Consider the following 59,289-nt stretch of genomic DNA (forward strand, 5'->3'; position numbering starts at 1 on the left):
GAGTTCGCTGAGGCCTTCCGTGGAGTTTATATTCCACCTGGGCTGACCGAGATGAAGTTGGGAGAGTTCTTAGCGTTGAATCAGGGCACCAAGACCGTGATGCAATATTTGCATACCTTCAACAACTTGTGTCGTTATGCTCCTGACATGGTTGACACTGATGCGAAGAGAATCGCCAGTTTCAAGAGGGGACTCAATCCAAAGATGATGAAGCATGTGGGTACCAACAACCGTGCCAGATTCAATGACTTCATCAGCGATTGTCTGAAGCAGGAAAAGAATAACAATGCCAGCACCGCAGCTAAGACTCATAAGAGAGCCCTAGAAGGTGGTCCTTCCCAAGCACGAGCACCTATGGGAGGTCGTCCTCCCTATCATCCATCTGCACCTAGTGCGAGGTTCAGGCCACCTCAGTAGAGAAGTTAGAATTTCCGTGGACCCCAGAAGCCTTACAAGATGGCAGTACAACCCAACAAGGCAGCCACAACTGTGGTACAAGGCAGTTCCAAGGGAGCTGTGGGATCTGCTGGGACAGTGAGGGGACCCTGCTATAACTGTGATCAACCTAGCCACTTCTCGAGGTTTTGTCCTTATCCACCCAAGAAGAAGCAGCAGACTTATAATGCTAGGGTGCATAGTATGACTGTGGATGAAATTCCTGAGGGAGAGCCCGTAACCGCTGGTAAGTTTCCTGTCAACAAAAACCCTACAGTTGTTCTATTTGATTCTAGATCATTGCATTCTTTTATGAGTCAAGCATTTGCACAGAAACATGAACAACTATGCATAGAATTGGGGTATGGTTACCATATAAGTTTAGCAGGGGCTGATGTTTTAACCAACCGGATGGTTCGAGGGGCAACCCTTGAATTAGGTAGCAGGAAGTTTCGAGTGAACTTGATAGTTATGCATGGACTAGTTTTGGATGTCATTATCGGGATGAATTGGATGAAGGATTGGGGACCAGTCATAGATACTGGAAGTCAAGTACTTACCCTTAAGGATCCCCTGGGTGAAGGTACTTTCCAAGTACTATTGCCTCAGAGAACAGACCTTATAAGTGTTACATGTGCTACTGAAGTTATTCCTATTCATCAGATTCCGGTAGTGTGTGAATTTCTGGATGTATTCCCAGATGAGCTACCTAGTCTTCCGCTAGATAGGGATATTGAGTTTGGAATTGAGTTAATCCCTGAAACAGCTCCGATTTCAAGGCGACCCTATCAGCTGCCTCCAGATAAATTAGTTGAGCTGAAGAAGCAACTAGAAGAGTTATCGAAAAAGAGGTTTATCCGGCCAAGCAAGTCTGAATGGGGATGTCCCACCTTGTTTGTGAAGAAGAAGAAAGAGGGCACATTGAGAATGTGCGTAGATTACAGGCCACTCAACGCTGTAACCATCAAGAATAAGTATCCCTTGCCTCATATTGATGTTCTATTTGACCAGTTAGCAAAGGCTAAGGTGTTCTCAAAAATAGATTTGAGATCCGGTTATCATTAGATCAAGATTAGGCCACAAGATATATCAAAAACTGCATTTTCCACCAGATACGGGTTGTATGAGTATCTTGTCATGTCCTTTGGCTTGACAAATGCTCCTACATACTTTATGTTTTTGATGAATACAATTTTCATGACAGAATTAGATAAGTTCATGGTGGTGTTCATCGATGACATTCTAGTGTACTCCGAGAATGAGAAGGATCATGAAGAGCATCTAAGAATTGTCTTGACCAAACTTAGAGATTATAAGTTGTATGCTAAGTTTAGCAAATGTGAATTCTGGTTGAAGAAAGTTCCTTTCCTTGGTCACATTCTATCAGAAAATGGAGTTTCAGTCGATCCAAGTAAGGTGCAAGAGGTTATGGATTGGAAAGCACCAACCACAGTTTCTAAGATTAGAAGTTTCTTAGGACTAGCCGGTTACTACCGTCATTTCATACCAGACTTCTCGAAGATTGCCAAGCCTGTGATAAGTCTGCTACAGAAGGATCACAAGTTTGTGTGGACAGAGGAGTGTGAAACAGCTTTCCACACTTTGTGGAAACTGTTGACCACTGCTCCTGTTCTTGCACAACCGGACATTGAGAAACCATTTGATGTGTTTTGCAATGCATCAAAAACTAGATTGGGTTGTGTTCTTATGCAAGAAAGGAGAGTCATTGCTTATGCCTCACGTCAATTGAGAAAGCACGAGGTCAACTATCCAACACATGATCTTGAACTTGCTGCAGTTGTGCATGCCCTAAAAATTTGGAGACATTATCTACTTGGTAATGTGTGCAATATTTTTATGGATCACAAGAGTCTCAAGTACATCTTTATCCAACCAGAGCTAAACATGAGATAGCGTAGATGGTTGAAATTAATCAAAGATTACAACTTGAATGTGCAATATCATCCTAGAAAAGCCAATGTAGTGGCAGATGCTTTGAGTAGAAAGTCACATTACTTGAATGTGCAGCCATTACTTGAAGATGGGTTCGATTTGATGCATCTTGCTGTGTTACATAGTATTCAGATTAGTTGCTCTTTGGAGAGTAAGATAATAGAAGGCCAAAAAACTAACAAGGGAATATTCCACATCAAAGAGAAAATAAAAGAAAAGCCATCTCAGCACTTTAAAGTGGATGAACATGGCGTGTTGTGGTTTGATGACCGTCTTGTGGTTCCCAAGGATCGAGAGCTTAGGAATAAACTCATGGATGAAGCTCACCTTTCTAAGCTATCTATCCATTCAGGAAGTAGTAAGATGTATCAAGAACTAAGACCTCATTATTGGTGGACCAAAATGAAGAAAGAAGTTACAGCATATGTTGCCAGATGTGACACGTGTTGTAGAGTGAAAGCTATTCATATGAAACCTATCGGTTTGTTGCAACCCTTGTCAGTCCCTAGTTGGAAGTGGGATGATATAAGTATGGATTTTATCTCAGGTTTGCCCACTACTCAAAAGGGACATGATTCGATTTGGGTGATTGTGGACCGTCTTACTAAGACCGCTCATTTCCTACCTGTCAAGACAACTTATCGACCACCTCAATATGCCAAGAAGTATAACACAAAAATTGTGAGGTTGCATGGCATATCAAAGACTATAGTGTCTGATAGAGGGTCATAGTTCATGGCTCACTTTTGGGAACATTTACACAAAGGCTTAGGAACTAGTTTGATTCGTAGCACCGCTTATCATCCTCAGACAGATGGTCAGACTGAACAAGTGAATGCTGTTTTGGAGGATATGTTAAGAGCCTATGTATTATCTTCTAAGGGATCATGGGAGTCATGGTTACCATTAGCTAAGTTTTCTTATAATAATAGTTATCAAGAAAGCATCAAGATGGCTCCATTCGAAGCTTTGTATGGCAGAAAATGTAGAACACCATTAAATTGGGTCGAGCCAGGAGATAGAAGGTATTATGGCATTGACTTTGTAGAAGAAGCTAAGAAGAAAGTTCATATTATTCAGCAAAATATGAAGGCGGCCCAATCTCATCAGAAAAGTTATGCAGACAGAAGAAGGAGACCTCTTGTGTTTGAAGTTGGTGACTATGTTTATCTGAAGGTCACACCAATGAAGAAGAAACGATTTGGAGTCCAAAGAAAATTTGCCGCTAGATTCGTAGAACCATACAAGATTTTGGAAAAAGAGGTCTAGTAGCTTATCAGTTAGAGTTACCTGAGACAATGAGTACCGTCTTCCCGGTTTTCCATGTATCCCATCTCAAGAAATGTTTGCGTGTCCCAGAGGAAAGAATAGAACCTCGAGGTATCCAACTCAAATCAGATTTGGTGTATCGTGAGTAACCGGTCCATGTGTTAGACACTAAAGAACGTGCTACTCGGAATAGTGTGGTGAAAACATACAAGATATAGTGGGATCATCCTGATCAGGGAGATGCAACTTGGGAAACGGGACAATATCTACAAAAGCTTATGAAGATTTTTATAACAAATTGTTCGTAACCCAAATCTCGGGATGAGATTTTTATAAGGGGGGAGGGCTGTAACACCCCGGTGTTATGCCAGCATTTAGGCACTACAAATCATGCATATCATGCATCATTAAGCATCCTAATCATACATGCCTAATCATGTAAATAATAACTGAAACCCTGCTTCGAAGCATATGAAACATGCTCGTGAAACATTAATGTTGCATCCAATTGTTTAGAGTTGTTTTTGCCCTAAGTATGCTTGCTAGGTTAGTAAAATATGTTTGGCTATCATTGTAAATCATCTAGAATTATTTAGCATAATTTTTGGAGCAAAGTTTGTATTCAAATTATTGCCAAATTTTGCTCTAAAAATAGTTCTCCAAAATTAGGGTTTTGAGTTAAAATTTACTTTAATTTTATAATTCAAAATCTAGCTAGAATTGGACTTTGGTCATAAAAGCAAAGTTCTAGAGGATTAAATTCTAAGCAACTTTTATTTTTGGGCCATTTTCAAAAGAAGTCATTTTCTTGCTCAAAATGATATTTGAAAACTGGTATTTGAAATTTCCTTAAAAATCAAAAATTGAAAAATGCTTTTCTCCTTTTACGGGCTGTCGCCTCCCTTCTCGGCCCACGGCTGAAGCCAGCCCAGCCTGCAGCAGCGCTCGCCGCTCGCGCGCCCCGCGTTCGGCGCAACCCAGCACCGCATCAGGCCTGCCCCAGCACTGTGCCGCGCCGTTCCCGCGTGTCGCGTCTCGACCGCGCCTGGGCGCGACCGCCGCGCGGCAGCCACGGCCTGCCTCGCCTCCACGCACGTGCCTTCTTTTGCCTGACCACGCTGCCTCCTCCTCATTCCTCCTCCCGCTCTCTCAGGCACAGCGCTAGTAGCAGCAGCTCGCGCCCGCACTCGCCACGAGCTCCACCACCGCGCGCCGTGCCTCTCCGTCGGCATACCCCTCCCACGCCTCCATTCCCCGATTCCTACCGCCAACAGCTCTACCTAGCCTCCCTACTTCACTTGCGCTCGCTTGCAGCCGTCGTCGTCGAGGTATGGACCAAGCTCGGCCACCTTCTTCCTCTCCGGCGAGCGCGCTGCCATGGCCAGGTAGTTCGTCACGCCGCCGGGCCACCTCCACCATCCCAGCTGGTGCGGCTCGGCAAGGCATGCACGCTGGCACCACCCACGCCACCGGAAGGGCTCACCGCCGGTGAGCACCGGCCGGCGGAGCACCTCCCCTACTCTCGGTCGCTGACCCGCAGGGTGTAACATCCCGCCTCTCCGAGGCCGGGCCCGCTTACATTTGACAGCTTCTCTAGGATATAGACTGCCCTCACAGACCAACACAGGTCTTTTCTGCGCACTTTATCCTCACTCATGTGCACCCGGGAAGAACTTCTCGATCGGTCACCCATCGCTCCAAGCCAAGCACACTTAACCTCAGAGTTATTTACAGATGAGCTTCTAGAAAAGAAGTTGCAACTTATTGGTATGAGTATCCTATTAATCCTGTTAAGCCCTGGGCCAGGATGTTACATCATCACCCCTTTAAGAGATCGACGTCCTCGTCGATCAATCCCAAGCCAGGAGCGTCCTCTCTTGGCCACGTCCGTGTTTCTAGAGCCAGCGCATGTGCCATGCTGTGTGACCATGACGGATCCACACCAGCCATGCGCACCATGCCTGCGCAACTGCGACACACACGCCCGTGAAACCGCAAGAGTCGGCTCTGATACCATTCTGTAACGTCTCGCCTCTCCGAGGCCAGGCCCGCTTACATCTGACAACTTCTCTAGGATATAAACTGCCCTCACAGACCAACACAGGTCTTTTCTGCGCACTTTGTCCTCACTCGTGTGCACCCGGGAAGAACTTCCCGGTCGGTCACCCATCGCTCCAAGATAAGCACACTTAACCTCAGAGTTATTTGCAGATGGGCTTCCGAAAAAGAAGTTGCAACTTATTGGTATGAATATCCTATTAATCCTGTTAAGCCCTGGACCGGGATGTTACATAGGGCCCAGCCGCAGTGGCGTGGCCTTTGCCCGGCCGAGCTGGGCCAGGCTGGCTTGGGCCGAAGCCCCGAGCCAGGCCGCCACCCTCTCCTTCGCTCGGTCTACGCGGGCCGAATGTGGCCGTGGGCCAGTTGGTTTCCACGGGCCGGCCCAGTAGTAATAGGAAGATTTCTTTTTTAGTTTTCTTTTATTATTTGGAAAGTGAAATGATTTGAAAAATGTTTGTATACTCAAATTTGCTCCAAATCTGTTGAAACAAATTTTGCTAGGTTCCTTGTCACCAGATCTACATGATAAAAATATTGCATGTCATTTTTGAGATACTTTTCTGTAGAGCTTTATTTAATCCTTGATATTGCTGATAACTTCAAAAATGTGTAGAAAAACCTATAGGCTTCAGAAAAATAGGAATCCAAGTTTGTTAATCTTCTTATGTAATGTACATCATAGGAAAAATATGTGTCATGCATGTACTGTAGAAAAATTTTGAGGTGTAGTTCAAGTGCCTTTAATGGCTTATTTTTGTTATTTTTGCTAGAGAGCAAAATTTGTATAAAACATGCATGTGATAATTTTTTTACAGTGATTAATTGCTGTGTAGAACATAGGAAAAATATTTCCTCTGTTGTTTGACACTTTTCACAGCACACAGTATTTTCATGTTCATAATCATGCCATGCTTGTTATTTTTGTGTAGGCTAATCCACTCATTCAAATACCATGAAAATCTGATGGTAGACTACTTAGGGTAGTACTGTGCTATGGTAATTTTCTAAGATTTTTCTAAGTAATAAAAATAGATGTTACTATTCAAACCTATTATTAATTAGGGTTTAATCAAGTGTTGCTTTATGTGTGATTAAGAAATTAGTGAAGCTTTGGTGTATCTTTGAAGCAATTAATAAGATGTGTTGACTTAGCATATTAGTAGTAGAAGAGAATGCAGTAGATGCCATGTGCTTGTAGTATATGTTCTTGGATGATGTTGCCTACCTTGCATTCAAGCATATCCATTGTATTCATTCATCTGATGCACTTTTTGCATAAGCACTTACGTACATGCATCATATAGGATCGCAAATCGAGAACCCAGTCGTCATACCCGAGGAGTCCGAGGAGCAGCTCGAGGTGCAGCTGCAGGAAGTGCCCAAAGCCGACGAGGAGGACATTGAGGAACTTTCGGAGTGCCCCGACCACCGCCTGAGCTCCTTCGAGAGAGGCAAGCCCCGGAGCATTTTCTCCCCGGTTTGCAAATTATTAATTAAATGCTTTACTTTAATTGATGCATTACGTTCAGGAGTTGTTTGCAACCGTTGCTGCATTATACCTTATCTACCTTTGTTATACTATATCCTTGTTACCCTGGTATCCGTAGTCGAGTGAATGCTTAGCTAGCTTAGACCGGTAGAAGTCGGGTGATTTCCTATCACCTGCGAGCTATAGGTGGTTACCTAGATCTGCTTGGATAACTATGTAGTCATGGAATAACTAAGTGTTAAATGAAGTTGAGATCGGACAGAGACTTATAGAGTTTTGAACTGTAGTGCTTTTCGTCTGTGTCGATTAAGGACCGACCGTTGTTAGGCCTTGAGTCATGTTGAACGCATGCCTTACATTTAGCTGGCCAGATAAAGTACCTTTCGACCGCGAAGCTAGGAGATTATTCAGGCCGAGTAGATTGCCCACAGCGCACTATGCCGGAGCAGGTGTGGTAGGACACGGGGGCGAGATGATAAGACCAAAGTGTAGTCGGTCGGCCCCTGGGTACATGTGGTTCCTGGCAAACTCAAGATAGCTAGATAGTTGACTCAGTGATCAATACCTCACTTTAGCGGGTGAGTGAGGTTTGTGTAAGGAATAAATCACCAGCTGGTTAGGAATCGATTCGAATCGCCATCGCTCCTGGATAGTGAGCACTTGACTTGAGTGACTTCATCATAGTAATGTTAATTGAACACTTGGACAGTTATAATGAATATGACAATATGGAAGTTGTTAATGATCATTGGTTATCATTATTGGCTTAATCACATGTTTGCTCTACTATAGGTGCAAATCTAGTCGACAGGTTATAAATAATTAATTTGGCAATAATGCTTTTGGAAAGGTTCTTGAAATGCTAAAATACTTCTTTTTGCAAATGAGTCAGCTACCCTACTATAAAGCCTTCATAATCCTTGGTGTCACTTATTTTCGGTTATGTCGGGTAAGTCTAGCTGAGTATCTTCTCGTACTTAGGGTTTTATTCCCACTTGTTGTAGATGGGCAGATGTATTACGGCTACTGTATCAACTGCCTTTATCCTACGATGGGTGATGCTTAGGACCATGGGTATGGTCATTCCTTACATCTCGTCTAATGCTTTTGTGGAGATGATCATTAGCTGGCACTGTATTTGAACTCCGTGTGAGTGTGTGTGGGTTTGAACAAATGGCTTCCGCTACTTCTATTTGAACTCGTTTTGTAATAACTATTTTTAAACTCTGATGTATCTATGATGCGAACCTTTATGTAATATGTGATGGTGACCGCTAAACTTATTACGATCTTGGCTGGGATGTGAGTTGGTTTAAAATCCTTCATGATTTCACGGACTACCGGGTTATGCGGGCTTAAGTTTGCTAAATCGTCTGCTCTGGCTGATGATTTTCTTACTTAATTTCGTATAATTGGTCGGTTCTATTACAATTTCCCCCTTGATCTCATTTTATTACTTAAACTTAACTTACTTTATCTTTTTTCTCATTCCATCACAGATCAGTGCATAGAGCGTGCCTCAACATCATGGTAAGTGCCATTAGATTAACAGCTACAATACCCCTCTCTGTTTTTGAAACAGATTCTCAACTAGGCCCTTATTCTCCTGAAATCATAGGATTTTCCTTAAACCCATGCCGGCTAAGTGTTCTCTAAATACGTTGGGTGGTAAACCTTTTGTAAGCGGATCTGCGAGCATCTTTTCTATACTTATGTGCTCAAGACTAATTATATGATCCCGAACTTTGTCTTTCACAACATAATACTTTTATGTCAATGTGTTTGGCAGCACCACTTGACTTATTGTTGTGAGCATAACATACTGCTGGATTATTATAACAGTATAACTTGAGTGGCTTATGTATGTCGTCTACCACTTTCAACCCGGGCATGAACTTCTTTAGCCAATTCACCTGCCTTGTGGCCTCATAACATGCTACAACTCGGCATATATCATAGACGATATAGTGACAGTTTACTTGGAGCTTTTCCACGATATAACTCCTCCTGCGAGAGTAAATATATATTCTGACGTGGACTTTCTATCATCTCTCGCATAATCTGAATCTGAATACCCCTCTATGTGTAGGGAATCAGATCTTCTGTACATTAGCATGAGGCCTTTTGGCTTTTGTAAGTAATGCAAAACTTTCTTTACCAGTTTCTAGTGTTCTATTTTTGGATTACTCTGATATCTGCCAAGTAACTCGGTAACAAATGCTAAGTCAAGGCATATACACACTTGAGCATACCGTAAACTTCCGATAGTTGAAGTATATGGAACCGCTTTCATTTGATCGATCTCATATTGGTTCCTGGGACATTGGAATCCCCCAAATCTATCGCCCTTGACTATAGGAGCAGGTGAAGGCTTATAATTTTGCATATTGTATTTCTTTAGAACATTTTCTAAGTATGCCTTTTATGATAATTATAAAATCCCCTTTCTTCTATCTCGGTGAATCTCTATTCCTAAAACGAACAAAGCTTCACCAAGATCTTTTATGTTAAAATTTGGGGACAAGAACTTCTTCGTCTCTAGTAGTAGACTAACATCACTACTAGCGAGTAAGATGTCATCCACATATAGGATTAGAAAAATATATTTCTCATTCTTGAACTTTGCATAAATGCAATTGTCCTCTATATTTTCTTGAAACCCAAACTTCCCTATTGTACTATCAAACTTTAAATACCACTGTCTTAATGCTTATTTTAATCCGTAAATAGATTTCTTCAGGCGGCATCCCATATGTTCTTTTTCTTCCACAACAAAACCTTTTGGTTGTGCCATGTAAACATTTTCCTCTAAATCCCCATTTAGGAACACCGTCTTTACATCCATCTAATGTAATTCTAAATCATAATGTGCTACAAGCGCCATTATAATTCTAAAAGAATCCTTACATGAGACTGGAGAAAATGTCTTATTATAATCTATGCCTTTTCTTTGCGTGAAGCCTTTCATCACAAGTCATGCTTTAAATCTTTCTACATTCCCTTTGGAGTCATATTTAGTTTTGTAGACCCATTTACAGCCTACTATCTTGGCTCCTTTAGGAATTGTTTCTAAATCCCAAACACCGTTGGTATTCATTAATCTCATTTTATCTTGTATGGCTTCAAGCCACTTTGATGAGCGAGCGCTTCTCATGGCTTCTTCAAATGAGGTGGGATCACCCTCCATTTAAAATTCTTCACATTCATAGACTTCGTAGTCATTAGGAATGGCTAGTTTCCTAACTCTTTGAGACCTTCTAAGGGCCTCGTTAGTTGACGCTTGTTCTATATGAGGCTGTTGTTACTCTTCCTCATGTGTGACAACAGGTTCTACAGGATCCTGAAGGACAGGTTCCTCATGTTCATTAATTGTCGTCATGGGAGAACTAACAACATGTGCTATTACTACAGTGTCGTGCACTATTGGTGTAGCAACAATAGGTAACGTGAAGAAACCATCGAAGTAGGCACATCTACCCGCTTCTCCTCTACATTAATTTTTGCACTACCATGCTCCCCCTGATCAACTCTTGCTCCAAGAACACAGCATGTCTTATTTCTATAAACTTCGTATGTCTGTCATAATAATAGAAGCGATAATCTTTTGACTTTTCTAGATAGCCAATGAAATGGCAACTGACTGTCTTGGAGTCTAGCTTCCCTATGTTTAGGTTAAAGACTTTAGCCTCAGCTAGACAACCCCATATATGTAAATAGTTAAGTGAGGGTTGTATGTTGTAATTAACAATAAAAGTTTCATACTCTTTGGGCAAAGAAGCAAAAACCAAATGAATCAGGAACTCATCTTTGAGCCCCAAATCCGTTGGCTTGAGCTTGGATGCCGTGTTGCTCATTTTCAATATGTGCTCTCTTATCCCTCCACTAGAGTATTTCTCATTGAATAACTTCTTGATCAGGGTGCTTGCATAAGCCTTTGAAGAGCCAGTAAACGGACTCTCCACTTTCTTGAGATACTCGGTGGCGGTGTCACAATCTGGGATTGATCCCCTTATTGCATCTGAAATAGTGGACTTAGCCACCATCAAGCCCTTGTGGTTCGAAATGTCCCACTTCTTATGATCAAGATCGTATTTCATTCTCACTTCTGCATGATCTCGTTGTCGAGCAGTGAAATCAGCATCAGTTTCATTCTCTGCCCTCACCGGGTCCACTGGCTCAGTAGGACACGGAGAGGTAAGTGCTAGGTCATTCTCGGACAACGCAAGTGCCAACTCATACTTCTCTCGCCATACGCGATAGTTGGCCCCTTTAAGAGGCGGAATGTGCGAGATGAATGCCATAGGGTTGAGTTCTAAAAACATCATCAAAGAAAGTGAGAAAACATGACATAATAATTGCATGCCGTAATTTAACGTTGGTCAAAATTAAAACATACAATATACTTCTACATTAATTCTACTTCACCGTTGGGCAGAAATAGAACTAATGCATGGAAAAACTCATGAATAAAAAATTATAATATTGCTATTATCACAGTTGGTCAGAAAAATAACAATATCATAATTTACTGAATACTATAACTACTCTTCAAAATTAAATCATTCCGTTGGTTCGAATTTAATTAGAAGATAATAAACATCAACTTTGCAGCGGAAACATAAAAAAATAATCTTAAAATGATATTATCAGAAGCATTTCATTAGTATTTATCTACTCTCTGAACAAATTTTCCCGTTGATTCAAATTTGAGTAAAGATTGAAACATCTAAACTTAATAAAATTCATCAAAATTGCTTCTGAAAATTATAAAACTTAAAACCATCTGCTACTGTTCATTTTGGGCCGGCCAGTGCTATGCGGCCCGCGGCCCATTCCGTAATAGCAGTGCGCGTCCTAGCGAAAACACGGTGGCTCAGCGACTTGCTTCGCACGATGCGCGCGCCCGCTCCCCCGCGCCCAGGCCGCAACCTAGGCCTGGGCCAGGAATCTCTTCGCCTGCCTGGGCCTAAAGCAGGCCCGAGCACTGTCAGCCATTGGATCCGATCCAACGGTTCTCGGTGCGCTTCGGTGGAACAAAAACCCCCTCCCCGGTCGCTCCTCCCGAACCCTAGAGCATTTGCTTTCTCCCTCCCCTTGCTTCCTTCTCAGCGCCGCACCGAGTGAGGAGAGCATCAGTGGCGGTCGTCCATGGTGGCCGGAGGAGAGATAGTGGCGTCGCCGCAGGCCCCCTTGCCGACGTGCGCGTTTGCCCGAGGGTGAGCGCGCCGCCGTCGAGTGGCCTTGCGCCGGTGCCCTGAGCCCGAGCCACTTCGGCGACACTCTTTGCCCGCCGACGCGTGGCTCGGCTCGTTCTCTCACGCGGCGGAAGGGCTTTCTTCCCACACGACGACGGTGGAGGAGCCTTGGTTAGTCCCTCTCCCGATCCGTCCATGTTCTTTAGGGTTAGGGTTTCGGGTTTAATCCGAATCCTAGATCTACGCCTAAACCTGGCTTTGATACCAATGATAGACATAGTGGATCACCTAGACATAGATCTAGCGGGTACAACCTTACTTACGTGATAAAAACTTCCTATAACATGATCTAGAGAGAGAGAGAGAGAAAGGGAGGTGAGATGTCACCGACCATCCGCGGGCTTGGAGGAAGAGCTCAACGTAGCCATGGCGAAGGTGAGATGCGGTCTGGGTCAGCAGTGTCGCGGTGAGGGTGTGGAGGTCAGTCGCAGAGCCGACGGTGAAGACGACAGTGGAGCTTCCCGTCGCTGGCTGCGCCCCTCACTAGATTGGATTAGGTTTGTTGGTGGATGTGGCGGTTCACGGTGAACCTCGTACTCAGAGCCGCCAACCCTCACCTCTCTTTATAGCGCAGTGCGACGAGGGCTCACCGACCATGTTGGTCGTCCCGATCAGGGCACGAGGTCAAGGCCCTTCTCGGCCGTTGGGCCGAGCTGGAGAGATCAACACTAACAGATAGCTGTTAATCACACCATACAAATATGTTGAATGCCTAGACATGTCCGTGATAGTTCACTGAGCAGCAACCCAAGTGGCAATAGCAAGTATCTAAATCTAAAAGTTAAATCCTCTAAAAGGCAGTTCAGAGGCCAGCTTGTCCCAATCCTAGGCTTCAGGAGTTTTCACATTCCTCAGCCTGCTGGAGCGCCGGACTGGGGTCATCGCCTCGTCCTCCTTGTTTCCCTGTATAGTGAGAACAAGGTCGGTACATGTTAAACACAAGGCCAGACATAAAACAAGCAAAATGAACAAAACCAAATGATAAATATCAATTGTAGCTTACTTTCTTGGCAGGGACCTTCTGGTATGTGGTGAAACTACCATAAGACGATGTGGATTGAGCTGTGGAATCCCTCCTCGTCCTCGACGCTACTGGCTCAAGGTCGTCACCCTTGGTATTCCTCCTCCTGCCAAACCCAGATGACAAGCTGCTGCTATACTGTGACGGGCCAGAGCCACCAAGTCTCTCAGTTTCTTCTACGCCAAACAGTGAACCCTTGGCAACAACATGCCCCTGGCTACTTCCTGAACCAGAAAGGCTTTCAGCCTGCTCAACTTGTTCAACCTGCTCAACTTGTTCAATCTGCTCAACTTGCTCAGCCTGCTCAACTTGCTCAGCTGGTTCATTGGAGGCAACGCGAGCTTGCTTCTGCCTCATGTAAAGGTATGCCAGAGCAGCAGGAACAATAATGGCAGCAAGAGCAGCACCAATTGCAGCCGGATTTGATATTTTGTCCAAGTAACTTGGCCAAATATCTGATCCCAACTTCTTACCATGGTGAGCTTCCTGGTCCTCCTTGCCATCAGCATGATCACCCTCGGAGTCCTCAGTCTGAACATCTTGCTGCAATGAAGCCTCGTCAATGCCCTCTGCTTGTTCAGGCTCGGGAGTGGATTGAGAAGGAATATCTGAATTCTGAATGAAGGCTGCCGTCTCTTCTCCACTACTGCCAGACACTTCTTCGGCCATCTCAGCATTGAGTACCTCTAATGCTGCATCAACATTTACCTCATACATGGCACTTGGTACCCCAGATACATCTTCCTGTTCCATTTCAGTATCATCAATAGGTTCTGCATCAGGGTCACCATATGTTGCCAGTTCCCCTACAACAGGCCCTGCAATCGTCTCAGTATCACTTTCTGAAACAACCTCCTGAATCCCCAACTCCTTCTCCAAACTGATTGGGCTTGTCTGAGCAGCACTGAAGTAGAAACCAACAGCATAATCTGCATCTACATCGGCAGCAGCAGCACTCAAATTGGCAGCTAAGTGCGGACCAAAGACGTCTCGATCTTGGTAAGATGCAATAGCCTCCCAGTAGGCCGTGACAAAGTCCAACGAACTGCTAGACCATTGCTTCAGCCTAGCAGTCAACTCCACAGGATGCAATTCTTGAACTGAAAGAAAGTCTGACACCTTTGACAGGGAGGTGTTCAGCCTGACCGGATGACCCGGCGGCGGTGGCACACAGACAAACGCTGCAGCCATCAACAGAACTAGAGCAAGAGGAGCAAGCAGGAACCTCATCGATGACCTCTTCTTCTTGGGACGAGCTCGCGCGGGGCTCACTGCAGGTTCCTGCTCATGTATCAGCACGCCACCATCTCGCGGGGACTCCTTCCCCTCCGGTGTCAGGACCCGAGCTAGTGGCGAATCCAGAGCGGGCTGCGGCAGCAGGATGCCATCCAGGGCTGGAGCAGCAGACTGACCTCTGGCCTCCGATGGAGAGGCCAGAGCCGAGGTTTCCTCCTCCGAGGAGTCATCTGGCTGCTCTTCCCCAGATACTTCCTGCTCCGTGGTGGTTGTAGTGTCGACCTCCTCGCTGCTGCTCTCGGAGGCGAATCTGTCCTCGAGCCCTCGCACCGCGCCGCCGCCATGACGGTAAATCTCGAGGCGGCGGTTGGGCTGGTAGCGCAGGTAGCGAGGCCTCGGGGAGAGGTAATTCGTCTTGGGGTCGTACGGGGCTGCCACGGCCTCCGAGTCCGCCGAAGTCGCCGCGTGGTGGTCGTTCTGGGAAACGGGATTCTCGACCATCACGGCGGCCTCGTCGCCTCCGAACGACCGGCGGGCGCCGCAGGAGACGATCGGCCCAGCCGCGGGAGGAGGGGCGGACGCCCCGTCGAGCGAGAGGCGCAGACGCCTCGGCGCGCCCAGCGCCTCGTCGGGCGGCGGCGGATGCGGCCCCCTGGGCTTGCTGCTGCTGTGCGCGAGGTCGACTGGCGAGGAGGGGACGGGGTCGTTGTTGCGCTCCCCGAGGACCTTCTTCCTCGGCGTGGCCGACGGCGCGACGGCCTTGGAGGCGGCGGAGATGGTGGGCGCCATGAAGCTCTTGGCGACACCGCCGCCGCCGGCGCAAACGCCACCACTGGAGCGGACCTTGTGCGTCCTCGCGCTCGCGGCCCCGGTCCCGGCCGCGTCCCGCTCCCGCGGGTCGTTCTCCTTCTCAGCGCCCCAGGTCCGCGGCGATGCGCGGCCGCTGTTCTTGCAAACGGAGGAACTCCTCTGCGGCGAATCTGCGAAGTGAATCGCCCGAGAAAATCTGTAAGAAACCAGCGGCAGATCGAGGGAAAGAGAGAGCAACGTTCCGCAAATTAAGAGATCGAGGCACGGAGCTTTAGGGGATAAGAGAAATCGGCTTACCTGTTGGGGACGCGGCGGGCCTGAAGGGTCTGGAATCGGCGCTCGTCCTGAGGCCGCAGCACGGCCTCGCCGGCGGGCCGGGGGACGGGGATCTGGCCGCCGCAATCGACATCCGGCTGTCGGCTGCTTTCGATTTGGGAAGGAAGCGTGAGTTGTGGACTGCGGTGGGGGAGAACGTTGCCTGGGAGACGGCGGAGATTTTGGGCGAGGAGAGGTGGGGATGGGGGATCTGTTTCCCGATGCGTAACGGCTAGCTGGCTCTTATACTGTGTGCCTGTCTATCCGTCCGTCCTTGTGACCGTTGGGGATTTGTGTTCCATGGACGCGCGTCGCTTCTGCTCTGTGCTCGTGCTCGTGCTCTTGCCCGTTGGATGCCCTGCTGGCTGCTGCCAGGCGGGCCAGGCGCAGACGCTCAAGCAGTCGACCGTTGCGGCGTTGCCAACTGCCCGCAGCAGCAGGTACTCCGTACACCGCTGGTAGGGGGCTAGGGGCTGTGTCTCCTGTTTGCTTCCCAGCCTCCGAGTACTGTTGTCTGGAATTTCCTAGGAATCTCACGTGAATCAATTCAATTTTACAGAAAAAATATAATAGAAATAGAAATTTTCTCCGTAATCCAAACAGAGACACCGGTGTCTTGTGGTGTCAACAGCAACAGCGGTTTGTGGCTGTAAAAGATTCACAGCGAACATGTCAAGAGTCGAGATCACGGGAAGACAATCCGAATTTACTGGTTTGATTTTCTATTCGAATTTGTATGTTTGGTTACAAATAAGTTAGAAAATACTACTAATGGACTGGATCGGTTTGCAGCAGTCAACTAGGAAACCAAAGAAAACAAGGAACCTTTATTGCTTTAGATGCCTTACAAAGGCCTTGTTTAGATCCCATCAAAGTTCCAAGTTTTTCCACTCTCTCTCCATCACATCAATTTTTAACTGCTTGTATGGAGTATTAAATATAGGTAAAAAAATAACTAATTACACAGTTTAGTTGGAAATCACGAGATGAATCTTTTGAGCCTAGTTGGTCCACGATTGGACAATATTTACCAAATAAGACGAAAGTGGTACTATTCATCAAGTTGAAAAAAATTGCAATCTAAACAAGGCCAAAAAGAACATGTAATGGAACAACGGAAAGAAATAATTCTACGAGGCCTATGGTGACATTAGTAGGGCGTACTTCCCTCTGTTCCTCAAAAAGAGCAATTCTCGTTCCCAAAAAATCAACAACGTTTAACTTTGATAAATATATTTAATAAAATATTAATATTTATGAGATATAATTAATATCATTAGATAGATTGTTGAATATACTTTCATAATAAACTTATTTGGAGATACCACGTATTTTCTATAAATCTAATCTAAGTTGAGAAGGTTTAATAGCATGATTCTCATAACGATTTTTTTTGAGGGACGGAGAGAGTACCCTTTCACCTTTCATTTTATTAAAGGAGCATGACCATTGACCAACAACTTTATCATGTAGTCTCGCGGTTGATAATTTGCGTTTACAAACAGCCTGTTCGCTTGTTGGTTTTAGCCAGCCCAAACCAGCCAGCCAACAGTATTTTCTTCTCACAATAAACCAGCATCAACCAGCTCAAATCAGCCCAAAAACCGAGCAGCGAACAAGCTGAAAAAAAGAAACACCGTAGTGACTCGTGGGGCAGCACCGCAGCAGAGAGGCCGGAGTAGGATAGGAAAGGAAAGAAAGATGCTACTATTCCTATTCCTATTGGGCCGTACAAGACCTGCGGTCTGCGGAGGCTTGTTCCAGAAAACTCCAACAAACGCAGGGCTCGGCCCAAAAAAAAAAGTTGCTTCCTTTTTTCCCTAATAAAATAATAAAATTAGTCCATCAAAATTTCTCAGAAGGTAAACTAATTTTAGCTTTTTTTTACAAAAGTATTGATAAAAATATGTTATTTTTAATGGAAATAATTTGACATTATAAAAAGTAATTTTCATTTACAATATTTTTGTTATAATAATGTCTGACAGGCTTTCAATGTGACCTCGTCCACTAGCATAGCGCCCTCAACGACAGACACCAACGCAAGCAATGCAAATTTCATTACTCACCTGATTCAGCTTGAATCGCTGATCAACAAAGCCTCTATGAATTGAGGCACAGCGTCCCACGACCTGGGAACCACTAGACCTTCTGCACGGCACCCAATGACCCAAAAGCTGCTAAAGCATTAGCACTAGCAGTTTTATTACAAACTCGAGGACAGACACACACATTCCAGGAGCTGAACTCTAAACACAGAATGAGCCTAAGATCAGTGATGATTCCTCCCAGAGCAGATGGCCGATACTCATCACCTTCAATCGCTGCCTTCGCCATGGTTGCGCCAATCTCCAGGCAAACCCATCCTTGCCGCTTCCTTCATTCCTGCTAAGCATCCCAGCAGTTCAGCATGAAACACGTCCTGCAGAGAACCCGAACCAGCATCGCTATCAAAAGCTCCATCTCCATCTGCGTTCACTTTAAAAAAAGCCACTATGAGGTTTCCTCCATTTCTGTTTCTCATAAATTTATCATGTAGCAGACTCGGTTCTGTTTTCTTCTGAAACCTGTCCGTCATCTCCAACAATATCACCCAAAATACAAGACAAATTTGATCTTTGGGTAATGCTACAGACAAAGGTTTTCAATACCCATTCGGTATCTTCTCCAACAACAGGATCTAAAAAAAATCCTTTCTGCAAATGAGTTTTCAGGAGAGAGGATGCTCAGATTTGGGTTGTGCCTCTCAGTCAACCCAAATGGATCTCCTGTATAGGTAGTTTGTTGGAGGCCGATTTTAGATCTCTTGTTAACCATTTTAGGTTTAGATGTCTAGGTTAGTCGTTGGAGATGGTCAATTTCCCGTGCAGTTCTCCGTCGCCCTCCCTCCCTCCATTTGTTCCACTCACCCCACCACAGCCACAATAGCATCACAATCGTTAGCTGCGATCTCTTATCAAGATTCAGAATCCATCATGTTTCTCGCTGAACTAGCTTCAGCCAAGTCCCGTCGCGCCTCTTCCAGGTTCAGCTCCCTCTATATACCTTTGACCTCTTTACACTTGAGAAAGAGGTGGCCGCCATCCTCATCAAGCCTTCTGCACATACACCAACGCAATTCTAGATTTTACTTTAGTATTCTTGCTTTCTTGGGTGAGGGATATAGTTTGTACTTCCTCTAATCAGTTCTTTTTTTTTTCGCGACCGGGACTTCACCCGTTTTTCTCTAATCAGTTCTCAGTTCTCAGAGAAATACGTAATGTAGTGTCTTGCTCTTTCTACCCCTCTGATTAGTAGTTTTGCTAGTCCAGCGAGGAAATACCGCTTAGAATTTTGGCGTGGCTTGCGACCGAAGCAGAGATGGTACAAATTAAATGAAGTTGCTCATGGATGATCAATTATCAAGAGTTCGTTGCAAAGAAAAGAACGGCAGGATAGACACTACAGATTGCAGGTTTGCATGCTTTACATTGATCTATTAGGCTCGGTTGCCAAGACAACATATGTAATCGACAAAACAAAACAAAAAAAACAAAAGCAAAATTTCTAGACTCGGAGGTGACCTCGAGTTGCACTGATCTGTCCCTGGTCCGAGCTAGGGATCCCGAGGAAGCCTAGGGTGGTCGGCCAAGGACTGAATGATCGAATTGCATAACTAGCATTACATGTAGAAAGCTTTAGGGGGTGATCCATAGAATCGAAGGAGTACCTTTCTGGCCTATATTATGTTCTGTCTGTCCATGATAAATCCGACGACCGACATCGGTCTGGAACATGGGAGCACCAGAACTGTTATCGCTTTGCTGCTGCTGCTCCTCCTCCTCTTGGCCATACTTGAGCATCTCACGTTCCTTGATTCTGGACTGTACCAGCTCGATCCTGGGGTGGTTGGGATGGCTGGAGACTGCACTGCTTATAGCCGCCTCAAAAGACTCCACCTCCGTGGTAGTGGCACCATCACCGTTAGTGTCGACAAGAACGCGTGCAAGAGCTGAAAGATGCTCGAGGCCGAAGCCGGCACCAACGCTATGGTCGCTGTCAGCGGACTCATTCCACCAACGGTTCCAACGGCTAGAGCGCACGAGTCCTCAGGAGTGCCAACATCCGCGCCGTGCGCGTCCACGATCCGCAGAGCGCGCGCTGCCGCATACGCCCGCACGCCCTGTCTCCGCGTCGCCCACGCTCCCGCATAGATCGCTTAGCCGCTCGCATGCATAGCTATGGCCAAAGGCCACCGTGTTGTATCTATATATGTACACTATCATTGATCAATAGAGGTTATCCAGTTGTGCAATCCCTTTCTACATGGTATCAGACGCTCTACGATCCTAACTTCTCTCCGGCAACCACACCTTCCGCTCCAATGGCTGGCTCCTCCCACCCCTCTGATTCCTCCTCCGACGATGACTTCTCCGTCGCCCCTGCTTCTGCCTCCATGATCCAAGGCATCTCCATTCGCCACCACGTCCCTGTCATCCTCGACATGGACGAAGGGAACTATGGCCAATGGCGCCTGTTCTTCGAATCCACCCTCGGGAAATTTGGGCTCGAGAGCCACGTCCGCTCCACCACCCCGTCCGACGACCGCGATGGCGAGTGGCGCAGGGTTGATTCCTGCGTCGTCAACTGGATCCTCGCCACCATCTCGAAGGGTGTCTTCGACATCGTCCGCCGCGACGGCCACGACGCCTTCACCCTGTGGCACGCCGTCGAAGGTCTGTTCCAGGACAACGAGCTGCAGCGCGCCGTGTACCTGGAGAGCAAGTTGCGCACCTTGCAGCAAGGCGACATGTCGATGAACGACTACTGCACCCGGCTGAAGCGGCTCGCGGAGTCAAGTTCTCAATCTCCTCCGCGGCCTCAATCCCCGGTACCGCTACGTCAAGCCGGTGATCACTATCAAGAATCCGCCGCACACTTTCCAAAGCGCCCGCTCCTTCCTCATCCTCGAGGAGCTCAGCGCTCAGCATGATGCCAACGCTGAGGCCAGCCACGCGCTCGCGGCAACGCACGATGATCAGTCCGGGGGCTCCTCCAACTCGACGTCCACGGGCACCAAGGACGACTCTTCGTCCTCCAGCGCGCCTCGTTCCAATAGCGGCGGCGGCAACTCCCGATCCACATACCGATCCGATCGGCGCCGTGGACGGGGTCGCGTCAATGGCGGCGGGCCACGCAACAACAACTCCAACCCCTCGAACAACCAGCCCGCGCCATGGGCCGCGGGCTACAATCCCTGGCAGGGCATGGTGCAGGCCTGGCCCATGCCTTTCCGTGCCCCCGGTGCCGGTGTTCTGGGACCGCGTCCACCATTCCAGCCGCAGTAGGCGATGGCGGCCTACCACCACCCGGCTCCTGGCGGCGTCTTCGACAACAGCGCCCTCTATGCGACACTGCAATCCGCCGGCGCCCCGCATCAGCCAAAAGCACGTCCGACTGGTACTTCGACACCGGTGTGACGTCGCACATGTCTTCCTCCCCTGGTAATTTTCCTCCTTCCGTTCTTCGACCTTCTTCATCCTCCATCACAGTAGGCAATGGTGCTCAGTTGCCCGTTACACACCAAGCACACACCATCATTCCTACTGCCACTTCCCCTCTACGTTTAAATGATGTTCTTGTCTCCCCATCCCTCATCAAAAACTTGATTTCAGTTCGTCGTCTTACGCGTGATAATAATGTTTCAATTGAGTTTGACCCATCTGGTTTTCCCATCAAGGATCTTCCTTCCAGGGCGGAGATGCTCCGATGTGAGAGCAGCGGCGATCTCTATCCACTCCGGCTTCCCCCACCACCAAGCTCTCACTGCATCCTCGGAGACGACGCTGTGGCATTACCCAGCCATCTCCCAAATTTTTCAATCTTTTCCTTTTCAATGTAATAAAGCTGATGCTCACTCTTGTTCTTCTTGCCGTTTGGGCAAGCACACTCGTTTACCGTTTACTGATTCTACATCACAGACATTTTTCCCTTTTCAACTTGTTCATTCAGATGTATGGACGTCCCCGGTTATTAGTCACTCCGGTTATAAGTATTATGTTGTTTTCCTGGATGATTACACGCATTACTTATGGACCATTCCCCTGCGTAACAAATCTGATGTTTTCCACACCATTCGCTCATTCATTTCATATGTGCATACACAGTTCCATCTTCCTATACTCGCATTTCAGACTGACAATGGACGGGAGTATGACTCCACTGCCATGCGTCTTCTCCTTTCCTCTCTCGGTACCCAGCTTCGCCTCTCGTGTCCTTACACATCGCAGCAAAACGGGAAGCCATGGCTTCTTCCTTTGCCAGGCTCAGTACGCCGAGGAGCTTCTCGAACGTGCTGGCATGGCCAATTGCAAGCCCGTTGCGACACCGGCAGACACAAAATCGAAGGCTTCTGCGACCGACGGCTCCCCCATCGACGACGTCACCTCCTACCGAAGCATCGCAGGCACCTTGCAGTACTTGACGATCACACGCCCTAACATTGCGTACGCCGTGCAACAGGTTTGCCTCCATATGCACGCTCCGCGCGACATGCACCTAACCATGCTGAAGCGCACACTACGGTATGTCAAAGGGACCATCAACCTCGGCGTCCAGCTGCGCGCCATCACGACACCGACGATCATTGCCTACTCCGACGCCGATTGGGCCGGTTGCCCGGACACACGACGGTCCACTTCGGGGTTTTGCGTCTTCCTTGGCTCATCCCTCATCTCGTGGTCGTCCAAGAGGCAAACCACGGTTTCGAGGTCGAGTGCCGAGGCGGAGTACCGCGCCATCGCCAACGCCGTCTCCGAGTGTTCCTGGCTTCGCCAACTGCTCGCCGAACTGCTCTACAAGATTCCCTCGGCGACGGTCGCGTTCTGCGACAACATCTCTTCAGTTTACATGGCTCATAATCCGGTGCACCATCGGCGAACCAAACACATCGAGCTTGGCCATTGGCGAGCTCTGTGTTACACATGTTCCCAGTGCACGGCAGCTCGCAGACGTGTTCACCAAGGGGCTTCTGTCGGCACTCTTCTCCGACTTTAGAGACAGCCTCTCCATCACGACCGGCGATGTCCAAACTGAGGGGGGGTGTCAGCGGACTCATTCCACCAACGGTTCCAACGGCTAGAGCGCACGAGTCCTCAGGAGTGCCAACGTCCGCGCCGTGCGCGTCCATGATCCGCAGAGCGCGCGCTGCCGCATACGCCCGCACGCCCGGTCTCCGCATCGCCCACGCTCCCGCATAGATCGCTTAGCCGCTCGCATGCATAGCTGTGGCCAAAGGCCACCGTGTTGTATCTATATATGTACACTATCATTGATCAATAGAGGTTATCCAGTTGTGCAATCCCTTTCTACAGTCGCCCTTGGTCCCTTCTGCTCTGAGAAAAAGACGGAGCATCTGGAGGTCCGGCATAGCTCCTGGCGCAAACACCAGCCCAATTCTTCCCCCAGGAGCAAACATGTCGAAGACGAACTCCTTTAGGCACCGAAATCCGTTACCGCAAACGAGGTACCTTTCTGCGGGAGCAAAATCGTGTACGCCTATGCGAAGGAAGAGAAGGAAGGGAAGCTCTCTAAGGCAACGGAGATATCTCGCTCGCATGGTGCGAACCCACGTATCCAAGTGAGAGAGATGAAGAAGCGGGGTCATCGGCGTCATAGGACTGGAAATTGCGTCGAAGCATCCATCATCAAACGGATTCGTGACTCCACTGACATCAGGGTACCGAAAGATGCATAGATGGTGGAGGTTGTGCCTTCCCAGCTCACGTAGGCTTGTCGCGAAGCTTTCGTTGTAGCTCCTAAGATCATCTGACCCGTTTGGCTTGATGCTCCCCATGTAAAGCTCTCTTAGCTCTTTCACTTCCCCAAGACATTCTACCAGCTTCATGGAGTTTATAGTGAGCATCCACAACACCTGCGAAGCTCGCAGATTTGTGACCTCATCAGGCAACACTGAATCATCAGAAAGAAATAGGTGCTTCAATCTTCTCAGTTGACCTATCGCAGACGGCAGTTTCCCATTCAGTGACCTCCCTCTCAAATCCATTGTCTCCAAGTATTGAAGATTCCCAATTTCCTCCGGGACCTCTGTAATATCTGCCCCAATTAGATTCAGATATCTCAACTGCGGACACTTGTGTATGCTCTTAATTTGCACACGTAAAGAACAGCGTTCTAAATCCAACACACGCATCGCAGGGCAATCCAATTTAACAAAAGTATACTTGCAAGACCCAAACGCATGGAAAGAACGCACATGAACCAAGTCTGTCGTCTTCAGTTGTTCAACTTCATTTTCTGTGTACCTGTGATGCAAACACAAACGGCGTATCTTGCCCAGATGATCTTTAGCCCCATATCCATTAAATGTCGTAACAAAATTTTCTTCAGCCGACAGTGCTATTAGAATGTCAAGCAATACATCATGGAGTTGACATGCCCTTGCCTTCCCATCATACTGAATACCAACTGGTTGGATCATGCTTCTGTTGATTAGCTCATTAAAGTAAGCCTCCCCTGTTTCCTCCGGATTCTGACCCCTTTCTCCGTCAACGAGACCTTCTGCTATCCACTTCCATATCAATTGTTTCCTTCGAATCAAATAGTCCTCTGGAAACACACTTATATATAGTAAGCATGTCTTCAAATAATATGGAAGATCGTAATAGCTGAAGAGTAATATATTCTTCATTTGAGCTGAAGCTTCTTCTCTGGCAGAACCAATACCATTTTTCACCAACTCCCACTGTTCCCTTATTTTCGGTTTGGTAGACAACAAACTTGATATAGTTATTATAGCTAATGGCAAACCACCACATTTTTTTAAGATTGCATTCGAAACATCTTCTAGCTGTGATGGACAGTCATGCTCTGGTTGAAAAATCCTTCTCATGAATAGCCTTCTTGAATCGACACTGTTTAGAGGCTTAATTTCATAGATTAGATCTTGAGAATCACTGCTGCAAGATTGAGCAACGCTGCTGATGTGTGTGGTCGTAACTACTCTACTATAATGTCTATTATGAGGTAGAATTGACTTCACGAGCCCCCAATCTGATGTACTCCAGACATCATCAATGACAATTAGGTACCTGTGTATGTGATTTAAAAGAATTGCTTTGAGTGAACTTCCATAATATCTAAAAATAATTTATGGCATGTAGGACTACAATTGAACTATTAAAGTGTGGATTTTCTCAACCAAGGCTTATATCTACACCTCATATTTTTTAGGTGTGACATGTGCACTAAATAATAATAATAATAATATATACACACAGTCCATCGACCCGTGCTACTGCATGGGCTAATATCATAGAAGACATAATACATTAATATTTATGATACCAAATATATTTATTATGAAAACATACATGATGAATCTAATGATATTTATTGGGCATCATAAATATCGGTATTTTTTGTATTAACTTAGTGAAACTGATAATATATTGGAGGTGGTAGCAATTGAGGTGGACCATAAAAAGGCTTCCAAAAAAAATATTGTCAATTGTAAAGCTATCTTAAGTGTATCATCTAATACTCTGTTTGACATTTAATGAAATGTATGAGGAACTGAGAGTTATACATAAGCAATATCAAACCAGTTTTGTTGTATACAGTTGTATATAGATGGAGTATGCACTAACAATGGAAAGTAACTATAAGTACCTCTTATCTTGCAAATAATCCCTAAGAGTGCGTATCAATTGCTCAACCTCCAGTCTGTCAAATTGTCCACTCTCATACTCTTTCCGTAGAAGCTGAGAAAGTATATCCTTAGTAAGCCTTTTGAGATCGAGGATCCGAGACACCGATGTGGAGGCCTTGTAGTGGATTTGTCCCCCAACGGAGCGATAAACCTCCATGGCAAGCGTGGTCTTGCCCAGTCCTCCAAATCCTACGATCGAGACGACCTTCAGTTGTGGCTCTCCATCCATCAACCACCCAGTTATCACGTCTCGTGGACCATCAACGCCTACAAGGCCCTTGGATTCGGCTAGGAGTACAGGCAACCGGGGGTCGATAGCCTCGATAGCCACATGGGTTCCACTCCTGACGATACTCTCGTCGAGCTTATACCTAGACCGGCGTTCACTGACTTCCTTGACACGGGCGGTGAGCTCCTCGATCTGGTCCGCCACCCGGTGCCGCACCCAGATTCTCTTCATCTTGCGCGCCATCTTCTTGATGACCCCGGGTTTGGCAACCCCGTGGCCGTGGGCGAGCTTGTGCATGAAGGCGTCGATGCAGTCCTCCATGTCGTAGGCAAGCTCGCGCACGTTGTTCCTCCAGTCCTTGAGCTGCTGATGGAGCCCCTGCACTGCACATCGGCCAGCTTGAGCAGCAGCGCGTTCATGCTGCTCAGCTCGTCTCTGGCGGAGGCGATCTTGCGGCGGACGCTCTTGTGCTTCATGTACTCCTCCCCGAGCAGGGCGGTGAGCTTGGCGAGGAGGGAGTTCATCCCCACGATGGAGAACACCATCGCTAGCTCCAACGATGATCCTCTGTGTCGGATGGCGCTTGCCAAGCAACAAGAAGATGGTGGATGCGGTGAGCTGGGCTTAGCTTAGCTGTTGGTGGTTCCCTGCATTTTCTTGTAAGCAATAAGCGTGCGTTTGCAATGTATATTAGCGTTGCCGGACAGTATGAACCAGTCAGGGTAACAGGTTTTGATGACTTAATAGCTATGATACTTTGCTATAGTCAATAATCGTAGCACCAAGTTGCAATATAATGTAGCTTATTTGCAGTCGCAAACAATTGTAGCCATGTCGCATGACAAGGCAAGATTTACTAGTAGTATATGGCAACTTGCCCTTAGTGAAACTAACACTACAACTGGTGAACTGTAATGATTCATAGAGTTGGCTTCTAATGATATTTGCCTGGAAGGTGCTACCAGCCTCCCATACCCATCAACGCTGATCACGCTTGTCCTTTAGAGGGGCTGTGGATTTTTTTTTAGCCTGCTGAGGTGTTTCTGCCGTTGAGGCAAAACTTGGTGTTCTTTCTTTCCTTACTTTAATGCAACATGCAAGGCAGAGCTTTTACCACTTTTCTTTTGAAAAAAAACTTACGAGAAAAATGTTCAATAATAAGGTGTCAAGAAATTGTTCACCCACTCCTGCAATCGTTTCACAGTAACCAATCCCAGGCAAGGAGTATCATCGCTACGATGTAACACAAACAGTTCTAAAGTTGGGAAAGGCAAGTCAGTCAGTCAGCAACAGTTGTTGGCAAAATATTGCAGTAATATGGTTGGCGTACAAACAAAAACTGGTTCTTTTCCACTTCTTTTCCATTTGGTTTATAAATCTTAACAAGTAATGCAAGGGTAATCAACCAAACGCAGTTCAGCATTAATCGATGTTCTGATACAGAGAAAATAAAACTTACGCAAATGATGAAATTAGCTTAACTTTTCACAAGCGATGAATTTTAGTATAGTCCTTGAAATGCTGCTAGAATGAGCAATCATGGGAGAGAGCAAAATCAAATCAGGTACCTGCAAACAATCGTTTATACAAGTTCAGATTTTGCTTGCGTTATGTCTAAGACAGCTCATCAGTTTCCTCAATGCTCAACATTGTCCTCTCATACACGATTGTCTTCCAAATTCTCATTTTCCTCAGTCATGTAGTTTGCAGAAGTTTTGATAATTTGTAGCATAGGAAGATTCGGGTGGGTTTTGACTGCATGCTTGATAGCAGAATCAAAGGACTCCACTTCTGCAGCAGTGGCATCCCAACATTGAATTTTAACGATGAAATGTGTCAGACATGAAAGGTGCTCAAGGCCAAAATCAGCATCAACGCCATGGTTGCACCTTGTTTTCCTGGCATAAAACGCGATACATAATATTTCGACCTCTGGCATAGCTTCCGGTGTGAACGCCAGACCCATTCTTCCATTCAGCACTTGGAAGGAGAACTCCTTTAGGCACTGGAATCCTTGGTTGCCCACCACAAGCCTTTCCACAGGGAAGTGGCATCTACACAGCTCAAGATAAAGCAAAGTAGGCAGATTACCCAATATATGGAGACCTTCATTATCCATGGTTTCAACAACAATTTGCAAGTAAGAGAGATGGACTAGTGAACCAACCCACTTTGGTAAGCTGCAGATGGACATGGTGATGGCAAGCTTTTGGAGAAGCGGAAAAGCATTCCCAGAATCCATCAGCATATCTAGGATATCATCACTGTAGCACTGAATCTCAAGAAACTGAAGGTTGTGTTTTCACAATGCCTGAAGAGATGAGCAGAAAACTTTGTTGTATCCACCCACATCACTATTCAAACCATCAGGCTCTGAGTACTTTATCCCAAGTCTTCTTAGTTGAGTCATCTTACCAAGACCTTCTAAGAATTTTGTAGAGTTGCAGGAGATAGTATATAGCACTTGCAGAGCCTGAAGATTCGTGATCTCCATTGGCAGCGTTAATTTGGAACAAACAAATAGGCGAACCAATTTTCTCAATGGCCAGTTGCACGAGATAGTATATTGTTGCTGGTAATTTTCCTTCTATTGAATAAGATGACACGTCCAGTGTCTCTAAATTTTGTAGTTTGCCGATTTCTTCTGGGATACTCATAATATCTGTGCAACTGAGCTCCAAATACCTCAACTGGCAACAATGTCCTATGAATTTCACTTGTGCAGACGGGCACCATCTCACAGAATCCAAGACACGCAGAGCTTGAAAGTTCACCTGGTTAAGCATTTCGTCCCAAGGCCCAAAGGTAGTGATGGAACGAACATGATCCAAATTATTCATGCTCACTGGTAGCACTTCATGTTCTGTCTCATTATATTGCATGGACAAACGCCGAATCTTGTTAGTCATAGATTTAGGGTCATCTCCATCTAATATTGTAACAAAATTCTATTCGCGTGATAAGGATATTAAAATGTCAAGGACCAAATCATGAACTCGGTAAGCTCGTGCTCTTCCATCATACTGAATATCAACTGGTTGGATCATGCTTCTGTTGATAAGCTCATTAAAATGTATCTCTCCTACTTCCTCCAGATTTTGGCCCCTTCCTCCAACAATAAATCCTTCGGCTATCCACTTCCATATCAATGTTTCTCTCGTGATCACATAATCCTCTGGATATATACATAGATAAAGCAAGCAAGTCTTCAAATGAAGAGGAAGATCATAATAGCAAAAGAGTAGTATCTTATTCACTTGACTTGAAGCTTCTTCAAATGCATAACTGACAGACCTTCGTACCATCTCCCACTGGTCCTTTATTTTTGGTTTAGTAGCTAACAGACTGTAACACCCTTGGTGTTACCCCGTTAATCATCTACTAAAACATGTCATGAGCATCATACTTGTGTGTTAATGCATGTGCTGAAGTGTGTAGATCAATTTCTGTAACTCAAAATGATCAATAAAAATGCTAAACGAAAGTTGGTTCGATGGTTCATGCATATCAAGTATGGTTTAAAACTAATTTTTATTAAGCAAAAATACTATAGAACATGTGTGCGATACTTAAATAAAGTTGGAAGTGCAAACTTTGTAGATGACAATGAAATACTTGCTGTTGAAAAACAATATTGCTAAGTAATATTTTCGGTAGCTTAGAAATGCAATATGAAATTAAGATTAGCTCAAACGTTTAGAAAATTTCTAAGTCCGTGGACAGCTAGACGATGTTATGTTTAGCAATTTATTTGGAGAGATTGGGTTAAGGAGTGATGTAGTGCTATGATTCGATTTAGTAGTTCCATATGCCATCTTGAGTGTAGTGAAGCCAGTTTAGGTTTAGGAGCAACGGTTTGGTCGTGATCAACGCTTTAAAATTCGTGCACGTCACAACTTTGTGCTGTCTGGTGCCATGCGCATGGTCACCACGCGTGGCCGACCCGCGTCACCGCGCGGTTGTATCATGCGCGCGCGTGGCCGCGCACCGGTTGTCAGTGGCCGCCGTGGCCTTGCCGCGACTTGGCCACTCTGGCCGCACCGCTAGGCCGCCGGTCCGCTCTACGCCCGACCGCCCCTACCACCGTGGCTGCCGCTGGTGCTGCTGCTGCCTCAGCGCCCGCTCCGCGATGACGCCGCTGCCGCCACTGTCGGCATCACCATGTCGCCGCTGGCCTGCCTTGACACTGTGCGCATGTGGTCGTGTCGCCGTCGCCTTGCCATTGATGGTACTGCGGCTGCGGGCCACAGCCGGTCGCGAGCATGCGTGTCTGTGGCTTGTGCCTGGCCGCGGGCTACGCCGGTCGCGCCAAACGCGTCCGCCCAGGCATGCCCTTGCCGAGTTGCTGGCTGCCCCTCCCCCACCGCTCCCTCGCTCTCTCTCCCTTGCTGTTCTCGTCTCCCTTGCGCTGTCGAATTGCACCGGTGCCGCAGCTGCGAGGGGTCACCTCTCATCAATCCCTCTTGTCCGCGCCTCCGCCCTCACGTCCCGTCTCTAGCCGCACCCCACCTTGCTTTGATTGCGCTCAGCGAGCCTCAATTTTGGAGCTTCGCCCCGCCACCGCGCCGTTAAGACCCGTCACCGCCCACGCCATGGCCAGCCTCCACCACTTCACCCCGCGTAAATTCCTCTGCACCAGTAGCTCGCCTTGGCTCCCTCTTCATCGTGCGCATGCCAGTGGGAGCGCTACCGCCTCCCCGTCACCACTGACGCGGCCGTGTCCGCCGCTGCTCGTCGCCGTGCTCGTCGCGCGTACGCGGCCAGCCCTGCTCAGGTAGTCGCTGGCTGAACCACCACTTCGCCCAGGTTCACGGGGTGCCCCTAGTGCTTATCCTCTATCTTTATCGTCATGTTAGCGCTGTAGCTCGCGCGGGATGACTGCGGCGCTGTCGTGGGCTACCGCACACAGTGGCAGCTCACTCTAGTGTGCCCTGTTGCTCCGTATCACCGCTTAGGGTAGGCGTTAGGGTTGTAGATGGGATTCGGCTCGTTATTTGGGTCAGTGCGAGCCTCGAGTGGCCGACGTACCGCCTAGTGCCACCGTTCGCCGCGCCCGCGAGCGCGGGGCGTATCGGGGACCTCTTCGGTGCGAAGGTGAAAAGATACGAGGGCTCCGTTGCAAAGTCACTGTCTATAGAAATAGTACGTCTAGTGTTCGCGCTATTGTCTGATAACGCGAGGGCATTTTTGCAAGAGTGTCAGCGCGCGGGCTCCCCGCCGCGGGCCACCTCCGTGCATGGGCCGCGCCCCGCGTGGGCCACGTTGGGCCGAAATTGGTTTATTTTTTCATGGAAAATAGAAATAGCTTTTCATTTTAATTCTGAGCTGAACTTTGGAAATTAATATGAAATAATATAGATATCCAAAAATTGTGAAAGTAATTTTGTTAGGTTCCCAAAAATATTGTCTACCTCTTAGTATAGTTAGTTAATACATATCTATGTGGTTGCTAAGGAGCATTAAAATAGTTGAGATACTTAGTATTATTTCGATTAATAATTATATGATTTTTTTGTGGTTGATTGGTGATAGCAAAAACCCTATAATTTTTATAGTAGCTTCATTGTATTATTATGTGCTCACTGTAATTTTGTAGCCCTAGAATAGACTACTTAATATGGTAGCTAAATATCCATTAAGGCTAAAGGAATAATGGCATGATATTGGTTTATAAAAATTAAGCACTTGTAGAGTGAGCTTGAAATCTATTTGGTAGAGATAATGATTAGCTTAGTATCTTAGTCATTAGAGCTAGCTTAGTAGCTTAGCATGTGTATTCTTATTTTAAGAGTTGTTGTTGCCAAAATACTAAGTGTTGCATTATCATTGTATGCATGTAGAGAACGAGTTGGTGGAGTTTGTGACCGTCGGAGAGCAGGAATACGAGGAGGTGATCGAGGAGTACGAGGAGGAGGTTCTCGTACAGGAGAAAGCCCTACAGCCACCGACGACTAACATAGCTGACAATCCTCCTGCCCAAGGCAAGGCCCGGTGCATAACCCTTATTTTAAATATTCACTGGATATATATATGTGACGTGCATTTATGTTATATGATTTATATTGAAACTACATGCATAGATAAACCTACCTATGAGTCCTACTAGCATAGGTCGAGTAGCTACTATGCTTAGGCTATCGATAGTGTGAGTAACCTGCTGTTACTCATAATAGGTGATTGGTCGGTGTAAGGATAAAATAGTGAAATAAAATGGAGACCGGGCAGGGATATGGTATGGGTATTGGTGGGTGTAATATGTTGTGTCCCACGGTCAACGGGGCATAGCTTGGTTACACTGTTTTCCCTGTCCGTGTCGGTTAAGGACCGTCCATTGCTGTGGATGGTAGTCAGGTCACAGACTTATTATCCTGAGCACATACTTGCTTATGGGAGCGGGAAGGCTCGTTGCTCTCTTGTCGTGGGTTCCGGCTCTTTCCGTACCGACTGATTGGAGGCGGGGATGGTGGAGGTCTAAGCACCACATTGAGTCCGGGACTCAGGAGTGGGGGCTTGGAGTCCAAGTTTGGACGGGGACCTGGACCCCTTGACATGAGAGTGGTGGGTTGGTCTTGCTTGTGCCTAGGGTATAAGCGGGGCATGCGTTTCGGGGTACCCAGCTAGGATACATTAGTTCATGAATCGTCGTGTTATATGGTATGACTTGGCTATGGTCTAGCACCGTAGTAAGAACTAGAAGATGAAAGAGGATGAATGGATCTGATTGCTCAACTCTTGCTTAAAAGTAGAACAGGTGCTTACATAAAATGGTTAGCTAATGAACTAATCATGACCGCTAATAAAACACATACATAAGGATTCATTACTAGTAATGCTTTTCGCAGAAAGGAAACCCAGCAAACCATAAAAGCTTATCATATCCTTTGGAGTTAGGAAATTATTCCCACTAGTCGGGTAAGTCTTGCGAATACATTGTGTATTCAGGGTTTATTTACCTCTATTGCAGGTATAGCTTGAGGAGTGGCTATTGTGTGGAGGATTCTTCTGGTAGGCACATACAGATCCTTGTATCTTATCGTTAGATGTTTATTTCAACTCCGCTGTTTAAATTCCACACTCTGAACTTGGTATTGTAATAATATATTTCCGAGAACTCTTGTTGTATGAAATTGATTAAGTATTGTAAACTCGTTCTCATTATTGGATTATGGATGAAAAACGTGGATTGTTCGAGTTCTCCCTTAGGGTGTGCTCGACGGAACTGCCTGATATAGCTCCCTTTCGAGGTGCTTAGTGTCTAGTGAAAGACGAGCGCCTCCAGAAGCATGTTATTTCGGACGGTTCTGCCACACAAACTAGCTATGGTAATTATGGCCAACGGTAGACCACTACATTTTCTTAAGATTGCATTAGAAACTTCTTCCAGCTGAGAGCAAGGCTAATAATACAGTCGGCTTATTGGCTGTAAGGTTTCTTGTAGCCTTCTCTCAGCCCACTCATATAATAGTTAGCTCTTTACAGTTAATACATGGCCCACTTGTCTCTCTCACAGATTTTCTTGGTTCTTGTGCCCAAGCCGGCTGTAAGCTTACAGCCCGCTTCTTCTCTTTCTCCTCCCCTCTCTCCTCCACCTCAGCATTTAGTCGGCTTACAGCCTGCTATTATACTTGCTCTGAGGAGGGCAACTATGCTCCAAGAGAAAAATCCTTCTTAAAAACAGCCTCTGAGAATTAATTTTATCTAGCGGTTTAATCTTGTAGATTTGTTTGTTGATGCCAGAGCAACATGATTCGGCAACGCTAATAATGCGTGTAGTTGTGATTATTCTGCTGCAGTGGTTGTTCTCTCCAAGAACTGACTTCACAAGTCCCCATGCTGATATGGTCCAGACATCGTCGATAATAATTAAGTACCTATTTGCAATGTTTTCATAAGACAGAAGTAAGAGCGCAATTTGACCAAGTAACTCATTTCAGTTGGCATTTGTACAATTTAAGCTGCAAATTTTTAGTATCTCGAGGTGTACCTGTTCTAAAGAGTATACTTCATGCAAGCTAAATTCCATATGTTGGAGAAAAGTTTTTTTTCATTATGCCAAAAAATCAAGATTGAGAGTTGCTTTTACCAAACTGTTGACACGCACTACGTAAAAAACGATTTTTAGCAATGGTTCAAATTTTTTGTAGGGGCGGCTGGTGATGGAGCCACCCCTACAGTGGCGTGCTCGGGTGCCCAGACACCAGCCGCCCCTACAAATGGAACAGCAGGGGCGGCTGGTGATACGTGTCGCCCCTACAAATGGAGTCTGATTTGTAGGGGCGGCTCACTCACCAGCCGCCCCCGACATTGCTATTTGTAGGGGCGGCTGGTGATTGAGTCGCCCCTATAAAAGCCCTGTATAAATAGCTCTAATTTATAGGGACAACTCAATTACCAGCTGCCCCTACAAATGACCTACATATAAAACAGCTGCAGCACATTCTTTCTCCTCGGATCACTCACTCCAACCCGTGAAAGAAAGGTGGGAAGGCCTTGGGCACCTCCTAAAAATTGCTCTACTAAGAGGAGAATGTTTTGATCTCAAATCCTTTGGTGGAGAGGTGGTAGAAGGTAAGAAAATGCTATTCCACACTTTTTTTGAAGTTTTAATGGTTGGTTAGTGAGTAATTAGAGTTTTATTTTTCTCTCTTCTATGGTGCTTGAGCAACTTATGAAGCAAATTAGACCCAAGTTTTAAATGTACTAGGGTAAATTAGGGAGGGAAACAAGATCATACCCTTATTTGGTCCATGTTTCTTGATTTTAGCGAACAATTAGTTAGTTTTATGGATGTTTCATGTGCATGTGGATCTAGATCTAGGGTTTGTTTTTTTTTATTAATTTTGTTTTTATAAATTTATGTTTGATGAAATTGGATTAGGGTTTGTATGAAAGATATTGGGTAAAGTATAATTGTTGCTAATTGTTGTCTTTGAAATTGTTTATTGTAATCAATAAATATGTATTTTAATTATTTATGGATAAATGGGCCATTAATTAATTTTCCTCTACCATGGTGTGTTTGTATGCTTCATGTAATTATATTAGATTCATATTCATATATATCTGAAGTATATCCAATTATTCTCAAGTAATTATTAATTTGATTCATTTTTATATATATCTGAATAAGTAGTCCTTTAATGTTTGTTTTGTTGTTGTTGTAAAAGATGGAGTACAGGAACTCTTGGATGTATGGTTCATTACGGTTCAAGGCAGGTTTCCGTGAAGAGATAGATAAATTTATTGAAGCCGTAAAGAAGCATGCAATGACATTGAAAGAGAATAAGGATATAATTATTTGCCCCTGTAAAGATTGTAAGAACCGTATGGCATGGACAGATGTGACTATCATCAGATCACATTTGATTATGCGAGGATTTGTTGAGAACTACACAGTGTGGATTCATCATGGTGAAATGGTTAATGTTAACTACGAGGATGAGGAGGAATACGTCGATGAAACCATAGAATCCCTATCCCAATATTCAGCAGAGCTTGATGCACGAATAGATTTCGAGTTTGGCAATGAACAAGGTGGTGATGCTGGTGGTTGAGATGGTAACAACAAAGGTGGTGCTAATAATGATGGTGGAGCATGTGTCGGGGATGAAGACGATTTGGAGGACATGATTCGAGCCCATAGACTAGAGATTTTACTAAATAGCCCGAAAGGTCTAGAAAAGTTGGAAAGGGTGACAAAAACATCAAAGGAGACTATGTATGGTGTTGAAAAGGGTTGTCCGACATATTAGATATTGCTACGTTTTGTGCTTGAGCTGCTCATCCTGAAGGCTAAGTACGGCTGGTCAGACTGTAGTTTCAATGATCCATTGCATCTCTTGTCATGGGTGCTGCCACAACCAAACTTAGTTCCCGCCAACACATGCCAAGCGAAGGTCATAAGTCCATTGACAATGGGGGTTGAAAAAATCCATGCATGCCCCAACCATTGTATACTTTTTCGTGGTGAAACATTCAAGTCACTAGATAAATGTCCCTGGTGTGGGGCCAGCCGGTACAAGAACAATGACCTTTACGGTGGGGACGAATCCTCTATGAAGAAAAAGAGGAATAAGAAGGGTACAAAAAAGGTGGTACTAGAATCTGAGCCCCTAGAGGACACTCCATTAGGCAACGATGCAAAGCAGAGAAGAATTCCTACCTTGGTAATGTGGTACCTGCTAGTGACTGATCGCTTGAGACGTATCTTCCTAAACCCTAAAGAAGCCGCACTCATGACATGGTAGGATGATGAGCGCAAGGTGGATGATGATAAGATTGCACATCCGACTGATTGTAGTCAGTGGCAAAGGTTTGATGAGAAGCACAAAGAATTCAACGATGACCCAATGAATGTACGGTTTGACTTGAGCACTGATGAAATGAATCCCTTCAATGAGAGGATGAGCGACCACAGCACATGGCCAGTAATCTTGAATATGTACAACATCCCAACATGGTTGTGTCAGAAGAGAAAGTACATTCTCCTCACTATTCTTATTTTTGGCCCTAAATAACCAGACATTGATATAGACGTGTTCCTCGAGCCTTTGATGCAAGAAATGGAGAGGCTATGGAGGCATGGGGAGCAGATGTACGATGCGTTCCAAAAGGAGGACTTCATATGTAGATCAATAATATTTGTTACTACCAATGATTACCCCACACTGTTTGCTTTGTCTAGACAGATCAAAGGAAAGATGGGATGCTTGGTTTGCTTGGATGGTACTACATGGGTGTACTTGGATACATTCAAGAAGATAGTTTACCTAAGCAACCGACGCTTCTTAAAGACAAGTCACAAGTACCACAGCAAATTATTCTTTAGATTTTATGACAATGCTTCGGAGATTGAACCCCCTCTGAAGAGACGTCATAACGGAGAACACGTGTACAGAATGGTGAAAAACATACGCGTCGTTATGGAAAAAGAATCTGGATGGAACGAATAGAGATAGAAGCACACCTCCTGTTGAAGGTGTACCTTTCAAGAAATAATCGATCTTCTTTCAGTATCTGCCTTATTGGCCAGACTTGGAGGTCCCCCATGCCATTGATGCTATGCACGTGCAGAAGAATGTCTTTAGAGTCTCATTGCTACCTTGATAGACACAGACAAGTCAAAGGATGGTCTGAAAGCACGGAAAGACATGGTGCAGCTAAACATGATGCCACAGCTTCACCTGGTACAATGAATAGAGCTATATGGAAAATACACTCTGCCCGTGGCGTGCTTCAACCTAATACCAGACGAGAATAGAGCTATATGCACTTTCCTGAGGGGGATCAAAGTCTCGACTGGGTTTTCAGCAAATGTGAAGAAGCTAGTGTCAATGAAGGACTTGTCAATAACACACTATAAGGCTCACGATTACCATGTGATGCTGACAGTGTTTCTACCTATTGCAATCAGGGCTATAAAGCCAGAGTTCTTGAAAATGGCCATCACCCGCATGTGCTACTTCTTTTCGAAGATCTCACAGAAGACGATTGGCAAGTAAGAGCTGAGTGACCTACATGAATTTATGGTGGAGACACAAAACCAACTGGAGATGTGTTTACCTCTTGCTTTTTTTGATATAATGCCACATCTCATGATTCACATGGTTCATCAGATATAGGCGCTGGGCCCTTGCTACTTGCATGAAATATGGTCCTATGAGCGGTTCATGTCAGTTCTAAGTCGATACATGCATAATTGAGCATACCCAGAGGCCTCCATGATAGAGGGTTACAGTACTAAAGAATTCGTCGAGTGGTGTCAAGAGTACCTAAAAGTATAAAAAGGGATTGGTAAACTCGATTCTTGTCACAAGGGTAGGCTGGCTGGGAAGGGCACCAGTGGTAGAAAAGTGTTCATCGACCATGATTACAAAGAGGTAAGTCGGGCGCATTACAGTATCTTGCAGAGTACACAACTAATGCAACCATACATTGATGAACACTTGGCTATCATTATGGCGGAGAGAAATGGTCGTTCGGATGATTGTGTCATGAAACAATACAAGCAATGACTAACTACATGGTTAAAGGACCAAAACATACCGTCTAGAGAAACCATAGACTCTATTACTATCAGTAGGTTAGCGGAGGGGCCATCGAGACAAGTGACATCTTGGAATGCTTATGACATTAATGGGTATACGTACTATACCCACGCAAAGGATAGAAAATATGTAAACCAAAACTACGGCGTTCGAATAGAGGCTCTCGATGGATTGGGGTGAAAGATCCAATACTTTGGTATCATTGAAGAGATATGAAAACTTGACTATGGAAGGGATATAACGGTGGCCCTGTTTCGATGCCGCTGGATCAAACAACACCAACTGAACGAGATCGGATTGAGAGTCCTGCACCTCGAGAATCTAGGCTACCAAGATGACCCTTGGGTGCTCGCTTCACATGTCGCACAAGTTTTTTATATGTCTGACCCACAAAGTAACCTCCCCTCGAAGAAGAAGACAAAGCACGTGGTTGCCTCTAGGAAACAGCACATTATTAGAGTTGATGGTGTGGACAATGTTGAAGCTTACAATGACTACGATGAGATGCCGTTATTCATAGACTTTCCTAAGAAGATTAGTGTTGTGGAAAAGAACCTCCCCAAAGACATATTGCCATGAGAACGAAAAGGTGTCAAGGGAAAAGTCGTTACAGCGGGCTAGCTAGTTGTTGAACGTGGAGTATTTGTGTAAGTGTGTGTTTGTAAGACTTCATTTATGCATGCGTGTGAGACTATATATTTATGTATGTGTGTAAGACTACATGTTTTTGTATGTGTGTGAGACTACATTTATACATGTGTGTGAGACTACCCATTACAACATCCAGATGACTCTATTTGAACATCCACTCTATTACTACTAAAACTTTATGAAATCACTTAACACTTTATGAAATGAAGAAATAACCAAAATAAAAGTAGAAGATCTTGATGAGTTATACAACTTTTATATTCATCACCTTTACAGCAGAAATCATTTAGTGTTTAAAAATCAGGTTTGAAGCTATTATTTTCTGAAATTTAAAATTTGAATTGTTCAAAATTAGTGACAAAGATAGATGACTAGACTAAAATGATAGAGCATGATTTTAGAAAATTTTAGGGAAAAAACCATCGCGTTTAGAGTTAGTATGAGGAAGAAAAACTAGTTATAAGTTTCAGCCACAGATTAAAAAGAGAAATCACACTTGTTCATCATTGATCATCATAAACAGTTGTGATTTTTCTTTTTAATCCCTGGATAAATTTTGTAACTAGTCTTTCTCCCTCATACTAACTCCAAATGTGATGATTTTTTCCCTAAAATTTTCTAAAATCTTGCCCTATCAAGTTAGTGTGTTGATTTGGCCATTCTTTTCATTTAACAAAGTTTGAGCACTTCAAAATTTTAAATTTAAAAAAATAACAAGTTCAAACGAGATTTTCAACCATTAAATGATTTTCGCTGAAAAAGTGATGAATATCAAAGTTGTATAAATCATCAGGATCTATAACTTTTATTTTGATCATTTCTTCATCTGACAAAGTGATAGTAAACATTGTTCACAAATCAACATGTTTCTCGTATAGTTCATGAAACTATGAGTCATATGTGAATTTATGAACAATGTTTACTAATACTTTGTCATATGAAGAAATGACCAAAATAAAAGTTATAGATAGTGATGAGTTCAACAACTTTTATGTTCACAACTTTTATCGTTGAACTCATTTAAGGTTTCAAAATCTTGTTTGAAGTTGTCATTTATTGAAATTCAAAATTTCAACTATTCAAATTTGGTCAAATGAAAATATGATCAAAATAAAAGTTGTACATATTGATGAGTTCTACAACTTTGGTATTCATGAGTTTTTCATCTGAAATCATTTACTCTTTCAAAATATTGTTTCAAGTTAAAATTGTTTGAATTTCAAAATTTGAGTCGTTCAAACAAAGTCACATGACAAGATGACCAAAATAAAAGTTGTACACGTTGATGAGTTATACAACTTTTATGTTTACAACATTTTCATTTTATTTCATTTAATATCATAAAATTGTAGTCGAAGTTTTAAAATTAAAATTTTTAATTTTTGGTTTTTAGTTTTCTATATTGTTTTGAATACAATTGTTTATATATATATATATATATTTCTTCATATATATGATAATATAAAACATTATATTTATGCATATACATAATTGTTTTTATATTACTTTGTGTTTTTATGATATAAAAATACAGAATTAATAATTTAAAAAAATAGAAAATATTTGTAGGGGCTGTTGGATCAGAAACCGCCCCTATAAATGTATTTGTAGGGGCGACTAGATCAGGAACTGCCTTTACAAATTCATTTGTAGGGACGACTGGATCAGGAACCGCCCCTAGAAATTGCCCCGAGTATAAGTACAAGGGCGCACGGGTGTTAGCCTGTTGGTGCTCTCTTCTTCCTTCGACGCCGTCAGGCTGCCCCGACACCGGCCTGACACCGCCTCCTGGACCTGTCTCAACGCCCGCGCCCCCTCCCCGCACCTGCGTGCCCCATTTTCGCACCCGCATGCACCCTCCCCACACCCACGCCTCCTCCCCGCACCTTCGCGCCTGCTCCCCGCCCTAGGGTTTCTGACCGACCGGCGGCGCTAGGGTTTTCGACCTTGATGTGCCGCGGCGCACTAGAGGACCAGCTAACTCAGGAGTAGTTCGATAACGAGTTAGAAAATGATCTAGAAGTGATGCTTACTCTGGAGCAGTGTGAAGAGGAGGAAGGGGGAGCAGAAGAAAGAGTAGGAGAGGCTGTTGAAGGTGAAGAAGAGGATGATGATGATGATGATGATGATGATGATGACTCAGAAGAGGGATATGTAAGTCACGAGAATCCATTCCCATGTGAAGCCAGAAGGAGGCTAACGGAGAAAGATTTGGACAAGAATTTTGACCCGAACGAGGAGGGTAGGGAAAAGCCTTAGCTTGTAAATTTTGCTAAAGCTTTGGCTGTGTTACCTCTGCTAACACTTTGACCTATCGTATATACAGGTCTCTCTTGAAACTCGGAAAAGACGACGTCGACATCCGCAACATCTCGTTGGACAAGACGAAGTAGAGGAAAGGAGAGCAGAGGCAACAACCACAGAGACGGATCATGATGCCACTGCTCCACAACCTCAAGAGACAACCATGACTACCAAGCCTAAGAGAAAACGAGGGGATAGAAAAAGAAATCTATATCTAGATAAGACATGCTATGTGATAACAGAGGTTGGGCCAGTAGGGGAGATCCTTGAGCCAAAGGAATTAAGAGGATGATTCCATAATGCGATCGGGGCCCTAGTAAAAGATAAATTGAACCCAACAATCCCTAATTGGAAAGAGGTACCAAAGAACAAAAAGAATGAACTATGGGATAGGCAGCTGAAGCTCAATTTTAGATTTCCAGAGGGTAAGCACGAACTGGTAAAAATGCTTTTAGGATGATAGGAGAGTCATTCCGACGTTGGAGATCGAAGCTCAATGCAAAGTATATCCAAAAGGGGTTAACTCCCTTCAACGAGTTTGGCAAAATAACTCCTAGTCAATGGGAGGAGCTCGTGGCTCAGAAGACTTTACCGGAGGCATTGGAGCACAGTGCCCGTAACACTGAGCTGGCGAAGAGGAACAAACACCACCATCATTTAAGCCCCGGTGGCTACTATGTCAAGGAAGAGCAGTTTAGGAAGATGGACGAAGAGGCCACAGCTGCTGGGAATATCGATGTGATAAATTTGAAGGTACGCTCAAGTAATTGGATATATGCGAGGAGTACAGAAACATCCGGCGGTAATCTTAAGTTTGATAAGTCGGAGATCCAAGAGGCAGTATCAAGGATACTGAAATATGCTAAAGACAAGGAGAAGGGCTCATTCAATCCTTCCAGAGAGAGGGACAAGCTTAGCCTTGGCTTGGGAAACAAGGAGCACACAGATCGCACCAGGGGCCTAGGAAAAAGGATGACCTGGAAGGAAGGATTCTAAGAGGACAGACACATGTACAAGAAATATGGCAGAGACCGAGAGACTAGTCTTGAGCTCCATGTGAAGGCTCTAGTTGCGAAGGCGCTGGAGGAGCAAGGACTGTCTATGGAGCCACGGATATTAGTGACGCCATAGGGAGAACTGGCATTAGTTGGCAGCCCTCTGAAAGTTCCTAGCAGCCAAGGTTCCAATGCAGCCACAACCCCCATCGATCGCATACGGGAACCAACTAGTTGCACCTTGGTGTTTCTCAGCGGTCGGCAGAACACTATGATGGAGGTGGCAATGGGTGTGGCACATCCTCCCGGTGGCTTACACCACAATAATAAGATACCGCCGGACTACACTAGGGTCGAGGTTGCATACAGTGAAGTCCAAGTTCATGCAGTGGAGGATAGACTACGCAACTCCTGAGGGGCTGGTGTTACTCGGAGATGTTATGGGGCAGTTCATCCTCTAGCACAAATGGGACATTATATTGACTGCTTCTTCGCCGCCTCCCCCTCTCCCAAATTTGGAACGAGTTGTTGAGGTCGAGGAGATATTTTCATCGTCTTATGACCACCACATTCCTGAGATGCCACATTCTTCCCCGCCTCCTAGCGAGCATGTGCCTGATGAGATGCGACAACCTTCTCCAGCTCATACCGAGCAAGTGCATCATGAGATGCCACAGTCTTCTCAACAAGCACAAGCGATACATGAACAACGAGTGCCTCTTGAAGAAGATGATGCATAAGAAGATGAGGACGTGCTTGAAGGGGGACTTCGAAAGAAGATTTCAATCAACATAAGGCCAGTTTATGTTTCGATGAAAGATGTCTCGTCGATGTCCAAGTGGTATTCCCATGACTAGTTCAAGCCTGAGAACCAAGTTAAAAAAAGTCCCATCACGGGGTACTGAGGAGGCCGTCACTAGCAAACTCCACCAAATTGCAAAGCAGTATCCAAATGTTGATGCCATCTAATGGTCAAAGGATTGCCCAAAATATATGAAAGAGGCAAGCCATTCCTACCAAACCGAAATATCCAGCGCCTACCACTTGGAATAAGAAGGTTCCATGATTGGTACTTGCGTGTTCTCCCAACGAGCATAGATCTCATACAAGCATGCTTCCCCACTGGCACATCTAGAAGCCTAGCCAGGAAAATTGTCTTTGACTTCAATGACATGCACACATGCTTTCACCTGGGAGAAATGGAGATGAATCTAATTCGCACGTGGTGCCTGTAAGTCCTTGTCCTCCCGATATGATATGAATATAATATTTGAATTTTGTTGTAACTAACCCACGCCGTGATTTGTAGAATGCAAGTGCACATTGTCAAACAAATGTCAAGTGTGAAAGCCAGGTATCTAGACTCTCAAGCTATAGCCCAAACAAATTTTAATTACCCTAAACAGTGGACACTGGATACCAAAGAGCTAGCTGCTGCAAAGACTCTTCAAGAGAAAGAACGCATCCGTACGGCGAAACTAAGGAAAGAGTCCCTTAAGGTTACGGCATACATTGACATGGCTTTCAAAACTCTCCAACAACACTCTACTATATGGCTACCATACAACTTCGAGTAAGTTCAACTCTATACTTAAAGCTTTGTTCGATATATTTTATTCGATGCAAAAGAGCTTATCTAGTTCTATGATTAAATTCATGCAGCAACCACTGGATTTGTATAGCCGTCAATGTTTGAAAGGAGCATGGCATGGGCCTTTGATTCAATAGATAGGGACCCGGTGACATACAAAGACTTCATATCGATTCTCAAGACGTATACATATCGACAATCCTCATTAGCTTATATGTTTATATACGTACTTATAACGTTCACTTTTAGATACTAACAAGTTGTATTTGCTAAAATAATTTGAACATGGCATTTAGGTTCTATGTCACTAATCATCACGGAAGGCATGATTTAGCAAGGAAGGAGCTGGCTATAAAAACACTATGTGCGGTAAGTGTAACTTACTTTTTCAGTACTCCGTTACATGGCTGTCAAAAACATTACTTAACATTTTCATATGCAAAACAAACAGTGCCCCAAGCAAAAGCCTGGGAATGTACATTGTGGATACTATATATGTTCTATGATGAGTAACATCGGTGCCTACAGGAGACACCCCTTAAGGGTAAGTTTGAACCTCTTCACCCGTAGTATAAAAACTTCGTATATGGTATGAAATACTAAATCGAAACTTGTTCTCTTGTAGTGGAGAGAAGAGAAAGGAATAAAAAGAGACCCATACAAGGATGACCAACTCTTAGAGCTCGTCGGTGACCTTTACAACTTCATATTGGACCAGATTGTACACGTCAAAGGCGCCTACCATGACCGAGAGTCTGAGTTAGGTTACAAATCCTCAGTACCAACACCTTCGTGAGTCTGAAAGGCTAGCTCTAGGACGTTGATAACAATGTGTATGGAATTTGTATATTTAATGATGGATTGTATATATTCTTGTGAATTAAACTTGTAATTGTAGTTTATATAATACTCTTGTGCTTGTAGTCGCCCCTACAAATACCTGTTTGTCGCGGGGCGTTCGGCAACGGCAACGCGAACGCGGTTCGGAACGTTGGTCGCGGGGCGTTCGGCAACACGATTTTGAATTGTAAATTTGATTTTTTTTTGCGGGAAAACGTACTATAGAGGCGGTTTCTAGATTGAATCGCCCCTACAAATCGATTTATAGGGACGGCCTAGGAACCGCCTCCTATAAATAGTACCAATGTTTTCCTAAACAGTAAACGGTAGACAGTCGGCGAGGTCTCGTGTAGCGTTTTAGACCGTGTACACGGTTTTACACGGATTACTCGTTTTTACTTTATTTGTAAAATAACTATAATAATCTGTGTATATATTCCTATAACATAGATAATATTTGTATATTTAAATAATTTTATTATGAAAGTATATTCCACAACTAATCTAATGGTACTTATTACACATCATAAACATTTGTAATATTTTGAAAATAACATAGATAAATTATTTTCAAAATATTACCCAGTGTTCGCCTACACGGCCGTGTAGACCGACTTACACGACCGTTTTTTACCGTTTACACGGCGATTCCGTGTAACCTACCGTTTATGGCCTAAACTGCACGTTCGGCTACCGAGTAGCGATTACACGTCGAGTAATCGGTCTACACGGCCGTGTAGGCGAACACTGATAAATACATGATTTATAGGGACGGTTCGGTAGGGGCGGCTGGCCAACCGCCTCTACAAAGGGTTACCAGCTGCCCCTACAAATGTTTTTGGTAGTAGTGACGATCTTATATCTAGGACCAAAATGTTTCACGTCTTAAAAAGGGTATTTAGATGAGATAGGAAGAAATTGTAAAATCGTTGAGTACAATACTTAAAAGGGATGTTGAGTTCGTTTATGGCCGGCATCCCTAGCAAGTTAATCAACAAAATAACTCAAGGATATTTAGATGAGATAGGAATAAGGAGCTGTTTGGAAGGTTGGTTTTAGAGCTAAAACCCCCTGTAAAATACAGTCCCTAATTTTTTTACAGGGTGAGATTGGAAGCTTGTTTGGAAGAGTGGTTAACCTAATTAAAATACATCCGTTTGCTCCATTACCACCGAAAAAAAAAATAAAGACCTGGTCGTGGCCCGATTTTTTAAAACGATATGTGTCGGGCTCATCTCTACGCACTCGTCTTCTCCACCGAGCCACGGATCAAAATGTTGCTATCCTCGAGGACCAGTCAACCAGAGGCGTCCACGGGCCGGCGAGCCTCATCGTCGTCGAGGCCGGGGAAGCGGAGGCAGGGGCGGCCGCCGGGGTCCACGAAAAAGATTGAAGCCGCCGCCGGTGCTCATGCGGGACGTGGAGCCCGCGGCAGCCATGCGACCACACGTGCCGCGAGGGTTCCCAGCGGCGGGGACCGTCGCGCGCGCTCGCGGGCTCCGCGTGCCGCCGCGGCCTCGGGATCTGCGTGCTCGCGGGCACGGGCGCCGTCGACGACATCTCGCTCCGCCACCCGGCCGTCGTCCGCGGACGGAGGAGGCGCTGCTGCTGCTACTGCCGCCGCTGCCGCGGTCGTCGTCTTCCGCGGCCCGTACGAGATCCTCTCCGTCTCGTCCACCTTCCTGGCCCCATCCATGTCCGCGGCGGTTGCCCCGCGCCGCTGTCAAGGACCTCTCAATATCGCTCGCCAGCCCGCACGGCCATATCCTCGGGGCGCTGTGGTGGGCCCGCACGGCTACATGGCCTGGTTAATCTATACGATTATCCAAACAAGTTTTCCCAGGGTTAAAATTTTGAAATGGTTTTCCTGTGCACAGAGAAGTACAGGTGTAAGCTCTTTACATGTGAGAAATTATACACATCTCCCAAACAGGGCCTAAATTGTAAATCGTCTCGCAAAGGCAGCTCCTGCGCTACTGCGTAGTGTACGTACCACTAGTGTAGCGCAAGTTCGTAGCATCCCGTTCAGGCGGCAAACTAGCCGGCCGATCGATAAACGCACACCGAGAAATGGCCAGGCATGAGCACAGCGACCAAGGCCGGCCGGCCATTTTTCTGCGCCGAGCAGAGGTGAGCTGACCGGGAGAGAGAGGCTGCCGTGACAGACTGGGGGCCGGGGGACGACGTGACCACCGGACGCGACCAGACGATACCCAGATCGCCAGGCAAGGCACCGACGGATTCGACGACGGGTTCCAAACACCAAGGACCGGCCCCCGGTCTGGCCTTGCGTTTGTAGCCTGAAGGCCAGCTAAAAGCCTTTTGTTTTGGCGAAGTGGAATGGCCACAGCCAACGGCCAGTGAGTGGACATTTCAGTGGCCGAAATGCCGAATGCGTCGGCCGGCACCGGCACCGGCACCGGCACATTGGACACGTACTACGAGCTCCGTGAGAGCCGGCCGGCCGATGGACAAGTGATTGCGAGATTTTACCACGATTGATGCAGCCTGCTCCTGCTGCTGCCTATCACAGATGAATTTTTGGCTCGTCTCCTCCTCCTCTCACCAGGATTTTACAGTACATTTTTACCGGAAATAAATCTGGGTTCGCGAGGGTCACGGTTTGGCTTGTCTGGTAATCCGTCTTTTTTCAGCTTATTTTTTTAGCCTCGCACAAATCATTGACTTGTTTTTTTAGCCAAACAAACAGACCTGTGACTCTGAGTGTGAAGCAGCAGAAGGAGCAGAGACACATGGATGGAAGTGAAATCTCCGAGCTTTTGCAGGACGGGCGGACAAGCTAGCGGCGCGGCGGGAGGTCATTGGAAAGGGGCAAACTGGCAAAGCGCCAAATCTGTGCAGCGCATCGCGACGAGTCGCGCCGCGCGTACTTTGATGCGCACGCTGCACAGAGCCCACCATTTGGGGGAGATTGGATTGAGATGATTGGAACGCTCGTGCAGTCGTGCTGCTATACTGCTACCACTGGTAGCACAAACAATACGCCATGACACAGCGAGAGCCAAAAGCCTTTCCAGCTTTCCATTTGGAGCAACTCCCTGCGTCTCTCGGGCCTTTGCAATGCAACGCAAGAAGAAAGGAATCGCCTCACAGCTTCGTCAGATCAGCAGCGGGCCGGCCGCCCATGCTGGCTGCTGCTACCTTGCTGCACTGCGTCCACTGACCTGCTCATCTGCACCAAGCATGCTATCAGTTTTCATTTGCTCATATGCTATGCTGTGAGTCTGTGGACTCGTGAGGTCGGAGGGAGCAGTGCTTTGCAGTGTTTGCGTCAATTTGGTTTTGCAGTGCGAGGAGAGCTGATCGTTCAGGCTGGCCGGGCCAGGTGAGCTGCTGAGCCGTCTTTTGCTGCTTGCCTGCGGCAGCTGAAGGGGGCTTTCAATTGGACGGGACAAATCATGGGGCCTGTGGTGTGTCCTAGTGATGTACAGTACAGTAGTGCAGTGCATGAATTTCTGAATAAAACAAAGAGAAGAAGCCTAATAAATCCTGTCCCCTGTTCTCCCTCTCCCAAAAAAAAAGAGTCCATATACGAATCGCTGGTCAAACTTTCTCAACTTTAATTAGATATATAAAAATACATGCAACATTTATATCTCTAAATAAGTTTATTATGAAGGGAACGTATCCTGTGCAACCAAGCAAGCTGGTGCAAACTTGCAAACTTTCAATCAATATCGTAGGATCCCCATCCGATGGCTAGGGAGAGAGGTGGGGTAATTTTACAAAAAAACGCCCGCCAGCGCTCAGTCCGTTTTGCAAAAAAAGACCCCATACGCCCTCAGTCACAACGCGCCGATCCCCTCTTTCTTCTCCCCCGTCTCGCGAGTCGCGATTGGGGACGGTCCTCCGATCCATGCCGGGACGTCCAGAGGAGCCGCCCCCTTGCGCTCGTGCCCTCCGCCGGCCCGCTCACGCCAGCCCGCCGCTCCCGTGACTCGCCGTCCGCCACAGGCTTCGCCGGATGGAGATGGCCTTCTGCCACGCCCGCCTCAACGCAGCGTGGGCTCCAGCTTCCACCACGACCAGGCTCCGCCGCGCCAGGCCACGGCCACCGCCTCCACCTCGCCCGCCACGACGCCGTGTCCGGAGGCGCTGCGCCGGTTCCTCGCTGGTCCCGGGGTCTCCTTCGTCGAGTTCGGGCTCTGCGTCGCTCGGGGGACTTTGGATGTAGCCAAGGTGCGTTAGGGTTGCCTGAAAGTGCAGGTTCTGCGACCATGAAGTACATGTAAAAACGTGTATCTCAGTTGCTCGGTGCTGTGTAATGCCAATGGCAATTGTGCCTTCTGTGTGTAATGCCTGAACCAAAAGGATGTTTTGATGTCCAATTTGTCTAAAGCTAAAGCTAATATGTACTACATTCCTCCTTGTCATATTGTTTTGTAACCCTATGAAATGTCCAATGTCAGATTCTTTGTTTTCTTTTTCATATAGAGTTATACTTCATCTTTGTTTTCTGATTGGTTTTCTAATCTCTCTTTTGCTGCATCAGATATAGTTTTAATCAACAAACATACTGGAGTACAATCAAATGTTTCAGTTTAAAATTCCAGAAGATTCATAGGATAGATTCTGAAGCAAGAATGTTGCATATCAATTGTGCAATCCCTCCTGGAGTACAGTCACAACTGTTTTGGACTGATACAGTAGATCAGCATGCTACCTCCTGGAGTACATATGACAGCAGAACATAATAATCGCAGAAAGAGCATGCTGATTGTAGCAAAACTCAGCAAAACTCACACACTGAAAATTAGCACTAGTACAAAAAGGTGTTACAATCAGCCAACAACGTTGTTTGGGCAATTTCGTGCATCATGATCCACTACTAGCTTGCATTTTCCACACTTCCATTTTCTTGGTGCCTTCTTCTCCTTGCTCTTCTTAATTCTTTTGCACCTGCCCTTTGGACTTGATATCATTTGGTGGCATGTATCTCGACTTCATGTGGAATTTTGCTACCAAGGAACGATTCAAACTCATCCTGTTTAGTAACTGTAGCAGCAGGAATGATCTTTTGGAGAGGTTCTACAAGGTTGGATAAACTAGAATATAAAAACTCCATCCCTTGTTCAGAGTTCTTGGCCATTTGGATAAGATCTTCAAACTTGTTGCGTGAATCTGAAAATTTTTTTTCGCATTGCCACCTCCTTAGGATCTTCAGCCTTTTCATCCAGAAGGTTACCTTCGTCGTTCGAAGACACTTCTCTGTGAAAATAAAGATCTGATCAGCACTATTGCACATAGAAAACTATTTACATTCATAGAAACAAAACAAAACAGCGTATAAACTCATCTTTTACATTTTTTTCTCCATCCTTCATAATATAAATCGATGGTATTCATGTGCTTCTCGCCTCTAAGCACTTGTATAATATGACGGCACGGGATGCCATAGGACTCATATAATTTACAGGAGCACGTACCAAACATGTTTGACTTGTTCATCTGAACCACTCGCTCTCTTCCAGATAGGCTGCTGATGGTGACAAATTTCATATCTTCGGACTCCGAAATCCTTGAATAATGCAATGGTCTCTTGCAACTATGAGTTGTTCCTGAAACTACTAAAATTTCATGTGTATATATTGCCACTACATTGCTTCTCCATGGCCCATGGCGTCATTAATTTAGGATTGGTGTGAAGACTTGCATTGTCGGCTTTCAACTCCTCTTGGCGCTGGTGGCACTTCAAAGCTGTGTCAAACCTTAGCCAAACTCAACAAAGGTCAATTTTCGATGGAATGAAACGGTTAAAAAAGAATTTGCACTCTCCGATCGTGATGTAGTCCTAAGGATTCCTGCTAGAGGTATGTCCATAAAGTATGCTGGAATCCATGATTCTCGAATATCAAACTTTGTGGAAAACCACTCATTTCCCATGAGCCCATATGTTGTCATGATAGAATTTCATTGAGTCTCAAACTCATACGAATTCTCGGAGCCCCAAACACACTTGTGTAATGTACGCCAGAACTCATCATCCTCTCTTATGGAGGGCCCGACCTTCTCAGGTACCTTTTCCATGATATTGCCACATGCAAAGTCTATGAACTGTATTTGGTAGAATCTGAACAATAGCAGCCTTCATGCTCGCATCTTTATCTGTTATGATTAGATGAGGTGCTACTCCACCTGTAGCCTTAAGAAAGGTCTGAAACAACCCATACAAATGACTCTGATCTTTTCATCAGCCCAAGAATGCTGCCCCAAGGAAAACACTTTGCAAGTGATGATTGACTCCAGTAAATGGCACAAACTTCATATTATATGGTTTAGTGGTATATGTTGAATCTACCGAAAGCACATCACCAAAAACACTACCATTTTTCCTGCATGTGGCATCTGCCCAAAAGACACGAACAAGTCGTCCTTGCTCATCCACCATAAACTCATAAAAGAAGGCAGGATTTACTTCCTTCTTCCGTTCAAGTTATCCCACAAACATTTGTGCATCAGCATCCTTGATTTTGCTCCTCAAGTCACGATAATAGTTCTTCAAATCCCTCAGCGTGCAACCAATATTCTGAAATCCACCGTCACTGACTTGGAGAAGTCGAAATGCCTGGGATGTGCCAATGCTAGCCTTATGACAATTGAACAAAGTACTCTTTGCCCTCTCACTAACTTTACGGTTGGATCTTAGCAAGTGCCTTTTATCTGGCGACACAAATCCATGCTGTGCTCCTCAACCATTGAATGTATTCGATACTTCTTGTCACTGCAAAGCTTGACAACAATATATGCCTCATAGCCACATCTGGTTCCATCACATTTTGGTGTCTTCCTTTTTTTTTCCGGATTGATCACATAACATCTTGTACGATCTTCTTTCTGTACCCTGCCCTTGAACAACAAAACCACTTGAATAATATTTCCTCATTTTGCTTCTTGTGCTGACCAACACGAACAGAGAAACCAGCTTCGTGTGCATACGATTTATAAAATATCTCCACATCTGTGAGTGTATCAAATATCATTCCAACCATACGCTTCAAATGTTCACCGTCCACTACACGCAAGGACAGTATCAATGATCAGATCAGATCAATTTCTATCAAAATGAAGATGAAAATCTTAAAGAACAAACTAACCACGCCATGAAGGGCTGCCACTTCCAAGTCCACAGTGTGCATGCGTGCGGTCCATGGCGTCGCGTGTGCCAGAGTCCATGGCTTCGTGGGCGAGCGGCGACTTGCGGCCGTCAAGGGTGAGCGGCAACTCGCGGTCGTCTAGGGCCAGCGGCGGCTCGCGGCTGTCGAGGGCGAGCGGGGGCTCGCGGCTGTTGAGGGCGAGCGGGGGCTCACGGCCTTCGAGGGCGAGCGCTGGCCCACGGCCGTCGAGGGTGGAGGGCGGCTCGCGGCCGTCGGAGTTCATGGGGTCGATCGTGTACGGGAGAACGAAGAGGCGGGCGGGGCAGAAATGAAGCGGACTCACGTAATGTGATTAGGGAGGGGTCATTTGAAAAAAAATGAGATTACTAAGGCTAATGGCGGGCATTTTTTTTTTGTAAATTACCCCACCTCTCTCCTTAGCCATCGACGGGGATCCTACGATCTTGATTGAAAGTTTGCAAGGTTGCACAGCTTGCTTGGTTTGCACAGGATACGTTCCCTATTATGAAAGTATATTCAACGATTTGTATCTAATGATATTAATTATGTACTATAAATATTAATATTTGTTAGATATATTTGGTCAGAGTCTAAAGTTGTTGAACTTTTAAGAAAACGAGAATAACTCTTTTTTAGGGGGAAGTACATAGGACTAATACCCACTAGCATTACAAGAGAACAACGGTCCCGTTCGCGTTGTCCTTAAACCTGGCTTGATTCACTTTTTTTTTATCTAAACAGTGTTTTCCTCTCACAATTCCTCTAGATTCCTCCAGATTCCTCTAAAATTCCTCCAAGCGAATGAGGCCAAACACCACGTGGCAAAGGGATACTGCTTGAGCCCAAAAGAAAAGAAATTTCACTTCCAAAGAAGTCAAATAAGTCTGTTTAGTTGGGTACTAAAAATTGCAATGCTAAAGATTTAATAGCAAAACTTGCTAAAACTTAAGCAAAACTATTTTCATAGATTTGGCATATCAATTGTAATATGTTGGTAAATTTTAGTATCACACTGTTTACACCAAAATTTGGAAGGAGTCTTGCAGGGATTTGAAAGCTCCAAAGATCATCTCATCAAAGAAGCAATTGCGTGCAGATCGAAATTAGCTGATTCTAATGTAGCACTGGAATTGGCTTTCTTCAGGTAACGCCAGCAGATGATGGCGAGGGCTACGATCGACGCCAGGAGAAAATATGTTGGACTCTACAAAAAGAAAAAGATTAGAGTCCAAGTTATCTTAAATTAGGAATGTTTTCTCATAGGGCCAAAGATTGTAATGAATCGTGCTTAAATAGGAGTCATGCGTATGTTTTGAGTATAAAAATAAACCCCAGTGTCAGTGTTTGGACCGGGGTAGGATGACGAAACCGGCATGTAGAGAGCCCCTACCTGGCGCGCCAACTGTCGGTGTTTCGGACCGGGGGGTCCTCAACCGACTAGTGAATTTGTTCTGCGTGCTCCCGATTCCGGATGGTGATGCAAAGAGACACAAGGTTTATACTGGTTCAGGCAATCGGTGCCCTACGTCCAGTCTGAGAGATCGAACTTGTATTCCTTGCACCAAAGTGCTCGTAGTAGGGGGTTACAAGCTAAGGGAGAGAGGGAACTAGTCCAGGTCTCGGTAGGGTGTCGTGTAGACCGTCTGAGACGTTGCTCTCAAGCGGCTGGAATGTGTGCGTGTGTGTTTTTCGGTTCCCTCTTCTAAGTGGCCCTAATCCTCTCCTTTTATAGTTGAAGGGGAGGGCAGGGACAGTACATGTATTACTGTGTGGCATCGTGCCAACAGGGGCGGCATGTCCGAACCCTGTGGCGGCATGGCCGTCGGAGTAGTCCGTCCTAGGAGTAAAGGGGCGCGCATGGTCGTCACATCAGGTCCTGCAGTCGTGGAGCCCAGGGAGTGTCTCGGAGCAGACGTGGCGGCGAACGTGTAAGCCACGGTGGACAGATTGTGCGTGAGGCTGAGGCCTGGTCGGTGCTGAGGCTTGTACTGTGGTGGGGGGTCTCGGTAGGCACGAACCCGAGACTGCCGAGGCCCTGGTGTACAGTGCCGAGGCCTCGAGCGGGCGGCGGGGTTGGGCACAGTGGTAGGACACAGTGGCCGGTAACCCCCGTCATACCCTGTCCCAGGCGCTGATCGTGGGCATAGTGTTGGGACACAGTGGCCGGTAATCCCGTGCCCTGTCCTGGTCGGTATGGCGCTGATGCGACTTCGGGTCGCGTCGGCCATTCTATGATGTTGACTATTGTCCGGCTGAGATTGCGGGAGTGGTTGAAAGTATTAATGAGATGTGACGCTGTCGGGAGGGTCGCCGAGGCGGGGGGCGAGGGACCACGGACGAGCCGGCCTCGAGCGATACGGAGAATGCTCCTTGCCGAGGCCTCGCGAGGGCCTCGCGCGATATGGAGAACGCGGCCTCGCGCGAGACGGAGATTAGGCTCCTTGCCGAGGCCTCGCGCGGAAGGCCTCGTGCGATACGGAGAACGCGCCTCCTGCCGAGGCCTTCTGTGGAGAGCCTCGGGCGAGGCGGAGACGGCGTTCCCTGCCGAGGCCTTCCCTGGGGAGCCTTGCCAGGATGCCGAGACCTCCTTCTCGGGGCTCGAGGCGGGAGGAGGAGGACCCAGTGGGCCTGATCACGACGGGGAGGGGCCCACGACTTACCTTTTTGCTTTTATTATTTTTTAGATGGGACTTGGGCAACCCATTTGATGTTTTGCTTGGGGTACCCCATTCTAAGGTACCCGACAGTAGCCCCGAGCCTCGGGGGGAGTGCGTGCACTCCCCCTGAGGGTTTGCCGAGGCTGGGTCCATACCTGCTCCGTAGGAATTGGGGGTGGGGTGCGCGCGAGCACACCCGGGTGTAGCCCCCGAGCCCCTGGGGGAGTGGAGTTACTCCTCCAGGGGCTTTCTTCATTTCCGTGTCTGAACGAGTAGTTCTTATTGCATTTGCCAAGCCCCCAAGCGCAAGTTCGGGTTGCGGGGGTCTCGGCGAGGCTGCAGGGAAAAAAGGCCTCTAGCCTCTGCGCGGAGCGAGAGGTTCGTCAGGGGTCCCCGACTTTGGGTATGATCCTCAAGCTTCCTCTTTGCTCGGAAGGAGGGGTGGAATGTGCCAGGCTACCCTTGATGGGTATGAGCGTGCGACACTTCCGGTGAGCTGTTAGCGGGTAGTCTGAGTGGAGGCCCGAGCCCGTTCGCTGGGGGACGGCTAGTGGTCTAGGACGCACTCCAAGAGTACCGGGGGGTTCTCTAGTGGGTGCCGAGGCCGTTCGCGGGCCTTGGTGGCTTGGTGCCTCCCTACGGTGGGATCCCATTCGGATACTTCCCGCCGATCCTCGGACATGACTTAGGACGCCCCGAAGCGACCGTTCGCTCAGGTCTGGGCCATTCGTAGGCTTGCCCCGATGTCGTCCCTAACTCTGTTGCCTGGGGCGGCTGTCTGGTTGAAACCTTTTGGAGGCCCAGCCTTCGAACCCTGGACCGTAACGGGCTCGGACGCCCTTTTATCGTTTTGTAGTGAAACTTCTAGCGCGGTTTTGGACTGTTTGTCTTTGTCTTGGGTGTTCTGGCCCTTTCACCTGGTCTTCACATGTCCTTTTCATTCGAACGGAGGGCTTAGTTTGCCGAGCCCATTCTGGTCTCGGCGAGGGTTGCAGGAAGAGCCCCTAGCCTCTGCGTGAGAGGGCCGTCGGGAGTTCTCCTGACCTTTTTATACGCCCCCTTGAGCATGAGGGTTTGTTTGCGAGGCCCTCTTTAGGCGCGAGCCTGGGTTTTGAGGTCTCGGCATATTTGCAGGGGAGCCCCCTAGCCTCTGCATAGGGCGAGAAGGCCGTCGGGGGTTCCCCTGACTTTTTTGCGACCTCGCGCTTCCTTTTTCGCTCAGAAGGAGGGGGTGGAATGTGCCTCGCTACCCCTCAATGGGCACGAGCGGTGGCACTTCGGTGAGCTGTTATCAGGTAGTCCGAGTGGAGGTCCGAACCCCGTTCGTTAGGGACGGCTTAGCGGTCCAGAGACACACTCCAAGGAGTACCAGCGGATTTCTCTAGTGGGTGCGAGGCCATCATTGGGCCTCGGTGGCTCAGTGCCTCCCTACGGTGGGATCCCATTCGGATACTTCCTACCGGTCTCGGACATGACTGGGCGTCCCAAGCGTTTCGCTCGTTTGGGTCTCGGCCACGTACAGGCTCGCAGTCGCCCCTGACTCTGTTATCCGGGCGGCTGTCGAAACCCTTTGGGGTCCAGCCTTCGAACCCCTGGATCGTAATAGGCTCAGAGCCCGGTTCCTTCCTGTGAAAGGAACAGGCGCGGGAAATATCTTCCCTATCGGCTCGGCCGCGGGGGCGCGCCTTTTGAGGCGGTTTCGTGGGGAGGCGAAACGACGCCTGTGCTAGTGGCCGAGCGTGACGTGATGGACGGGACGTAACTGTCCTCGCATTTAATGCGGGAGACGTGGGCGCGTGGGCCGCCGAAATCGGCTCGTGGTTAACCCGCCGGACGGGGAAAACCTCCCCGATTTCATCGCCCGTTCGTTTCACCTCCCCCTGCATAAATACCCGAAGAGTCTCGCCCCTCCCTGTCTTACCTTGCCTGCCACCTCCGTCGAGCCGTCGCCAGAGCGCGGGTGCCGGGAAGAAGAGGAGAGAAGAGCGAGCCTAGGGGGAAAGCGAGAAAGAGAAAAAAGCGAGAGCATGGAGGGAGAGAGAAAAACTCACCGCCGCGCCCGATTCCTCATCGCATCCATGGCCGGCAACGTCGTTGTTGTCGAGGCGGATCCTTGGGATCCATCGGATGTCACTGAGGAGATGCTCCAGTCGCTTGTCGATGGTGGACTCCTCCGCCCGGTGACAGACTCTAGTAGGCCGGAGTGGATTGCTCCGTACGGCGAGCTAGAGCCGAGGCCCCGCGACGGCTACGTCGTGAGCTTCATCTCCTTCCACGAGCGCAGGCCTCGGCGTTCCGGTGGGCCAGTTCATGCGGGCGCTCACGCATTACTATGGCGTGGAGCTCCACAATTTTAATCCTAACTCCATCGCTCAGGTGGCTATCTTTGTTGCCTTCTGCGAGGGGTATTTGGGGATCGCTCCCCACTAGGATTTGTGGCTCCACCTGTTCCGGGCAGGGCATACTACCAAGCCGACGGGCACGTCGGGCAAGAGAAAGGCATCGAGGGCCGGAGGCTGCACCCTCCAAGTGCGTCAGGAGCGCCTACATCTCTACATCCCGGCCCAACTCGCGTCCTCCAACCGCCGGTGGTACACGAGTTGGTTTACCCTCCGCAACGACGACAGAGGACTTCCCCCTTATACCGGGCGGATTGTGGGGAGTTGCCCGGAGAAATGGAAGTGGGGCGTCCCGAAGGTCGACCAGCCCAAGCTGGAGCCGCTCCTGGAGGGGCTGGCGAGGCTGATGGAACCATGGCCTCACCGTCACTGTGGTCGTGGGCCGCCTTCCACCGCCGGAGGGTGCTGTCGCTGATGGCTCGGCGACGGCGGCTGTTCGAGATGAGGCCGGGTGAGCCTGTCGAGGGCACCCGGATGTCTTCCTCCGCCCTCTCCGACGAGGAAACTCACCGTCGTGTGGGGGAGGACGGTAGATGTTGAAGTTGAGGGGTGGCAACCTGACCCCCTTCGCGATTGCGGTCCGTCGCGGGGGGTTCCTTTCGCTGGTAAGTTGAGCGCCGCTGTAGCCTTTGAAACCTCCTCGATCTCCCTTTATCCTTTGTTTCCTTATGCGCGCTTTGTCGTTTCTTCAGGGGACGAGGGACGTGCGCTCCTCCCCGCCGCCCGTTCCCGAGGACGCGGGGGCAGCGGGCGATCAACCGCGCTCACGCCGACACGCAGAAGAAGCGGAAGGATGCTAAGGCGGTGAAGGGCACGAAGCATATCCTTGCGCATGAGGCGTTGGATAAGCGCCGCCGTCAGCAACGGAAGGATGGTCTCCCGTTGGAGGAATCCCCGTCGATGTCGTTGTCGATGGAGGCCTCGGACGGGAATGACAAGGGCGAGGGGGCGAGGCCCCCTAGACCACCTTCCAGATGTCAAGGAGGGTGGCGCCCGGGGCATCGGTAAGCAGCCCGACACCCCCGGGAAGGGGAGAGGAAGCAGACCCAGAGCCGGCGGTGGCCCCCTCCGGGGCCGAGGCCAACACGCCCGAGGAACGGGCGTTAGGCAAACGCGCCGTCAGCCCTGTGAGCTCGGCGGTCGCGGCGGAGCCGGTGGCGGTGGAGGCGGCACCACTGGCCCACCGAGGGTCAAAGGGGCGCCGGGGTCCACCGAGGACCGACCGGCGCCGATGGATACGGATGCGACGCCACTGCTGCCGCCTCCGCCGTTGCGGAGGAGGTTTGCTGTGGCGAAGCTGGGGCTGCCCCGTTCAAAGTAAGTGTGTTTTTTGGCGGGGTTATGGTGTCTTCCATCGCTTTTTTGGTCTCGTGCTGACCCTGTAGGTTGATTTTCTTTAGTCAGAAGCGGCCTGCGGACGACCTCCCCTTGGCACCCCTTAAAGCGCTTAAGGCGAGCCCCGGCTCCTCTGCTCACTGGGTGGCGGAGGCACAAGCCGCCATCCAGCGCGGCGCGGCGTCGGCGAGGGTCGACCCACAGGAATCGGCTGCCCAGGGAAGGTGTTGCCGAGGTGGCCCCTAAACGGTCGGATGGGGCCATCGTGCCCTTTGTTGCTGAGGCTCCCAGGGCCTCTGGGGCTGAGGTGATGGGGGCCCCGGCGCCCATGACCGCCGAGACCGTAGTGTCCGTGGCCGGCGCTTCTGCGTCTACCGAGGCCATAATGACGGAGGCCAGAGCCCCCGAGACCGCCGAGGCTGTAATTGCAGAGGCCGGAGCCCCCGAGGTCACCATGGTCGTCGTGACGGCAGCGAGGCCGTCTGTGCAGGAGGCGGAGGCCTCGGCCGTTGCCCTTGGCTCAGGGCCCGCTGTTGTTGCGGGAGAGTGCCCGAGAGATGGAGGTCTATCCGATCTCCTCTGACGATACTTCCCGGGCGTGGGAGGTGGTCGGCGCCGAGGAGGCCGATGTTGTGGAGCAGCCGGCGCCGCTCTTAGCCGAGGGAAGCTCGGCCCTCGTGCGGGTGCGACCCGAGCCCCGCGGGTGGGATCACCCATGGGTACTGTGGCGGAGCCGGGATGACCCTGAGGGGGAGCCTCTGTTCGCCCTCGAGGACACGGCCGAGGGCAGGCGCTGGAGTACCTTCGAGCAGTACCGCGAGCTAGCGGAGCGGTCGCTACAGACGGTGCTGTCCGTGGTGGCCGACGAACTGCCCGGAGTCGCCCAGGTTCGTGTTTTCCCTTTCTCGCGCGACGTTGTTCTTTCCTTGGTTTTGTTGTAATCGACGACCTTTGCTCTGCTTCCTCAGGAGCTCGAGACCTGGTCCCTTGGGAAGTCGGTCTTCCTTCGATGGGAGAGGGGAATCTAGGACCAGCTTCAGAGGCAAAGGGGCCTTCTTGCCGATGCTAACGAGCTTCTGTCGGCCTGAAGCGCAGAGGTGGAAGACCTCCGCCTTCGCTGTACCGATGCGAAGGTCGAGGCGGCCACCGCCCAAATGCAGCTCACCCCCTTGGCAGCGCAGATCAAGGAGCTGGAGGAGGAGCTTACCCGCACCATCAGCGATTGGGATGCCTTCAGATCCCGGGCTGAAGAAGCGACGGCCTCAAGCAAGGCCCTCGCCGGGCAGCTGGGGGCAGAGGAGAGTGCGCACCGGCTGACCAAAGGCGCTCTGAATGAGGCCCTTGCTACGGTTGAGGCCTCACGAATCGAGGCTGTGGTTTTGAGGGGGACGGTCGAGGGTGAGTTTGAGTCCCCTTGTTTTGTTTTCTTTCCCTTATGCTTGCTCCCTAACTTCCTTGTATGACGCAGAGCTGGGGAGTGAAGCTTCCAGGGCGGCCGAGGCCTCTCGAGTCGAGGCCCAACGGTTGAAGGAGAAAGCCGAGGCCTGTCAGG

General features: G+C 47.3%; 2 protein-coding genes and 1 pseudogene across 2 annotated transcripts; 1 reads left to right on the forward strand and 2 right to left on the reverse strand.

Annotated features, from left to right (window-relative positions):
- Positions 1 to 13,151: 13,151 nt before the first annotated feature.
- Positions 13,152 to 16,045, reverse strand: LOC136472928 (uncharacterized). Its single transcript, XM_066470630.1, has 3 exons — positions 15,827 to 16,045; positions 13,466 to 15,699; positions 13,152 to 13,365 (listed from the first exon to the last, which is right to left on the reverse strand). Exons 1-3 carry the CDS (start codon positions 15,936 to 15,938, stop codon positions 13,288 to 13,290), a joined length of 2,424 nt encoding a protein of 807 aa, XP_066326727.1. The 5' UTR covers positions 15,939 to 16,045; the 3' UTR covers positions 13,152 to 13,287.
- A 4,119-nt stretch (positions 16,046 to 20,164) lies between these two features.
- On the forward strand, positions 20,165 to 21,171 carry LOC136452072 (uncharacterized; annotated as a pseudogene).
- A 1,979-nt stretch (positions 21,172 to 23,150) lies between these two features.
- Positions 23,151 to 26,327, reverse strand: LOC136452081 (uncharacterized). The gene is made up of 4 exons (XM_066452725.1): positions 26,244 to 26,327; positions 25,514 to 26,160; positions 23,556 to 24,147; positions 23,151 to 23,315 (listed from the first exon to the last, which is right to left on the reverse strand). The coding sequence occupies exons 1-4, from the start codon at positions 26,325 to 26,327 to the stop codon at positions 23,151 to 23,153; spliced, it is 1,488 nt and encodes a 495-aa protein (XP_066308822.1).
- Positions 26,328 to 59,289: the final 32,962 nt, after the last annotated feature.

The sequence above is a fragment of the Miscanthus floridulus genome, chromosome 1, assembly GCF_019320115.1.
Source record: "Miscanthus floridulus cultivar M001 chromosome 1, ASM1932011v1, whole genome shotgun sequence".
NCBI lineage: Eukaryota > Viridiplantae > Streptophyta > Magnoliopsida > Poales > Poaceae > Miscanthus > Miscanthus floridulus.

What these genes read in the sequence shown, in the direction of transcription:
- LOC136472928 (XM_066470630.1), bottom strand. Translation starts at nt 15,938, where the DNA reads ATGTCGATTGCGGCGGCCAGATCCCCGTCCCCCGGCCCGCCGGCGAGG. An exon ending in GCCCGCCGCGTCCCCAACAG is followed by an intron (nt 15,700 to 15,826) that starts GTAAGCCGATTT and finishes TTCACTTCGCAG; the next exon opens with ATTCGCCGCAGAGGAGTTCC. An exon ending in AGAAGGTCCCTGCCAAGAAA is followed by an intron (nt 13,366 to 13,465) that starts GTAAGCTACAAT and finishes CTCACTATACAG; the next exon opens with GGAAACAAGGAGGACGAGGC.
- LOC136452081 (XM_066452725.1), bottom strand. Translation starts at nt 26,327, where the DNA reads ATGGTGTTCTCCATCGTGGGGATGAACTCCCTCCTCGCCAAGCTCACC. An exon ending in AGTACATGAAGCACAAGAGC is followed by an intron (nt 26,161 to 26,243) that starts GTCCGCCGCAAG and finishes TGTGCAGTGCAG; the next exon opens with GGGCTCCATCAGCAGCTCAA. An exon ending in GCATCTTTCGGTACCCTGAT is followed by an intron (nt 23,316 to 23,555) that starts GTCAGTGGAGTC and finishes CGGTGCCTAAAG; the next exon opens with GAGTTCGTCTTCGACATGTT.